The sequence below is a fragment of the Lampris incognitus genome, chromosome 9 (genome assembly GCF_029633865.1).
Source record: "Lampris incognitus isolate fLamInc1 chromosome 9, fLamInc1.hap2, whole genome shotgun sequence".
Classification (NCBI taxonomy): Eukaryota; Metazoa; Chordata; class Actinopteri; order Lampriformes; family Lampridae; genus Lampris; species Lampris incognitus.
In genome coordinates, this window is record NC_079219.1 from 8412155 (window position 1) to 8483222 (window position 71068).

General features: G+C 46.2%; 3 protein-coding genes across 6 annotated transcripts; 1 reads left to right on the forward strand and 2 right to left on the reverse strand.

Annotated features, from left to right (window-relative positions):
• Positions 1–20701: 20701 nt before the first annotated feature.
• Positions 20702–33769, reverse strand: dedd1 (death effector domain-containing 1). Of its 3 annotated transcripts, XM_056285836.1 has the most exons (6): positions 33662–33769; positions 32428–32947; positions 31970–32062; positions 30825–30956; positions 22289–22657; positions 20702–21942 (listed from the first exon to the last, which is right to left on the reverse strand). In XM_056285836.1, the coding sequence occupies exons 2-6, from the start codon at positions 32894–32896 to the stop codon at positions 21929–21931; spliced, it is 1077 nt and encodes a 358-aa protein (XP_056141811.1). In that variant the 5' UTR covers positions 32897–32947; positions 33662–33769; the 3' UTR covers positions 20702–21928. The 3 variants fall into 3 exon arrangements, with proteins under 3 accessions (XP_056141811.1, XP_056141809.1, XP_056141810.1); XM_056285834.1 differs by lacking the exon at positions 20702–21942 and having other exon boundaries at positions 21973–22657; XM_056285835.1 differs by lacking the exons at positions 20702–21942; positions 33662–33769 and adding an exon at positions 33178–33635 and having other exon boundaries at positions 21973–22657.
• A 176-nt stretch (positions 33770–33945) lies between these two features.
• rabac1 (Rab acceptor 1 (prenylated)) lies at positions 33946–40319 on the forward strand. The gene is made up of 6 exons (XM_056285838.1): positions 33946–34096; positions 34958–35093; positions 36248–36460; positions 37059–37156; positions 38846–38947; positions 39306–40319. Exons 2-6 carry the CDS (start codon positions 34972–34974, stop codon positions 39392–39394), a joined length of 624 nt encoding a protein of 207 aa, XP_056141813.1. The 5' UTR covers positions 33946–34096; positions 34958–34971; the 3' UTR covers positions 39395–40319.
• A 3849-nt stretch (positions 40320–44168) lies between these two features.
• Positions 44169–57405, reverse strand: atp1a3b (ATPase Na+/K+ transporting subunit alpha 3b). 2 transcript variants are annotated; one of them, XM_056285967.1, is made up of 21 exons: positions 57300–57405; positions 56291–56350; positions 55261–55464; positions 54857–54970; positions 53774–53908; positions 53460–53577; positions 52832–53100; positions 52326–52524; positions 51826–52070; positions 51425–51617; positions 50091–50266; positions 49612–49748; positions 49330–49480; positions 48637–48805; positions 47914–48068; positions 47637–47760; positions 46428–46573; positions 46148–46278; positions 45745–45846; positions 44777–44868; positions 44169–44612 (listed from the first exon to the last, which is right to left on the reverse strand). In XM_056285967.1, the coding sequence occupies exons 1-21, from the start codon at positions 57327–57329 to the stop codon at positions 44584–44586; spliced, it is 2979 nt and encodes a 992-aa protein (XP_056141942.1). In that variant the 5' UTR covers positions 57330–57405; the 3' UTR covers positions 44169–44583. The 2 variants fall into 2 exon arrangements, 1 of the variants encoding a protein (XP_056141942.1); XR_008810715.1 differs by lacking the exons at positions 44169–44612; positions 46148–46278 and having other exon boundaries at positions 57300–57388.
• Between the last annotated feature and the right edge of the window lie 13663 nt (positions 57406–71068).

Genomic DNA, 71068 nt, shown 5'->3' on the forward strand with positions numbered 1-71068 from the left:
GAGGGGAAAAAAAGGAGGAATATGATGCAGCCGTCTGACAGTCATGAAGGACAACAATGGGGGGGGTGGGGGTGAGAGGAAAAAGTCAAACGACTCAGAAATGTGTCACTGTTTGTTTGGCGCGAAACACGTCCCGGACATTTGTCCTCCGCCTGCACACCATGAGGGGAGGGCGCCGAAATGTCAACGTTTTGAATCAGATATGTCTTCCGCCACTGTACTTCATACAAACAAACAAACAAACAAACAAACAAACAACCCCCACGTGAGCCACAGGACACGGCACCAATTCAGACGGGGATAGAAATAAGATCGCAATGGGGGCGTCCGGGTGGCGTAGCGGTCTGTTCCGTTGCCTACCAACACGGGGATGTCGGATGTGGGTATGTGTCCTGGTTGCTGCACTAGCGCCTCCTCTGGTCGGTCGAGGCGCCTGTTCGGGGGGGGGGGGGACAGCGTGATCCTCCCACGCGGCACGCACTACGTCCCCCTGGTGAAACTCCTCACTGTCAGGTGAAAAGAGGCGGCTGGCGACTCCACATGTCTCCTCCGAGACATGTGGAGCCACCACCCCCCCTCCGGATCGGCAGAGGGGGTGGAGCAGCGACCGGGATGGCTCGGAGGGAGATAATTGGTCAAGTACAATTGGGGAGAAAAAAAGAGGAGGGGGGGGGGGAATAAGATCACATTTTGTGATCAGAATCGGGCGAGTAAAACTCTCACCACGAGAACGAGCCCTGTTTGATTTCTTTCCAAACCCAGACAGCATCCGGATGTGGGCCACTTCAGGCAGTGATGCGGCACTGATGGCCTTCTTCTGGCCCTGGCAAAATGGATGTGAGCCTGAAGTGGCCCACATGTATAGTAGCAAATATGGCCCAAATACGCCAAATCAAATGTGGGCCTTCTTTGGCAAAGACGCGGTGCTCTGGGCAACATGTGATCTGGACGTGACCCTGAAGTGGCCCCGTGTGGTAAACGGTGAACATGGCCACCACAAAACAAATATGCGCCACCTTTGGCGAATATGTGGCACACGCGGCATTGCTATGGCTCGGTTCTGACCCAGATAGGGCGAACGGGAGTGGGACCGCCCAAAGTGCCCTCATTTCCACGCGGTATCTGGGGCGGATGAACGTGTCGGTGTGGGACGGGGTCCGGGCCTCAGCACAACTTTGCTGTCTGGGAAGCGTCTTAACAAGCCGGTCCATGTGGCGAGACACAGCACAGAGAGCTGCACAGCCACCACGCCGCCATCCGACGCACACGCTGCCGACACTTCCGACATCGACCGCGCCACAAAACCGGGAGACACGTCGCCGCGTGCCGAGGTGTCCAATCAGGCCGAGTGTTTGGCCGCCAAGACGCCCAATAAAGAGGCCGCAATGGAGTGCCGGAGCGGGCGAGCAGGTTGGCGGGTGGGTGGGTGGGTGGTGAGGGGGCTAATTTGGGGTCAATCAATAGATCTCTCCTCTCTCTATCTTCTGCCGGCTCGCCGCACTAAAATCAATGGGAAAGCCAATAGTTCCCCGCCCCGCGTGTGGATTAGTGAACACACAACTAATCAGCCAGTCACTGAAACTGACATCTTAGCTATTAACCTATTGATACGAGAGACACGTGTTGAACACACGCGCACCACCGACACACGCCGGCACATTCCAGCGCGGTCGCCTGAGCCACGGATCAATGCCGCGGGACGGAGACGCGCGCACTCGCAGGCGCCGTGCCGAGGTTACGTGCGTTTAAATAGCATAAAAAGGAAAAAAAAAAATCCTCATCCTGCGAATAAGTCGCCTTGAATCAGAAACGCCGTGTGAAATCCTGCTTTAATCGAGGCCTGTTTATGCAAGGGGTGTATGAATTGTGCAATATCACTTCGGTATTATCCTGAAAAGCGGGGATCCCCGAGCCATAAGCGCACTACATGCTGCAAAGTCTTGATTCCTGACTTTTTGTGCGATATGTTAGAAGGTAGAAATGAATGTGTGTGTTTTATGTTTTTTTTATTCTTTTTCTATCGGTCTTGGCACTGATAAGAACTGCACTTTCAAATTTCGTTGTATGTGTAGTTCTATTCTATTCTATTCTATGAGGTGCATATATCTATTTTTTTTTCCCTCAGATGAAGGCTCTCTGTCCGGACCGCCATCACATCAGCGTGCTTCCTCTCCCCTGCTGGATCCCTGGCTTTAGGGGTCAGAGGCGGGACTCAAAATGGCTCTGTGTGGATGCCAGTTTCACTCTAATTCCGGTTTCAGTCGCCAGCAAGCCAGCACTGTCCTCCATTAAGGAGAGAGAGAGAGAGAGAAGGAGTGTGTGTGTGTGTGTGGGGGGGGGGTGCATTTGCGAGTAACATGGTGACACTATGCTGGTTAACACTGAAAAAGGGCACGTGTCCGCCGCCATGACGGAAAAAAAACCCCCCAAAACAAACAAAAGCCGCCTAAATTTGTGCAAAACATTTACGCAAAATCGGGAGGCAGGCACACTGCTGCTGCTACAGATCCATTCGTACTATCCTGATAGACGATGATAAAGAGGAGTTATTCACACCTCTGAAACGCCGGGGGTCTTGTATTGCTGCAGTGATAAAGAGCCAATCCCCCCCCCCCCCCGCGATGTCGTGGCACGTTGCCATTCAAATGTTAAGACACGCAGCAAGTCAGCGTAACACTTCACAGCGAGACCGGAGAGTGACTAAAATAAATAAATAAATAAATAAAAAAGCACTCGTCGTGTTTTAGTCTTTGCACTGGCGGACTTAGCGGGACCCGTTGCCGGGCCTGCGTGCCGAATCCCTGCAAGAAGATCCAATAATATGTACCTGGAGGCCCGTGCATGCAAAATTGGACCTTGGCGTATGCGTTGCATGCAAAGTGCAATGCGGTGCCATTTGCACGCAGACCGGCGAGACCCGGCGAGACCCGGCGAGACCCGGCTCTTGCGAGGGGCCCCGCACCAGCGTCGTTTTTAAAAAAAAAATAACAGCCTGACGAGCTTTCAGCCTTTACGTTTGAAAGCCCTCTTGTTTTCTGAGATTGCCTCTCCTTCCTCTGTTCCCGATCCTCTCCGACACACATCCCCCCCCCCAGCCCCCACACACATTCCCAGTCCCCCCCCCCCTGTCATGTTTTAGTTTTCAAATGTTGGTTTTGTTCTTCCTCATTTTGCCCTCATGCGAAGAAAAAAAAAAGGCTGAAAATAGGATGAGTGAAGAAGGGGGTGGGTGGGTGGGGGGGGAGGCGAAAAGCAGCGACTGTACTTCAGTGAGACGGCTGCCTGCGGTCCCCGAGACCGTTCTCGTCTCTGCACTGACAGTTACCGACTCCCAACACAGGCCCCCCGAACCCACATCAATATACAACACACTCTGCAAACCAAAGCTTATCCATAGACAATGCAGGATGGTCTGTGCTTCTCAAGGCTGAATTACCGACGTGGAAGTCTCCCAGCAAGGCGAGAGGCATATCATCGATCAGCCACAGGCGGCTGCATAAAAAAACAGGCTTTAAATCGCATTCAAAGCTACAAGCTACTCTGAAAGGCTAAATCCAGGCCATGCATGTTTTTTGGAATCAGTTATCAGCCGTGCACATTGTAGTGTGACAGGCCAGGCAGAGAGGCCAGCATTACTCTCCGTTCCTCTCCCCCCCCCCCCTTCCATACATGGCTCTCTTCCCGGCACCCTTTCATCAATCCCCTATTCACACATTAAACACATATAGGACGGACGGAAGGGAGAGGTGCATGAATTGGACTGCGTTTTGTCGTCGTCGTCGTCGTCGTTGTTTCCTTTCACTGACTGCATTTCCATTCCATCCCAGATATCATCTGGTTGTGGGCCACTTCAGGCAATGACGCGGCACTGATGGCCTTCATCTGGCCCTGGCAAAACGGATGTGAGCCTGAAGTGGCCCACGTGTATAATAGCAAATATGGCCCCAAATATGCCAAATCAAACGTGGGCCTTTTTGGGGAATGATGCGGCGCTCTCGGCAGCATGTAATCTGGATGTGACCCCTGAAGTGGCCCGTGTGGTAAATGCTGAATATGGCCCCAAATATCGCAAAACAAATATGGGCCGCCTTTGGCAAATATGTGGCACATGCGGCATTGCTTTCTGGCCCAGATCTGACAAACAGGAGCGGACCGCCCAAGTGTCATCATTCCCCGCGGTATCTGGGCCGGATGAAAGTGTCAGGTGTGGGACGGGTCCAGGACACAGCAAATTTGCTATCTGGGATGGTGGAGCTAGTATGAGCAAGAGGCAGACTTGACCATCGTGACTCCACATTTAGGCCTAATCCAAACCGCTTCATCCATGCTACTGTGATGGAGATGGAGAGAACAAGAGAGAGCGAGAGCGAGAGAGACAGAGAGCGAGTGAGGGTGAGAGTGAGAGTGCACTGAAGGGGAGGGGAGAAAGAAACCGTGGTATTGCAGAGAAGGCCTGGCCGGTCAGGATGCATTGGTTCCGTTTAATAGTCCTATTCCACTCTGACAGATGAATACCGCCATTCTTAGAGGACCGAATCCCGATTTCTCGCTCGAGACCCAATATCTGCACCATACAAATGGGAGGATATGGAGGGGGAAGCAATACAGACTCGGAATATGGCTCTTTCTTCTTATCCTTCTCAGCCATATTGATGTTTTTGAGCCTTTCATTGCTCAGCCAAAATGGAGTCTTTCAGCTCCGAAGCCAATGACAGATTAAGAAAACATATCCTATTTTGTAGGACATGACAGGGGCCCTCTCGCTATCTGAATGCTGAGCTGGCATGGCATCACTATTTGGAAAACACTGAGCAGTTTACACTATGGGGGGAAATGATCTTCAAACCAATTGTAAAAAAAATAAATAAAAAAAGAGTCTTTTTCTTCATTGACGTAACAATTTCAGAGCAGCTACCCTCTAAATTATCATATCAGCAAGACACACTTCTATTTCTAATCAATGTGTTGTGCAACATTAGACTGGGCTGTTTATCCCTGATGTGCATTGATAATCCCTTAAATTGATCGCCCCCGCTTGTCCACGTGTGAAATATAACAACGCCGAGCGGCAGGGCGCAGGGGTGCAGGATGCTTCACGGGGCAACGCGGCTGAAATCGCACACGACGGAGGGAACCGGCGGACCCGAAACCTGCGAGGCTAAATCACACAAAATTGATCACGTCCAACAAAATGGCCGCGGCGACTGAAATTGGTGTGAGCCTAAAATCGCTGGAGACAGAAGAAGAAGAAGTAGAGGGGGGGGGGAGAAAACCACGGCTGAGGGCATGGTTACAACTGCAGAGGAAGAGAAAAGCAATCCTTATTGTTGGGGATGGGGGGTGGGGGGGGTCTGTATCAACGACCGGGCTGATGGAGAGAAAGATGGACGGTAGCAAAATCAGGACGACGACAAAGAAAACACAGACGACAACGACGACGACAACAAGAAAACGGTGCCAGGCAAATGAAAGAGTCGACATTAAGGCGCGCCGCAGCGCTAGCGCGACAAACTGAACGGCTAAAGTTGCTCGTGCACCCCGACGCAGAAAACGGGGTACAGCCTGAAGACGCGTGACTGGCTGCTAAACAGCGTACGCCGGACGCTAATCACCGTCCCCATCAGCAGCTCATCCGGAGTGTGTAACAGGGTTATGCTGAGAGGTGGCATGTTCAGATGTGATAGACGCGGAGGAGTAATAGGAGGAGGAGGGCAGGAAAGAGGTGTAGAGAGTGGGAACAATTGGGGGGGGAGGTGGGGGGGGGGGGAGAGAAAGGGGTTGGCAGAGAGGGAAGGAGAGATTTGGGATTAAGGAATGAGTGTGTGGGTAAAAAGGAGGAGGATTAGGGGTTTTTTGGCCGAGGGGAGGACAAAGTGAGATGGAGGGTGGGATGGAGCGGGAGAGAATGAGATACAGTGAGAGAGAGAGAGAGGCCGAGAGAAAGAGAGAAACGGGTACAGGGCTTTTTGACGGAGAGCGCAGGGATAAAAAGATGTATTTTTCTGCTTCCTCTGTTGTCCTCCCTCTCCTCTGGGCAACTTCCCGCTGCCTCCCTCCCTCCCTCCTCCCTCTGCTGCTTTCCTCCTTAGTCTGACACTGTGGGAAGATAGGTAGGAAAGCTAATCAAGGCAGACAACGCTGCCTGCTCTCTGCTGACACCAACAGGCGGAGGGCCGAAACTACAACCTCGGCTGACCAGCCCGGCCTGGAGCCCAGCTCCACTTTACCTTCCAGGGTAGCCATCAATCCGGCACAATAGCCCGGAGAAAGCTGCACACGCGTGTGTGTGTTGGGGAGGGGGGGGGTGGGTGTGACAGTCAATGGGGGGGGGGGGGGAACGGGACGAGGTCCTGCGTCGCTCAAAGGCTACAACCATGCCGCAAACACCGGCAGGGTTACGGGTTCGATTCCCGTCAGAGCAACGCGGCGTATAGGGGCGCGCTATGGATAAAAGTGTCGCCCGCGACGGACATACATCAGGCCCGGTGTCCCGTCACAGCCGCGCCTCTCGCCGGCGGGTTAAATATGGGATCTCCGCCGTGATCCGGAGCCGCGGCGTACCGGTTTGGACGGTCGCTGGACAAGGTGAAATAGATGAGGGTCAGCGTGTCAGGGAGGAGAGCCTGCCTTCAGTAGTCATTGTGTGTGCGGTGGTGGTGGGTGGGGGCGGTGGTGGGTGGTGGGGTAGTCATTAAAGCCCGACTGTTATGGTTACAAGCGGTGACACGCGGAGGCCTGGCTCTGGGGAATTGGATGGTCAGACCACAGGATGGACCTTTTTATGGCGTCTTTTTTTATTCATTATGGCTTACGTACGTGCGTTTGGTTGTTTGTGTGCGTTCCGTCTGCAACTGCGCACGCGTGTGTGTTGGTGTGTGTTGTGTGTTGTGTGTCCATGCTAGATAGCAGATATTTGCTAATCTAGAGGGGGGGGGGTAGCAGAGGCTGCAGGAAGGAGGGGTATAGGGTCAGACGCCGGGGTCAGGTGTTAATTCTCTGCTTCATGCTGCAGCCAAGTAGGGAAAAAAAACAAAAACAACAAGGGGGAGCAACCGCAAAGGAAACGCTCGGAACCAGAGAGAGAGGGAGAGAGAGAGGGAGAGAGAGAGGGGGAGAGAGAGAGAGAGAGGGAGAGGGGGAGAGAGGGAGAGAGAGAGAGGGAGAGGGGGAGAGAGGGAGAGAGAGGGAGAGAGAGAGGGGGAGAGAGAGAGAGAGAGAGAGAGAGAGAGAGAGAGAGAGAGAGTCGGTGGCAGCGAGCATCGTTCTTCTCTCTCTCTCCGTCTGCATCTCTCAATCTGTCGATTTCACCGTCCGCTCTCAGACTCCCTTTTCACGCCGTCTTCAATTTCTCCTCCTCTGATCCCACTCGTCCCCTGCCTTTCTTTCTCTCCTTCCTCTCCTCCTCCTCTCTCTCTCTCCTCTCCCCGTCCTGTCCGGCGTTCAGCCCCCTCCCCCAGCCGTTGGCCTGCCCCCCCCCCAAAGGTCAGCCAGTCTGCAGGGTCATCAGTCTGGGATGAGGCTGAACTTTGACCCGTCCGGGGGGGGGGGCCATGATGTATTCCAACCACACACCCCACAGACACACTCAACATAATGGACATGTGTGCGCCCTCACGAGGGGACCGTTTCATTGTGGTCATTTCTGACCAGCTCGCCACTTCTTTTCTGGGCGCCTATTGAGGGCCAGCCTGCAGGTGAAGGCCGCGTGCGGTCAAGGCGACGCCTTCGCCGGTAGGATCTTTTCCCACGATTAAACCCTCGACCGTTCGTCAGCTAATCGATGGGAGGGATGATCATTGATTAGGTTCAATAACCGCGGTCGATGCATGGACAGTTGTGACACGGGGGGGGGGGGGCGAGCACAAAGATATGGAAAGACGAGGCAATCCGGTTACAGAAACTAAAAACGGATCATAAATAAACGTCCAAAGCCATCGAGGGTCTCGAAACCGAACCCCGCTGCGGTTACTGTACTTCCCGCCAGCCAAGCAGCGTGTTGTGTTGCGTTGTGTTGTGGTGTGTTGTGTTGTGTTGCTGCTCTACGTGAAGTGCACCGAGAGAGCCAGATTCCACGCGTGCGCAAACCCCACACGGCCAATTAACACCAATCTGATGACGGAGGCACCAGATCTGACGCACGCGGAGTTTCTCTCCGCAACCTGAAAACCCACCTCTAATTAATGAGCTCGCGTCGCAGAGCAGTTTTGTGCATCTGGCGCGCGATGCGGAGCCTCGCCTACCTACCTACAAATAACACGAGTTTACACGCCGCGTGCATCGCGCGCACGCCAACACGCGGTCGCGCGTGCAGATGACAGGCCGGTCCTTTCATTAACTTCTGCAGATGACCGGTTCAGGTTCACCTAAAACTCTTCTAGAACGTTCTGCGCGCGCTGCGGTCTTAATTGAGGAAGTGGCCGGGCGGCCTTTGACACGCGCGTCATTACCGCCGCATTGTGCGCCGCTGCGCCGTTGGGGAGTGGTGGGGGGGGGGGGGGGTGTCGCGCGCAGCAAACGGATTAATCCTGTGCGGCGCGCGGGGGGCTCGAAACTGATGGGAAGTGGCCCTTAACGAGACGCGTGTGAGGGAGAGCGCCGTGGTCTCGACCGCACGACACATGGGAGTGTGCCGGTCCTCCTGTTTATGTAATGAGGGGCGAGCGCGGTCCGCTCCAAGTGGACCGGATGGACGGTTTGTTTGTTTTGGGTTTTTTTTTTTTTAATTGTTTCGGTGACATTTCGGGACGAGAGAGAGAACAAGCTCGGCCCCCGGCTGTCCTGATCGATACGGTCCGCATCGCGAGCTCATCAACCACATGATCAGCGGTCCTTCTTCTTCTTCTCGGGGCGTTTTGATAACCCGTGAGGCGAAATTAGATGGGGTTTTTTGGTTAAACTACGTGTAGCCCAACACGAACCCATGCGGCGGGCGGGGGGGTGGGGGTTGTTTGGGTGTAGGTACTCATCGCGTGTGTTTCGGTCCGGGCCTCGCCGATTCGAAATAAACTTGGCAGCCTTCGGCGTCCCGCGGCTAACACCACGCGCCGTGTCGCGGACATCCCCGGTTGGATCGCAGCCCGCCTCGCGGATATACTCCACACACACACACACGTGACGATAAACACGCGCGCGCAATTTAATTTCCTTGTCCGCTCGCGATCGTCTCAGTTCTCCACGTCGCGTGCTATAAACATTCAAATAGGCCCGCGCGCACATTTCACCACTCAACCCATACACCCGGATTGATGTAAAATAAATAAGTAAATAAGGGAACATTTTAGCCGGACAAATTAATAATAACCAACAGCAATCCCCCCTCCCCCCCAACAGGGATGCACACAGTTTAAATATCGTGGAAAGTTTAACACTCTTTCTTTTCTTATCTTACCCAGCCCAATTAAATACAGGCTAATTACTCCATGCATCTGCACGCAGACGAGAATCTGAGCAATGGAGGAAACTCTCGTGAAGAACGCGGCTGGTCAGCAGAATCCAGCAGGGACCAACACAGGGGCGTCTGTGTTTACTCCGAGTAAAAACTGATCTAATTTAATAACGCAACTACAAAGAAACGCCTTGTAAATGGAGGCCGTCGACTGCAACCCTCTGCGGGCGGCTCTTAAAACACCGCCCGCCATTTCTGCAAGGGCAACTTTATTTTATGTTAATTATACGGAGACTACGAACAGGTGAAAGCAACGGGGCTCGGTTGACGGTCTGCAAAAACAAAAACAAAGTTTTGAATTGCGCTCGAACGACCCGGGAAATATGCTCGAAATAACGACGCGCAAAAAAAACAAACCAAAATTAATATTTGCATATTTGCATATTGATTTGTAGATTGTCGGATCTGCGGCGAATAGAAAAAAAGGACGAGACGTTTTCGTTGTGATTTACACGCTGGAGTCGGCTCTTAATAATAAAGGAGGCGATTTATAATTTGGGGGGGGTAAACAGGAACTGGAACTCACGTGTTGCGGTATCTTTAGCACGAGTCACACGTTTGCTGTCGGTTTAAATGTCAGAATTTAATTTGGATTTTGGCCATCTTATTTATATATATATATGAATTTATTATGCATATATTTAAATGCAAGACAAAACATACTTGATCTCTCCCTGTATTTATCTGTCTAACTGCCTCTCTCACGCACGCACACGCACGCACGAGAGAGAGAGACTATTGTGACGTTTAAGAAAGAAGACACTGGCCAAATAAGACACGAATGACCGACTTTGAAATGATGAAATTGTGCAAATGATTTAGGTGGAGTGGGCGCAGGGTCCACCTTCCATCCACCACACCCTCGTTATGTCCGCTGCAGTTTAACGGGGAGGGGAAGCACGCGGGGGGCAGGAAGAGCTGCACGCTGCTTTATGACCACATCCCAAACAGGTCTCGAGCAGGACGTTCGCGTCCCCGTTGGGAGTGTATAGGCCCGGATGAGCAAATGTAGAACAGCTGATTCGGTTCGCTTGCGCCGAGGCAAACTGAACGCGCTGTAAACGGTTCCGGGAGACGCACCGAGTCACCTGACACCGATTTGTGGCACCGGATGAGAATTCGGGCGAGGGTAAAACAAAAACCCCAAACGGGAGAAAACCAAGTTATGATGATGATGATGATGATGATGATGATGATGATGATGATGCAACCCGGCCTCACCGATCTGCGTACAAATAACACATTACACTTTGCGTGCAATGCACACGCCAAAATCCACAATGACCACAATGATCAAGTGCAACGTGTGTGTGTGTGTGTGTGTGTGTGTGTGTGTGTGTTGGTCCTGTGGGATTCGGAGGTGTACTGTGGGGAAACACACTTTATTCCAGCCTATTATTGAACCTTAAAAACGCAAATAAACCACGCGCTAAAACAACCTTGAGGATAATCACACGCACTCACGTGCGTTTAAGTACGCACGCACGCGCATTCTCTCTCGCTCTCTCTCACACACACACGCACGCGCAGTGTTAATGAACAATTTCTAATGAGTGCAAAAAAAATTATTTGGGCCTGTCCGTGCAGCGTTGGCGTGCGTAATGGTGGCAAATGCAAAACCCCAAAACCAGAGAGCGCAGCCACGTCGACCATCACGGACATGTCCCTCCCGGAGGACAGACTCGGACTCACGAATCTGCGTACAAACGCCAGCATAGTACACGTCCCCGCCGCGCGCGATGCGTACGCCAAAACCCCCCCCCCCTCTGCGTGCAAACGATAAACGCCAACTTCTGTGGAGAGCTGACGTCACCGGCCGGGCCGTCAGCAACTTCCCGCGCAAAGACAAAAGATTAAGGCGCTTGCGTTTTAATTAGCCGCTCACACACAGGCACGCCAAGCCGCGTCTGTGTAGCGGACACACGTGAGGGAAGCCACGCGGAGAGGAGAGAGCCACCTCCGCCCGCTCTCGCTCTCCGCTGCCGCGCCGGCGCGAGCTCGCCGCGCGCGGCCTTATAAAGCCCAAAAAATCCCCCTCCTCTTAATTGATTTTCTCATAATTAACTCAGTCTGTCCATCGATTTCCCTTCGGCGGCGTATCAGCCCCCCCCCCCCCCCCCCCGCGCCGTGCCAGGCCCTTATAGCGGACGCGTTATAGAGCCATTATCCGCGGGCATCGGGGATGCCGACAAACACGTATCGACCCCGGCGATTAAAAGCCTCCGCCAGACCAGCGCGTCGGCCCGGGCCCGCCGCGAGACGGGCCCGGGCCGTCGCGCGACGGGCCCGGGGAAAACGAGGGGCCACTTTGTTCGCCAAACGAAGGCGCGGCGGCGTCGAGCGCGCGGGGCCCTCGCGGACTTGCGCGCGTAACGAGGACGCGCTCTCGCGCCAATTCACATGACCCCCCCCCCCAAAAATCACAAACAAACCCGCATGCAGCAACGACAACAACCACGCGCTCTTGGTTTTTTTGGGGGGGGGGGTTGTTTTGCGGAACAACGGCTCGGCATCATGCCGGCAAAACAGCCACGGCGCCTACAGCTGCGCATGCATAATGCAGAGGGGGAGGGGGGGGAGAGAAGCCGCCCCCCCCCCGAAAATCAAATATTCCCGCGATTCACCTGCCGTAATACAGCATGCAGAGCAGGCGAGAAGACACGACGCTATTCGCCCACGGAGCAAAGGAGCAAGGGAGGGCAGGAGAGAGAGAGAGAGCGCGAGAGAGCGCGAGAGGGAGAGCACGAGGGTTGCCCCCATGAATTAATTTCTCTCTAATCAATAAAAAGAAAAGCCCCTGCCCCGCACAAGAAATCATTAGAACCAATATTTCTCTGCCCATTTCTCTCTCTCTCTCCCCCCCCCACCACCACCCCCCCCCCTTCTCGTGACGCTGTCACGGGAAAGTGCAGGCTCCCTTGAAATTGGACCAAAGATCTTCCGGCTTTCGTATTGATAAAGAACAGAAAGAGTGCTCGGAGAGGGAGAGAGAGAGGGGAGGAAAGGGAAACGGAGGGATGATGTGCTGTACAGCTGAAGAGAGTAGATATAAGGGTAGAAAAAGACACAGGCGGAAAGAGGGAGGAAGGAAAGGATTTCTAGTATAGTTATCATTAGCCCCATATTTGAGATCCTACAAAAAAAAATAATATATATATATATCCCCTTTTGGATGTGAAAATTTTTTTTTTACCAGTGCTTCCATCGGTGAACGTCTCTATCCCCGCCATGCGAGCAGCCTGTCTGGACACGAGAGGGATGGAGGAAAAAAAGATGGGGGAGAGGGAGAGGTATGGGGAGGCAGAGGTGCGTGTAGGGGGCCAGTGAAAAGAGAGGACGGACAGAGGGGGGAAAGCGATCCAGGGTGGGGGCTCAGAATTAAACTGGGGAAGGTTAGAGGTGAGGGGGGCTCGGCAAGGTTTTTTTTTTCCTTCCTTTTTTTTTGGGGGGGGGAGGAGGCGGGGTGCACGAGGCACACGCTCGTATGGTAACACCCTAACCTTTCATCTCTCTCTCTCTCTCTGTCCCTCATTGTCCTCTCTCCCTCTCTCTTCCACTCCATCTCTCACCCTCGACGTGTGTCTCTCAGTGGTTTCCATGGCGACGTGGTGGCTGTGGTGCTGCTGCTGCTGCTGCTGCTGCTGCTGAGCAGAAAGGGGCGCGTGCACGAGGGAGGGGAGGGAGGGGGGGGTGGGGGGGGAGAGAGAGGAGGTGGTCATTTTGAAAGAGTGCAAAGAAGGAGCACCAATTCATCGATCGGAGATTATGAGGAGGCCAAAACCCAAAGGTTCCCTTCGACACAGGCGTCCCAGCAAAGGGTTCGGACGCCGACCAGCAAGTCCTCGTAAAAATACCACAAAAAAAAATGCAACGACAGCGAAAGCCGGAGTGATGCTGCAAACCGGTGGAGATTTAAGTCGGGTTTAAAGTGTCACGGGGGAGGAGGGGGAGGGGGAGGAGGGGTTGAAAATCCTGCATATCGATCCAAATCCAAATCATCTGAACAAATCCGAGTCCGCATCTACGTAAGCCTAATGTGCGGGAACGAGTCCACGACTCTTGCCGAACATGACAAGCCTCCGCTGCCGTGACAGTCAGAAGTGGCCCGGCACGACCAACTTGATTTCCAGCGGGTCCCCCGGTCGTCCTGTTTTGAATACGGGGCCTCCTCGAATTGACTATTCATTTTTGTGCTGCCATCTGCAGGCCGCGGGGAGCATTGCGCCACCCGTTATGACCGCCGAGAATGAAATATCGACAAGAAAAAGCGGCGATTTCTTTTGTTGTATTGCACACACTCGTGCACTAGGTAATTTATATAATGTTTAGTAGATTTTTTTTTTAATTTACCATACCAGGTAGTTTATCTAACGTAATTACACTTTGTGCTTTTAAAATCGAGCGATAACTTCATGAAATCCTTTGCATTTGTAAAGAGAGACCAGGAAAGATAAACCGCATTAATTATTGTGGGGGGGAGTCGAATTGCGGCACTTAAAAAGTGCACGAAACAAAAGCAATTTAACAAGACAACTCTGCAAGATATACATGATATATATATATATATATATATATATATATATATATATATATATATATATATATATATAGTGGGTGTGTGTGTGTGTGTGTGTGTGAAGAGTAAATAATTGAAATCCAAGGTAGGAGTCCAAGCAAGCAGAAAAAAAATAAGATAAGCAGAAAAAAAGACAGAAACAGGAGGAATGAAATAAGCAGAATGTCCATGATTTAAAAAAAAAACCCCAACTACAATGGAATAATTGTGCAGAATCAGTGACCACCGTGTCTCGATTCGCCGGATGATGAATACATGGCTGGCAACAAATCAGCAGAATAAAACGCTTAAACTCCCAATACCCACCATCCATCCGTCACCATCCTGTGAACGCATCCGCCTAATGAGCCATTTTGAATTAAAACACTATCTTAATAATAAGATAAAAATCCAGTCCCTCTAGTGCAAGAGCAGGGTGCACCAACACAACTCTTAAAAGCACGCCGGGTAAACCTGCCATTCATTTTGCAAAATACAAAAGTTGATGCGTTGTCATGAAAACTATCTTCTTTTTTTTTTTTAATGACCACGACAAGGTGCTAGCTGCACAACCACGCGCTGTTGAGCGGATCATCTAATTTTCTCCTCTCGATAAAAAAAAAACAACCCTCAGAATCTCCCCCCATCAGAGTAATGTACCATATGCTGCAGGGTGTGTGCAATAGCAGCGGCCACAGAAGGCCTGTAGTGCCCATCAGCTTTACATGACACGTTTCGATAGGGGACTGATTTGGGCCGGGGACCCCACAAGATGACTCGAGTCGCCATCCAATCAAGGAGGTGCAAAGAACACCTGCGGACAGCGGAAGTGGCCTGCGCGGAAGTGGCTACAGTAAGGGGATGGCCACGCGGCGCCACATCGCTCCAGCCCTCTGACGCTGCCGGGGAAATGTTTTAGGCAATCAGCCCAACGTTCAGCTCACATGGCCGCCGCCGTGTACCTTGGCTGCTAGTCGTTCGCAACGGTGGTCAATACTAGAAACAGAAAAAAATAAATCTTCTAAAACAGATTAAGTGGATCCAGTGGCGGCTGGCCAGTACAGGGCGCTGGGGCGGCGCCCCCCTCCCTCCCCCCTTCAAATATCAAGAGATGGAAAATCTACTTAAACATGTTAATCAATCAATCAAGGTGTACAATGCAAATAATGATGAAATAAAAGGGTTTTTCAGTCTGTCAGCAGCCATTAAATATGGGTTCCAAATGGCGTTTGGTTGATTTGTGTCTGAGTGCATATACTTCCTGCGCGAGGTCGTTGTCTGTGTTCATTTCCTGCGCGAATCAATTAATTGTAAAGCTCTCTGAGCTGCATAAAATGCAACCTGATTGATTGATTGGTTGATTGGAGGGACGCCGGCCAAACGGTACCTTGCGTAAGCCCTCGAACTTGTGGCGAGCGGGTGACCTGAGGCTGCCGTCCGATTGGTTCCTTCAGCTGTTCCACGGGGCGCACCGTTGGAAAGCGAATCGGTATCGTTTGAACGTCTTTCGAGCTAACGCGATCGGACAATTCTCGTGGCTGTCAATCATGTTCACAGCCACCACCACGCCTCTACTCGACTGTCGATCATCCGCCGTCTACGAACCCTGATAAAAACCTATAGGCTACACGGTCCTGCTTAATAACTCTGTGACTGTGTGGACGCTAAAGCAGCGGTCAGGTGCGCCGCGTCAAGCTAAATTGCGCCCCCCCCGATCATTTTTTAGCACCAGCCGCCACTGGTATTGTCATAGATGGCAACGCACAATCCTTTACAAAATTGCGTGTTCTGATATTAAAGAGCTGTAGATTTTGAATGCACACACACACACACACACACACACGATGTAACAATAGGAACTATTGTTAGGAACCATTGTTTAGTTCCTTGTTTCCACAGGGGTCGTTTATGTTGTTGCACCTGGAATAACAGACCGCGCATGATGCATAACCTTACGTGCCGAAGTTATTATTAAAGTTTATAGCCCAGTGGGGTTGAAACGAGTTGTAAAGTCTCATTAGTAGAAGGAAACAACACACTTTAACACACGAAACAATCCTAAAATGTGTTTGTGCGCCCTTGTTGTGAACAATACGGAATCGTTGTCTTACGTTTGCGACGGGAAGTAAGTTCGTACTGACCGCACGTTTTCAGTCGAACAGCTAACGCCGCTGTGACGTAGTCCACCGAGCTCTTGTACCACAGGCTCAACAAAGCTAACGTTAGCTTGTGTGAATCGCGACTTGAGCCAAGCGATCCGAAACCCTGGAAGACTTTCGTGGGGGGGGGGCCCAAAACTTGATTTGTTTGAGCAGGTTAAAGGTGACAAAAGTGGTCTTACGTGTATTTCCGTCGACGGCGTCGCCGTGAAATCCCACCTCGGATGAAACCGTACGGGCCGTACCAAGCGACGGGACGCCGAGGGAGAGACTAAAAGGGGGATAATTGTTGGGGGGGGGTGGGATGCAGAAAAATGTGTTTTGCCAATTTTCCTACCGGTGAAGATTACAGAATTCATGACATAATCGTAAAAAATCTTAACGTTTTACACTCACAAATACCTTTTTTGAGGGGTCGCGAGAGCAACCCCCACCCCTCCCCGAAGCTGCGCAGATGGTACGGCTAACATCGCCGGTTCCTCGGCTAACGAGTCGGTTGGTGGGCGAGAGAGTTGAGAGCCGAGTTCATGACGCGCTTCGCGTCTAAAAATACCTTCTTTTTTTTATTAGGCGCTCTGTCGGCTTCATGAGCAAAGGAAGCGGCCTCCTCCCCCCTCTGCTCCTCCTCCTCCCCCCTCTGCTCCTCCTCCCTGTTGGGGTCGCCGACAGATCGCGCGGCCGCTGGGGCTCCGCTGCCGACACGCTGTCTGTGTCCCTGCTCCGGCCCCGTCGCCATGGCAACGGGGTCCGTGACCTCCGGATGATGTTATTAGAAAAAACGTTTATTTTCCTAACTTTCTTCTTACGTTTCTACCTCGGGAAGCAAACAATAAAACAAATAGATGGGATTCTTGAAATGGAAATTTTCATATTTGTTTCCCCCTCCCCCCCTTACTCTTAATGATAACACTTCAGCTGTCACAGTGTTTATAGAGAAAAGGTAAAGTCTCCATCTTTTGCTGCTTCATGATGACGTATCGTTCGATGCTGCACAGTGGAGAGAGCCTCCGAGCCCCATTCCCCTGGGAAACAGCAGTTTGTGGGCGGGCTGGTCGGACGCGAACTTGGTATTTTGAAGGATTTGGTGACTCGGACTTTACAGAATGACTCGGTCGCGGAGAGTGGACTCGCGAGAATTTTTCAAGACTGGTCAGGGTCTAGAGCAGGGGTGGGCAGTCTTATCCGGAAAGGAGCCAGTGTGAGTGAAGGTTTTTGTTCCAACCAAGCAGTTACACACCTGTGTCTCCTAATTAAGTTCCTCAGCAAAGACTTTACTGGTTGATTAGTGGGATCAGGTGTGTAACTGCTTGGTTGGAACAAAAACCTTTACCCACTCTGGCCCTTTCTGGATAAGATTGCCCACCCCTGGTCTAGAGTCTTGGACCCAGGGTTGCCAACTCCTTGAAATGGAAATAACTAACAGGGGACAGGGACGCGGGTTGGATGGACGGGGCGGCGCGGGCATAACAAATATAATGTGCCTTACACTATACACACCCACACACACATATATATAACTTATATATATTTTTAATGTATATAATAAGGAACGATTCCTTATTTTAAGGAACGGTTGGCAACCCTACTTGGACCTGACTTGGCCCCGGTAAGCTTCCGTCTCTGACTTGACTCGGATATGTTTCCCCCTGAAGATTTGGTCTGGCCTTGGGTGGTCTTGAGGCTTTTCGCTGGAGAGGCAAGCTTCGGGAATGGACTTGGTGGGACTTGTGAGCTGAGCTCTGAGCTTGTCTGTCTTGGTCTGCCGGCACTGAGAAAAGATACCGTTAAGTTGGTCCAATTCAGGGCCCTTTCACGGCGGCAGAGTCCTTCGAGGGATAGTCATCGTTTCGAGGTGAAACACTCGAGCATCTCTTCAGGTCGACCTCTACGGTTCTGCTGAGACGTGAGACAGAGCGCCTGGGTATCCCCGTGGGCGTCGCTGGTCTTACTTCGAGCATCTCAGAGTTCCTCAAGGCATGCCCGGGGCAATCTGGCTCACCATCAAACAAGGTATACCATGAAAAGGGCGATAACAGCCCTGTCAGTGGGTTGGTCACCCATCCTGTTCTCCATGCTGGCATGTCAACAGCAAACTTCATTTACACATTTAGCAGACCCCCGCATCAACCCAGCTCCCCCCCACCCCCACCCCCCATGACAGCAGAGCAAGTGCAGAGAAAGAGTCAGGCCTACAATTAATGAGACCAATGAAAATGTACACGCAAACACACATACACAAGCAAAAAGCACCACAGTAAATAACTTCACAGATAAACAGCAACAATAATAAAGGTAAACAAATAAACAATACATAAATAGATAATAAAAGGGGGTTAAGTGTGTGAGTCATGGTCAAGTCTCGTCATCTGTAGAAATTGTATAATCAATAAAAGGTGGCCAGGTCCTTCCTTTTTTTTAAAAAAAAGAAGAAATTCTTTATTGTGCTGTCTGTATCATCAAACCTAGCAATGTTCCCCAGAAGTAATGGTGCACCAAACGTGGAGGATAAAAGACGAGCACAACCCCGAGACTGTCCTCCGCCCAAAAACGACCCCATGGGTCGTTTGTACAAGCAGCTTATGACGACCTACAGTTACGTTTTAAGCTGCTTCCTCGTTACTTCCCCTGTAACAATAAGCATCTCCTCCCATAAGCTGTCGTGAGGTCGAATATTAATATAAAACCAAATTTTTATGTCACATAGCGGTTATAACGTCCATGCTAGCCGACTTTCGGCTAACGCTAACGTAACCGGTTATTTTCTTGCCCGGTGCGGGATTCGATACGAGGTATACTGCACCACAAGGCGACATCGCTAACCGCTCGGCTAAAGGGTCCGACCCGTTGGCTGGGGGCTAACGTGTGTTATTAGTAGTTTACACTAAGTTAGATAAACATACTGCCAATAGTTACGATACTAGACGGCCAAACAACACAAAAACGCACTGACTACATATTCTGTTGTTCTCACATTGTTTTAAAAACCCACAATGCACAGAGGGCGAAAAGTATCTGCGGCATATTTCCTGCCGCCGATAGGGGGCGCCAATTTAGGAAACGCTAGAGGACAAACGACCTATGTGGTCGCACGGAGGACCCGTTGGTTCCGACTAGCCGCTACAAAGGGCCCGCGCGGCGATAAAACTGCCCACATGAAGTTAGTCCAACCCAAATCTGGCTTTTGGTTTTACACTCAAATCAGGAGAAAGAGGCAGACCGTGAAACGATCTCTTCATGTCCAGCCAGAGCGCCACCAACTGGAGACATCGGGTCAGCTAGCGCCATCATCAGCGTGAGGGCTGGCTGAGAGCCGTTTAAAACCAAAAATGTCCTATGATGTGAACACCCCTGTAGCAGCAGGGCACGGCCATTTTGAATTCTAGAGAGCTCCATCCATCCATTATCCGAACCGCTTACCCTGCTCTCAGGGTCGCGGGGAGGCTGGAGGCTATCCCAGCAGTCATTGGGTGACAGGCGGGGAGACACCCCGGACAGGCCGTCAGGCCATCACAGGGCCGAGACACACACACACACACACACACACACACACACACACACACACACACACACACACACACACACACACACACACACACACACACACCAAGGGACAATTTAGTATGGCCGATTCACCTGACCTACACGTCTTTGGATTGTGGGAAGAACCCGGAGCAAACCCACACAGACACGGGGAGAACATGCAAACCCTACACAGGGGACGACCCCCAGGGTTGGACTACTCCTGGGCTCGAACCCAGGACCTTCTTGCTGCAAGGCAGCCACACTAACCACTGCGCCACTGTGCCATTCTATTCTATTGAGAGATATTGGTGCAAAAAGGGGCCTTGGATCTCGTGCAATTTTACCTCAGACCACACTTACAGATAATAATGGCCACACATAAAATCTGTTGTATGGTGCCACCACTTCTGCACCTGTTCATCCCCACTGGTGCTTCATTTACTGGTCTACACAGTGAACAGTGAGTGACTTTGTTAGTGCATCTACTAACTTGCCATACTAAAATGTGAGGCGGAAGTACATCCACCAGTGCACATTTTGGGGAGCGGAGAGCAGAGCAGACTAGACATGTGACCTTTTAAGGTTTCAACGTGTGGATGCAAAACAGTCTAAACCTTTCACAACTCAACATAAATCGAAGGGCAGAGTTTTAGCCCCGCGTTTGCATATTGCAGACGGGAGACTTTTTATAGCCTTTAGAATACGCCCAAAGCTAATATTTTGTCATCGTATTGCAGTAGTTTGCATTTAAAACTCAAGACAGTGCATTTATTTAAAAATACATAAATGGATGATTTTCTCAAAACAATCCAGTAATCGAGGGGAAAGTCTTTCAGTGGGAGGGACCATTCTGCAAACATTTGGGCCTTAAGGTAAATAATAGTTCTGAAGTTAAGATTCCTGCATTTCTCAAAATAATTACAATGAAGGTTAATGTAACTTTGATAATATGCTGCTCAAGTGGGGGGGGGGTCCATTGTTGATTTGATATTTAAAAGAAAATCGACACTTTTTACTCAACAACTCTTTAATTTCACCAGAAGTGATTGGATCAATATACACACGGAAAAAGACATGACATGTCAAAACAAAACATACATCCTCTTAAATGAGAACTTCCACCAAATATTTTAATTAAAATTTTCTCCTTAGCACAGTACAAAGTAAAAAAAAAACAACAAAAAAAAAAACACAAAAGTAAACATTATCTCGAAGGTCCCGCGTCCCACCGCTGTAGTTGTCTCTGCCTGGTCTTGTACGGGGCTTAAGACAGTAGCAAGCAGTCTGTTCTCCTAAGTCAAGCTTGTATTAGGGGACTTAGAGCAAGAGGCCCTATCGATCGTCCTCTATGAGTGAAGTCCAGGCATTAGTTCCAGCAGGGTGACTAGACAGCTGTCTGTGAGCCACTCTACTGGACCTACATAGCAGGGCTGAGTGGAGTTGGGATGAGCACTTTTGATTTTGATCTCCCCAACATCGCTTCTATTGACCGACCGCACCGTCCCGCGCCTCGCTCGCTGAGAGAAGCACTTGCTGAGGTCTCGCTGGAAGCCCGGATACAAGATGCCATTGTGTTATCCCGCTTGCTGTTGACAAGCTTGTGATGATGAAGCTTCCACGGTCCGACGAGGCCCAGTCCTAATCACGGATGTCATCTCCTGGCACCTGCCATGTCCACTGACCACGGCAATCACAAGTTTGGTTATCGATGGCACACAAGGATGGGCGCACTAGTGTTCGTTATTGGTGTGTGTGTGTGTGTGTGTGTGTGTATTGACTTTTCAGAGCCAATGTCAGACAGAACAAAAAGGCTGCACTCCTCTTAGTGGGTTCTCCCTGGGCACCCGAGTTCAATTTGCTCACAAAACTTGGAAAATATCAAAACAAACAAGCGTTCAATACTTTGACTATTCATCTCAGGCAGACATGTCATTCACTGACAACTGGAATAAATCTATTGAAGGTCAAGATTGCCGCCTTGCCGGGTTAAACCGATCTAACTATACAACTGAGAAATCCACGAGCCTTCGGCTGGCATCCAGGTGCATTTGAGTTCTAAGTGCAGCCATTTCCAAGACAGTCTGTGAGCGCCTAACAATGCCGAGTTGTTCGTGAAGTCCAGTTTGTCTTGCCGTTTCCCCCCCCCCCCGTACCCGCTAGAGTAGATTCACTTGCTTTCTGTTCCAAGTGAGGCAAGAAAGAAGAAGAAAACTGAATTTGTCCCTTAACTAGTCTCAACCGGGAGTTCTATGGAGTAGCACCTGTGTAGAATAAACAAAGGAAATCCATTATAAGCATTTGGGGGGGGGGGGGGGGGGGCACAACTTATTTTTATGATAATGCAACCAAACTCCCAGATTCTGAGTATTTTGTGAAACAAAAAGACATGGCAAGGTCTGTCATCTAGTGGTTGTTAAATGTATGACACTGCAACCACAAGAGGGACTAAGTGGGGGGATTTTTGAACTACATTATTTTCTGTCAAAAACTACATTCATTATAACACTAAGCTATAACCGTCCATCCACCAACGCTGATAGCACGCCCCCCTTAAAAAAAAAAAAATCATATCCTATCCAACATTGCATGTTTGCGGGGTGATTTCACCGTTGGCGGGACGCAGCCTCCTCGACAGTATCCTGCGAGCCTCCTCGTAGTCATCCTGGTCCACGGCTATCAGTAGGCGGATATCGTCGGTGCCTGCCATCAGCCTCAGGGTGTCGGAGATGAAGACGGCCTTCAGGGCCTCCAGCAGGGCGCCGCTCAGATAGTCGCCCCAGAAGGCCTCCAGGTTGTTCAGCTCCGTGAACTTGATGTCACAGATGACGGAGCCCAAGTCCCTGGACCCCAGCAGCGAGCTGGCCCGGCTGAACAGCTCGAACTGACGCTCCAGCGGCTGCGGCTTGTTGGAGGAGACCCCGCCGCGCAGCACCGACTCGTTCTCCAGGTACTCGGCCCGCACGCGCAGCCGAATGTCTGAAAGGGGAAGAGGAGGGGCGGAATAATGGTAGAGCGAGTAGAGAGGGAGGACAAACAACAGGGAGACAAGAAGAGGTGTAGTAAGGGCATGGGAAGAAGTGAGACAGGAAGTGAAAAGATGAGTGAACGAGGAAAATGTGGGAAGAGCAGGAAAGGTGGTTGTGATGGCAGGTAAGGGGGCGGGTGGTCAGGTTTGAGCCAGAGAAAAAGTGAAAGACAGGATTTGTGGCGGAGGTCAGGTCATTTCATGACAGAGGGGAGGAGGAGGGGGTAAGTTGTGGATTCAAAACAGGAAAGAAAAAGAGAGATAAGACAAAAAAAATCATTAAGAGTCAGCTGGTATTACTTCTTCACATTAGTGCGTCACATGAAGCGGGGGGGGTTTTGGAGGAGGGTCAAAGTGCACAGACAACTCCTAAGAGGAGATTTTGACAAGCAGGCTGACTTGACTGGAATACCACACTGAAATAGCTCAGGAAACTTCTTTTGGTAAACGCCTGACGAAATGGCAAACACGGTGCAGCAGGGCAGAGCAGAACAGTAAAGTATGCAACGGCGGGGCCACGGAGCTACATACCAAAACAGGCAGTACTGCAGGCTAGGCCTCGCTGATGCAACCGTTGGGAGATTGCAGGGAATTTTGAAAATACATTTTTTTTGTGCAAAATTTATTTCCTGGCTTTAAAGCTACAGTCCTGAAGATTTACAAACGTGCAAACTTTTTGATCGATGGCGTTTGATATTTGGGCAGACTGAAAACAACAGCTGGCCCTGTGATGGCCCGGCGGCCCGTCTCCCCGCCTGCCGCCCAACGACTCCTGGGACAGGGTCCAGCATCCCGCGACCTGGATTCGGATAAGCGGCTTGGCTAATGGATGGATGAAAACAGCTAATCCCCAAAACAAAAACCGCTTTTGCAGTCGCACATTTTAATGGCGACTATTGCACAGAAGTTTAATGGGAAACGCGTCATGAAGCATTTTACGTCCACCATAGAAGCCAACTGCAGAGGGAAAAGACCGATAGTGATTTTGAAGAGGCAATGAAGTTTTGGCTGACAACAAATTTGGCAGACTGAACTCCTAACAAGACTTTGTCCCTGACAGAGGGTGTACCAACGTCAACAGCGAAAGCTGAGGTTCAACCACGTTTCTTTGTTCAGCGGCGCAGAAGGGTGCCGACCAAACAAAAATGACAAATGCAGTTTAATTTTGAATGGGTCTCTGGGACTCGAGTGGTCAAACAGCAAAGCGATTACAGGCGTCACCGCAGATGTCGGCAAGTTTAAAAAATAAATCTTCAGGATTGTAGCTTTAGTAGAGAAACCGTGTGGTGAAACCGTAACGGCGGCTTCCTATCTCTTAACCCACTGTCCTTAGCTTCATACCTAGAGTCAAGACTCAAAGCTTGGATGGCGGCCATTTGTTAACTTCCTGGGTAACATCAGATGGAACGGACTTGGAAAATTCAGTATGAAATCCTGGGTTGCAAGCTGTGCAGTCTTTCATAGTCTATTGCCAGATTTCTTGAGGAAAATACAAAACTTCTCGACAAGAAGGAAATATATATATGTGTGAGTAGTTATCAAGGCAACTCGGGAGTAATGTTGCAAACTCAAAGCCCTGCGGTGTTTGTTCCGGCCCAGATTTAATAAAGCAGAATTCTACCTATTGAGCATGTTTAACGGAGACCCACACTAACAGGATTGGCGGTCATGCAACAGCACAGCGAGAAGGGTCAGAGGATACATACTGTATGTATGTCATCATATTGCAGCGTCCTCGCATGTCATTAATCCAGAGGTTGGAGTGGAAACCAGCGGCTGAAGACGTTCGCTGAAACAAAGCTCCCTCCCTCCCTCCCGCTTCCGACCCCTTTTCACCAGAGGGATACACAATTCGCTGTCACATCAGCTCCAATGTGATATTTCCTTTTTTTTTACGTCTCCATTACATGGTCAGAATTGTAAAGTTCTGTACATCTCTATATCTACAAAACCCAGCCCAAACAGTACCCCCCCACACACACACCTTCTCCGTGAGGATTTCAAGTACAGACCAAGTGAAAATCTCAAGGTGGAAAAGTGAGACACAGGAACTCAGCAGAACTAGTTAACAGTACAAATATGGTGAACATTGCAAAAAGGACTCGAACGATGAAACACTTTGTAGCAATGAACAGTTGGTTATCATTTACTTCAGTTTGAGCAAAACATGTATACAGGTTACATACACCAATGTTTCTGACTGAAGGACAATGAACCAGGTTTTGGTTAATGCACAGAGGAACCACATCTTCCAAACGAGGCACAAAGGACCTGCAGTGATGAGCAACTTGTTGCATATTAACTGGAAAGCAAAAAGTCCTAGTTTGCAGTCCTACGGCCCGTAAACTGAAGCAATGATTGCAGTGCCTTACGTGCCATAGTTGTGCCTACAACTCTCTCTTTATAATCTGTGTGGTCTACAGAAATGGAGCAAGACTCGAGAGGAACAGTTTGTGGAAAACACCAACATTAGAAGTACAAATGTTGAATTAAGGCACTGGGTCTTTGCAATTCTTAAAACCAAACACGGTTTCTGGTTTTGTACCAGTGCGCTATGTAAACCGGCACGGATCTAAAACCAGAGCTTAGATAAAGTCAAAACGTGCTCTGAAAACCATGGCTTAGTTATAAAGGGTCCAAGTCGACTAGGTCTCATGAAACCCTCACCTGATAAAGCAAAGCATTGAATACTAAGCTTGGTTTTCAGACAAAATAAATAACCAAACAAACCCAGGAAGTGCGTGACAGCATTTTTTCTCCATAAAAGGCAATTTTATAATGTGGGAACATGAAATACCCCCCCCCCCATATTTGTACAGGTGCTATATTTCAAGCAAAATAATGACACAAGTTCCCAAAAATTTTAGCTTGACAGTTTCCCATTACAGAGCTTGATAATAATAAAGTTAATGACTAGCCATTTTCCATATGGTAAATTCAGACACAAAAATACATATTAAAAAACAAACAAACAAAAAAATATATGGTCGAGTTTGACAGCTGGAGGGCCACCTCATCATAACACACATCAAGACTGTCCTTAGAGGACCGAGTTATCTCCTCCTGCCAGTGTGGTGTCAAATCAGCTACGGCTAGATGTGCTTACTAAGCACTTCGGTACTCAGAGGGCCGATGCTCTCACAGAATGCCAACTAGAGCATCCGCGTTGTTATGGGTTAAACCAATACTCGTGAGGGCTCCTCTTTGAATGACATCCTAATACAATATTCAGAAAGCACCGAGTGGAAAATTCAGAGTGACAGGACAGTAACAGTTTGACTTTCCCTACTGATAAAGTGGGTGGGAGGGGTGGGGGCCTTTGGCACCTGCCCTTCATGCAATTACTGTATTTACAGATGGCCTTCCCATTTCCTGGTGCACAGGATGGAGGCACAGATAGCGGGCAAGGAGGAGAGGGCCCGTTTAAAACCACGGGGACGCAGCGATAGTCATTTTGTTAGGGTTAGAACGCTTCACGCTTGATCAGGCACACAGAGATCCACTTGGACAGGTAGTTAGGAGGCGCAGCTTTCATTTTCTCCCTTTTAACACCGAGCCCGTACAGCTTCCTCCATCTCACCCACCCCCCCCCAAAAAAAAAAGAAAGAAAGAAAAAAGAAAAAAAAAGTTTAAGTACCCATTTACGAGGAGTCACTTGGTGCTGAGAGCTTCAACTCTTATTGATCCGTTTTTCTGCCGAACGACTGACCAAGAGAGTGGAGAGTTAGGGGAATATTGAGAGACAGGCACACCAACCTCTCTCTTCCCCCTTAGGAAGAAGAAAAAAGAAATCGCTCTGTGCACCTTTTTGCGTAGTTTGAGCATTACGTGTTCGTTCTCTCCCTCTCATTGTTTGTGAGGATAGTGTTTTCCTGACACACACAGGTTGGTCTGTTTAGAACTGTGGATATAGAGAAAGGAGAGAAAGAGAGAGAGAAAGAGACAAGCACAAGTGGGTTGGATACATGTCCAGTGGGTTGTTTTCTCAACAACAAGCAGGCAGGCACTCACTTCTATTAGTCGTAAATGAGGTTCGAGTCAGGACAACAGTTGCTAATGAAAAGTCAATCAGCTCAGAATTGCTTTCGCCATAGACCCATGACATACTGTAAAGCGAAAATGTCTAAGTGGGCTGCTTAAGATTACCCTTACCCTGATGGACCCCCCTTATTGTAGCTGACCCCCCCTTTTTTTTAAACCCTTGCTATAATGTGCATCACTGCTGATGTCCATTAAAACAGGAAAGCGTTTTTTTTTTCCAGAAGCCTCCCACTTAAGATGGAACTGAACTACTGCTGAGCTGAAGTTACAACACCTAGTCGGTGTTTGCAACGGCAGTTGTCCCTGTCAGAATCTAAATGGAGACACTTCACAAGAAATTGATCTGAGAGATGAATCATGACAGGAAAGGAGTATCAGGAGGTCAGTCTGGATGTTGGAAACCAGCAATGGACTAACTGCCCTATCTATCTCTGCCCCCCTGTACACGCACGCACGCACGCACGCACACACACACACACACACACACACACACACACACCCCGGGGCACAGAGATAAGATACAGCAGGGGCTTCCCTCAGCACAGCACTGTTCGGTCATTTTCTTCAGAAATGCTTGGGTAAAACTTTTGACAGCAATCTGGTGGCGACCAGTTACGGTTCTATTGAGATCAGAGTAAAAAAAAAAGGTTAGCCACTATGCATTTAAATCTCTTGAGTGCAAAATGGGTTATGTAACTTAAGTCTGCTTGAACGGCTTTGCAGTATAGTAAGAGAAGAGCCAAGGTGCTCAATGAATCAGCCACATGGAAACTGCTGATCGATGTGGAAGACTGGAGAAAAATTAGTTGATAAAAAAACAAGAAAAAAAAAAAAAAGCTAAATTAGAACATGCTCTGGGGTGCAGATGCAAAAAAAAAAAAAAAAAAAAAAACATAAAAAGTTTGCTGTGGCGAATAATCCCCAATAGAGCTCTCTTTCCCAGGTCAAATTTAGGCGGCGGAGCTTTAAAAAAAAAAAGGGGGGGGGAAGTAAGGCGCATTACCCTACCCGTTAGACTCATTAACAGTAGAACGTTTGGAAATATTTTGACAAAGACTGTCGGTTCCGTGCGACGCTGAGACCAACACTCCTTTTCAGAGAGTGAGATATTGAGAAATGAGAATAATAATAATATATAAAAAAACTCATTCACAATGCACAACACTTTATAGAAATTGCATTTCTTTTGAAAGCACTTTTTTCCTGAAGGAAATAAGGGGTAAGGGGGGGGGGATTTGCTAGATTGACATGGAGGCATCGAAATAAAGACGATAGCATCGGCACCGCCCCCTGGTTGTGAGATGGGGGAGGGCCTCTTTACCTTGAGCATCGGACCAAGTTGCGAGAGAGCGAGTGACTGAGCAGATCGCACACACTGCGGAACGTATGGACAGAGAAAGGCGGGATTTTTTTTTTGTTTTTTGTTTTTTGTTGTTCCCAAGCCCCTCTCTCTTGCTTTCTCTCTCTCCATGGTCCATTGTTTCTTAGGTTACCCCATCTGAGTCACAATCCTGAGTCAACCTGGTGGAATCAAATGTGGAGTCAAGAAAGTAACATGTTTACAGTCACATTACTCTTATTGGGAAGCTCTTCCTTGCTAGCAAAGTGCATATTTAGCCATAATCATAAGGCCTTAGCTCACACAAGAATGATGTGCCCAACACGAAATGGCAGGGATTCAACAGGAATTTATGACAAGCAACTTTTTTTCTCCTTCACAAGACAATTCACGTATTGTGAGAGTTAGCTCAATCTCATTGTGGCGAGTGGAGCCATCATTGATCCATAGCAAAACGACGGCAATAGCAGAAAAGGGGCACACTGACATTGGGTTATACAGCTTTTCCAGTGTCAAGTGGAGAATCAGAGTAGACGGGATTGTTTAAAGTGATTTCTCAGGAAGGCAAGTGAGTTTTAGCAGCCAACACTTTGCTTCATACTTGGAAATTGAACAGAACATGGTCTGGATTCTAGCATTGACTGGGTCGGGCAAGTTTATCGCAACATGGACAAAAGGAAAGCAGACTACCTACCAGACCGGGCTCTTAACAGCAGCCGAAAGTAATCCACTGCATGAGAGAAAAGGTGGAATGAGGGGAGAGAAAGGTAATGAATGAATGGACAGATCAAGAAATGGATGTAGGAACAGGATCTTCCCAATGTTGCGTTTGTTTTATCGTGATATTTAGGGGAGAGTAAGAATGAGTGGAAAGAAAGGTGAAAATGAGATCGCAAGTGGTCAGATTGTGCAGACGAGACCAGAAGTCAGTCAGCCATTTGCTCTAGTACTGTCATGCAGCGACAACTAGATTAACAATTCTCAAAAAGGCAAGTCGACAGTGAGGGTTAGGAATTTGAAAGGGTTCACCAATTTATGCGTACTGATGAGTGCAACATGGGAAGGATTAAAACACACCTGAGCAAAAAAAGTTGCTGTGGTCCAGTACTTAATATCGTTTCCACAACAGTAGTACATCTAGTAACAGAGTCATCCATTTCAATCGTGCGGTGCTGAACAGGCCTCTTTGGCAGCACGAGCATGGTAATGTTTCACAGACAAAAAACCCTCCACTGTGAGGCAGCCTGTTGATGTGATAAAGGGCTTACTGGTGAAATAGGTGTACGATTTGAAATCTTGATCAGTTTCTGTGATCACGAGAATAAATCCACAGCTCCAGGATGTTTTTTCCCCTTCGAAAAGGTGTGAAAGTATAAGCTCACTGCAGTCATTGTATAAAACAACATGCATTTTGGTTCAAACTGGTTCTGTGTGGCACTGAGAAAATATCTGGCTTGTGCCCAATATACATATACAGCAACAAAACACAACTCAGGTTTCCTCAAAAAAAAAAAAAAAAGGAAAAAAAAGTCAAGCTTGTGATGAATTCTATTTCAACGGCTACAATTTGTTTAGCTCGAATATGATGAAAGATCTAGTAAAGGTATGCAACCTGGCTCGTAGGGCAACAGATCTTGTTTGGGTGGACATTTAAAACATGTCCCTCAAAGAAACAACACTAGAAAATGTAGTTTAAATTTTGTTAATTTGTAAGTTTGAAATTTAATGTCATGTATGCAGCCCTGATTCAAATTCGGCTTAAGCCCACAATTACCCCCGAGGAGAAGGCAGTATGTCCAAGCGGCAGTTAAAGGGGTAGTTTAGGTTTCCAGGGTTTTTAATCATGTGCCCTAATTACACAGAGTCAGATAAACCCGTGGATACCTTTTTTGTTTTTTAGTGTTTGTACGTGCAGTTCGAAGGTGTGCCGAGTTCAGCCTAATATTTGTGCGTGTGGTTTGAAGGTGTGCCGAGTTTCGCCTAGCTTGACTCAGTTCTGGACATCTACCAGGATCGCTAACCACGCTCCTCAAAAGACGGGAAATACAAGTTCTCTGACACTGACAGTTAATACTTTATATTTGTTACTCTAGCATTGACATATTTCATAACCAATGATGCTAGTGAGCCAGTGGACATCCAGCAACTGAGCTAGGATAAGCTAAGATCACCGTTCCCCGTGCCTTAAAATTGTGCGCGGAGACACGTTTGCCTGACTGTGTTAGAAGGATGCACCGAAAAAACCCTGGAGTTTAAAGGGCTCTTTGAATTATTGAGGTTCTCGGGTGACATGGAGTTGTGACTGAAATTAAAGATATTCTTTTGCAAAGAGAGGACAAACTGAAATGATGACTCTTTGACCATTGATACCACATACAATTTTAAAGTCAGCTTAGGTGCAGTCAAAGTTTGAACAAAGCAGAATGAGTAAAATTAATAAAGGATAACTGAAAACCTCGCTAAACCCAATGCCACATCTTATCAGTATAAGTGATCAGTTGATGCTGTACTAAATTTCTGTGTTTAAGTTAGCTTGTTAGTGGCGGACTGGTGACCAGAATAACAGAGTGGACGAACTACATCAAATCAAAATAAATAAATAAAAGGATGATTATGGTGGAGAAAATGTGTTTTGATGACTGAAAAGATAGTGAAATGATTCACAATTGAGTAAGAATGAAATCGGGAAAGGCAGAAAGTGGAGAAAGACTAAGAACCAATACTGAGGCTGCTCTTACCGCAGGATTCTTTTCTCTCGTAGCTGGGGGGACAACTGACTCTTTCTGTTCTTTTGGACCTGCGACTCCAGCCATGGCCTCTCCTCTTACTCCTCCTCCTGGAGGCTGGCCCAGATACAGGGGGGTAATTACCTGGGAGAAGCATGGAATAAGGCCAGTTTACTATGGGCGGTAACAGGATATTGGTTTGTTTTTTTAAGTGTTTTTCGAGGTCTCCATGCTTTGGGCATATGCTTTCAAATTCACTTCTAATGGAGAACTGCCGCCTCATTCTATTTTGTTCCTAGTTTGCTCGTACCGTTTATTTTCCCCAAAATACGAGATGGGTCTACATTTTTAAAACTGTGTTGCCACTCAGAGTAGACAAGGGTCTACAAGGAGCATGTAGTCTGAAAATCACACCCTCACAATTATCTCACAACTATCTCTGTCTAAGCAGCAGTTAAAAGTGCTTATATTCATATTATCGAGGTTCTGAACTCAGATGGTGTTGACTGAAATGAAAGATGCAACATTATTTTTGCAAAGGGAGAAACTGGAATGATGACTATATTATGACCAGTGACATCACATGCTATATTAAAGTTGGTTTACAAGGCACTGGATTAACATATACTTACAAGCTTATTTTCAGTTTAAAGGTATAGGTTGTTCGTTTGTAACTACTACGATCCACTTTCGAGGATGGGCAACATGATCCAGAAAGGGCTGGTGTGGGTGCAGGTCTTTGTTCCAACCAAGCAGTTACACACCTGAGTGTAAAAATCAAGGTCCTTAGCAAAGACTATTGGTTGACTAATAGAATCAGGTTTGTAACTGCTTGGTTGGAACAAGACTATCCATCCATCCATCCATTATCCAAGCCGCTTATCCAAATTCGGGTTGCGGATACACTCGGATAGGAACAAGACTATTGGTTGACTAATAGAATCAGATGTGTAACTGCTCAGTCGGAAGAAAGATCTGCACCCACAACGGCCATTTCTGGATCATGTTGTCCATCCCCGATTCTAGTCAAATCCTTGATTTTTGTTTTTTTATAACCAAACTATATCTAGCTATGCAACATATGAAATGTAAACCCATGACGTTGTAACTCTTTTCATAGCCACCAAGGCAAATTGTGAAGGACTGGGGTTACTCACCAGCTCTCCAGAAGTTGGTGGAGTTTGGCATGGGAGGACACAACAGCTCTTGGCTCCCCATTGCATAACTCTGTCCAATCCTTGTTGGAGATACTAATAGGTAGAAAAACCTAGGTTTACTTTATGGTCTTTAGCAATTTTGACATCTAAATAAAACAGGCGTTCAGATGTAGCCTTACCGAAAACAATCTAGCCCAGACATAGTTAAACATGTGCCATACAGTGCCAAGCTTAGGGTGGTTTTCTTTCAAACCAATCACCATAGCAAGAGATATCATGCAATAGCATGTCCTCCGAGGTTTAAGATGGACCAATAAGTGAAATTACCTGCTGTTATGATCGGTTGGAAAGATAGTATGCATACTCTTCACACTCCATAGCACATGGATAACCATGTCTGATCCAACTAACCAATATGGTCTACATTATAACGACCACTTAAATGACCATTTCATTACCTGTCCGCCTTTTCTTGCCCGTCACAAAAGGCAGGAGGTCGTGACGGGTGAGGACTCGTAGTAGCTGCAACAGCGGCTCCAGCTTGCCCTCACTTACATACCCTCGCCTCTCAAGGTCCAAGAGCAACTCCAGTCCACTCTTGGGCTTGTGTCGTGATGCCACGGGACAAGGGGGGTCCTGGGGTCGCAACCTCCTCCAGGCATTTAGCAGTGCAGGACTGGGGGACATGCCCGTGTTGTCTGGGCCCGCCCCGTTTGGCTCCACCGTCCAGCCTACTGGGTCAAGGGGGTGCTGTCCAATAAAGGTTTCATCCAGAAGGAAAGAAAGCACTTCGATGTCCGTCTCTGTCAGCTGAGCGCCAACAATATGGAAGACTTCGTGGAGGGACAGCATCCAGTAGTAATCGAGGCATTCAGTTTCATCCCAGTAGAGGGAGTCCCTGACGGAGTAGTCCGAGCGACGTGCCATGGCTGCAAGCGGTCCTCTCCAATTCAGCCGAGGGTAGAGACGGTTTGTGAACTAAAGAGCATTTAACACACAAGTGTTTTGGAGATAATAAATAACAACACACATGAACGGAAGAGAAGAGGGCACAGCTGCGGGACCCAAACAACTAAGCTAGCTTAACGCTAGTAGCCAGCGATGGATAAACAACAAACAAACAGAGCTCTGGCTAACGGTGCTAACGTTAAGTGAAAATCACCGACGCGTTTTAAAAACCAACGTGAGGCTTTAGCGCGGCAACGTACCTAATTTGGCAGCGTCCGGAAACGGCTAAATGAAGACGGGAGACGCGAAACTGGCCCGTTTTATCCCAGGCCGGGGGACGATGATTAGCTCGTCACGTGCGCGGAAGGTGGGCGGGACAAGTCACGTGCGACTCTTACGTAAGCGGTCACGTTTCGCGACGAGAAACAAAACAAAACCGTTACAACGATCAAAAATAACGTTTCGACTCATTTGCGCGGCGCTTTTCGTAGACGAATCGCGCCTCGGCGTGCTATAAACGGCAACGAATCGGACAGATTTAACCAACGCGGGATCTCGACGAGCAGGCGTCCTTCGCGCTTTCGTGCTCGGTGAACGAACCCGGCACGCAGCCGACCCAGACGCGAATCGGCGCCGTACTTGGGACGTTTAAACGGCGACCGAAATAAACACGCACCGCGCCGACACCCCCCGCAAAGCCTCCACCTGTCCATCAAACCCCGAACGTGTAATTTCAAAAGTTACCGTCGTTTCAGGTCATTCCTCGCGTCGTCTTGTCAACAGCGGCCGGCGCGCTGACGACAACAAAGGCCCGTGGCGGGAACGCCCTCCGATGAGTGACGTAGGTCTTCCTGGTTGAGCCCAAACGGGAAAACTGCTCCTCGGTCTGAACCTTTATTCGCGTCAATATTCGAGACTTCGGGACTCAGATGGCCCCGCCGCCTCGCTGCAGATGTCTACGCTCACGAATCGGACGTCGTGTTGTGCAAAATCGGACACCCGCGTCGCCGGGCGCCGCGGTTTCAACATGCGCGGACGAACGTTAGATATTCCGACGCTTGCCAGCAGGTGGCGGTGTTTGCTTAAAGGCCATTAAAATGCACGCCCATTAACAACAGGAAGGCGCCGCGTCACTTCCGTCGAGTGGCACCGCGACGGAGCGCAAGTTTGACTCGTTTTGTGAGTATAGTTGCGGAACACTTGATATTGTTTTATTTTTAAACAACAACCCTGAAATGTCGCCCGTCAGTGCGTATCGACTCCTCCGCCGAGTTAGAACGTGACAACGATTTTCTCGGTTTTACCTGTCTCGCATGGAGGACAGGTATTAGCTTGTAGTTAAGCTAATAAAGCTAGCTAATTCTTTCGACTACTGGCGAAGTTAGTGCTAGTATGTGATTCGTTTGTAGTAGATGTACTACTGCTACTACGCCTAATAATAATAATAATTAATACTTAATATTCGTCGTAGTTTAAGACCACGATGTGATTACTATGTATCGTCGATGGTGCCAGCTGGTAACACTCGGAATTTTTGTGCCAAGGCACTATTGCACTATTGACGTTGACTTAACTTGGCAGCAGATGTGGAAAGACTTTTGTGGTTCTTATGACGTGGCAGTGACCAAGCCCTGTTGACTAACAATTTCCATCACACCGTTCCGCATCTATAACAAGTGGAGCTGGGCAGGGCGTAAGCCTCAGCGGATCGTCGGGTTACACGCGCGCGCGCACACACACACACGCGCGCACACGTGCACATTTATTGGGGCTGGGCCTACACACACACAGCACCTTACATACGTCACACTATTATTGTTGCTGTTTTTTTGTTCTGTTTTGTTGTTGTCCAGTTGCTATTGTTGCTGCAGTGTTGAGGAGCCGAAACTCAAGAATTTTGCTCTCTTCTACTTTTATAATGAGACGAATAAAGAATCTTGAACAAATAAAGAATCTTGAATCTTAAAGTGAATGGCCACAGAAGTGATTGCCCTTTTTAAATTTTGCATTGGGGTTTGTAATCTTCATTTTGCTCAGCAGCAATCAATCCCTAGATGCCTTCCGGAGCCCCAAAGGGAGAGAATTGCCTCGTGGACATGGATAGCAAAGCAGGAGATTTGTTCACTGCTGATGAAGCTCATAATACGGGTACTGGTGGCACAGGAATCATGGCAAAGTAAGGCCTTTTTTTTTTAACTCTGTTGTTTACCAGGTGTCCTAAATAAAGTACATGGATAAAAGTTGGACTATAATTGGTTTTTGGATAATATCAAATCAGATCAATTTTATTTGCATAGCCCAATATCACAAATGACAAATTTGCCTCAGTGGGCTTAACAGCAACACAACATCCTGTCCTTAGACCCTCTCGTTGGATAAGGAACAACTCCCTAAAAAAACCCTTTAACAGGGAGAAAAAATAGGAAGAAACCTCAGGGAGAGCAACAGAGGAGGGATCTCTCTCCCAAGACGGACAGCGTACAATGGATGTTGTGTTCACGCAATTTACATAATACAACACTGAAAGAGGATAACAGAATTATAATGGATATAAAGTTTATGAAGAACATGAATATGTCATAACACGTTCCCTGCAACTGAATTGGAAACATTTCTCAAATATTGAATGCATTCAAATGTTTTGATATCAAATCAGTCTGAAATTTGAATATAGATTTTGTGTATACATAGTGTTTTGGGGGGAAATATGTGGCTATGTAGACATTTCATTAGCTTGATTTGTTATATTGGGCTATACAAATAAAATTGACTTAACTTGAATTACCCTTTTCTCCCTAAGGCTTTAGTTTGGTAAGATCAAGCTGTAGGTTCATCCACCTTGTCTGACTGATACCTGTACATCTTATGTCCAATTGAAAATGTTTCCCTGTTAATTCCCTTTTAGACTGTCCCCAAAGTGTCTACCCTTTGCAACTATTGCCAATAGCATTTTTCTACTTTTCTGCTGCAGTCTACTAGAATTTAATATACCATCTGTCAGGGCCCTTCTGGATACTTGCAAAATGCAGTGAATTTACAAGCAATGCTGTTGTTCTTAGGTCTGCTTGCAATAGAACTGTTTTGATTGCAACCATTTAACAGTATATAGACAATATATGCAGAAGCTGAGAAGGCAAATACATCAAGAAAAGTTTACAAAAGTCCAAGTGGTTATTAAGAAAATTAAAGACATTTGGGTTGGAACTTGTGTGTCCAACTAGCTTGATTTTCTGATTTTTTTTTATTTTAATTTTATTGTTTGGTTGATTTGCCCCATCTTTAATGTGTCCACACATTTAGCTCACCATGGCTTTTGTCCTTATTTCACAGGCTCTGGCTTCCCAAAGGCTTCTCAGCCAACATGATGAAAGAGTGGTTTGATCGGCGTCGAAAGTCCATCCGACCATGGGCTAACTTTGTGGACCAGCGCAAGTTCTCCAAACCCCGTAACTTTGGGGAGCTGTGCCAGAGGGTGGTGAGGAACGTGGAAACCTTCAACAGCAACTATACATTTATCTTCCTGGGTCTTATCCTCTACTGCATGTAAGGATGACGTTGGGTTAAAGGGCATCTTAAATGTAGGCAAATCCCAATGTTTACCTGCATAGAAACTAAATATACCAGGTGAAAGTACATTTGAATTGTAGTGATCCTATTGTTGACAAATATTCTTTATAATGTATGCCAAAAAAAATCTTAGGCAATAATCTTAACACAGCTAAGACTGGATACGTTTTTGTCAAATGTTAAAGAACGAGCATTTGCTACAAGACTTAAGATTTTTGCCAATTTGAGAGCATAGTCTTGCCTCCCTTACCTACCATCACACCAACCCACCTCTCACTCACGAGGCAAATGTAGCTCCTCAGTGCACAGAAAGATTCTAAATACTGGAAGCTTTTAATTGGTCTTTTGCTGCCATTGCAGATGTCCAAGTAGAGAAATTGAATCAAATGTCAAGATTCCTACTCATTAAAGTAAAAGAGAACTTAAAAATGGATTAGATGTTTATAAGGCTTCTAATAGAAATTAGTATTTTAACCAGCAACCAAGACTACAACAAAATCTAAAATTACTGCTACAATGAAAGAAAAAAAAAATCAACCACCCATTATACCCTTCTCCCTTTGTCTGCCCTTAGTATCAGCTCGCCCATGCTGCTGATTGCCTTGGCTGTGTTTGTTGGGGCCTTCTACATTATCCACCTCAAGTCCCTTGAGTCCAAGCTGGTTGTCCTCGGTAGGTTAAGCACTTATCTAGGCCTTATATGGACTTGCAAACACTGGCAGAGCATCTGTGTCTGGCAAGCCAAATAAAGCACGCCCAGAGCAGTTTAGATATGTGAGACTATTTGCCTATACCACAGGCAGTTATCACTGCTGTTGGACACACTTGGAACTCGCTCCGTAAACATCACTTAGTGGAAAAAAACTTTTCATTGGTTCTCCTGTGTAATTGCAACAGAACTTGTTTCTCCATTAGTTTTCTCAGATGAATTAATGTGGAAAAACTAAATTCAGACTAGAGGAGTGCACTCAGTAGAGTGCAGATCCCTTACGGATATATCGCCCTTCAGACTTGGGCAAAAAACCAGCTGAGGAGTTGGCGCCCAGTTGCGGTGTAAAACAGGTTTTTCAAAGGTTTTGAATCATCACAACCATGAGAAGTTCTTGATCATACAGTCGTATCTGTGCACGAAGAGTGTTAGGCTGACAGGCCCAGTAGTATGCAAGATTAGCAGCAGACAGATGCACGCACACATGGACAGAAAAGACAGAATTTTTCCTGCCATTATAAGACTTTTGCGCAGTGCCCAAGTTGATTGAATGGGAAATATGGGGGGGGGGGGTTTAATATGCAGCGGTCAAGCTAAAAATCTACCTAATAAAAACGTTTTGCCCGTCAGTTTTTGGATGTGCAGCTTCTAGGTGGGCCCTTGCACGAATGCAACAAAGTCTAGCATGAACTTGCACTTTCCAGAAAGAAAAGGTTTGCTATGTGACCATTTTAGTCCAACCCTAACCCTGTGAAAATAAAGACAGAGGTAATTATTTCTGGTTCATCCAGTATTCCTCCAGTTGTCTTGCTCTGACATCAGCAGCGAATGATTTGCTTTCGTGCGAAATACGATCAACTTCTTGTTTACTTTCGAGACTCATACCAGAATGCATGTTTTGACACAGTCCCTGCCCGTTCAATCATAGATGAGTTGCGCATGCACACGGTTGACTCGGAACAGGCGGTGACGGAGAGCAGCGTTGGTCGAGCATGCTAGTAGAGGGCAAATGGAGACAAGGCGCTGAGATGGCGAGAACGAATGTTTTTCGAAGGTTTTGGATCACGGCAAGCACGAGAGGTTCTTCATTACAGCTGTAACTGTGCACAAAATTTTTTAGGCTCATAGGTCCAGTAAGTAGTTTGCGAGATTAGCCGTGGACAGACACACGTCTGTGAATGTTCTCATTCATCCAGGTCATGGTTATCCAAAGGAGTTGAATCAAGTGCAACTGGACTGGACACACACGCGCGACCAAATGCATAATTCACTCCAGGCTACTGCCTGGGGGGGATAACGATGTTGAATCACTATATATTGATATGATATAAATCAAGTGATGACAGGTTTGAATCTCCAAAATATGATTAAAAACACATGAGTGATGCATCGATTTCTTTCTCGATCTGTTTGATTCTCTCCTCTAGGCTTTGCCTTGACTTTTCATCACAGCCTTTAGTTGACAGCAGAAAATGTGCCTTCTTGAAACTGTTATTTTCTCTTCAGTGATATTTGTTTAGTTTATTAGCTCAACCAGGAATACAAGAGACGGCATGTTTCATATTCTGGCTTCCAAAGATATGACAAGTCAGGGACATGATTTTTTTTCCCCCTTCCTTTTTTAAAATCTGTATAATTTTCCTGTAACCCAGGTAAGGAGCTGACTCTCCCTCATCAGATGAGCTTGGCTGGAGCTGTTTCTCTGCCTGTGTTCTGGTTGGCTGGTGCTGGAGCTGCAGTCTTTTGGGTTCTGGGTAAGTCGGACTCCATTAGCTGTCGTTACAGCACCTCTCTGTCGGGCACATACTCATTCAAGGGACATCGTTGGTTACAGCTGTTTTTGTCGTTCTATGCAAAAGCTCTGACCCTTGCATCAGACATCAGCAGTATCTTGTAGTGGGGTGCGAATAAATTAAAGGTAAATTAGCCCTGCAAGTAAATTGGGATATGTTGGTGAATTTAAGATAATTCTGCTGTTGGATTCATTGCGATTTTCTCTGAATGATAACACCAACTCATTGCCTGTGATGTAAATATATGCTGACACATTATAGAAAGGACCCTCTTCCTCCTCTCTCCAGCTCAGTCTTCACATCTCTCCTTTCTTTTCAGGGGCGACGCTGTTTGTAATTGGCTCTCATGCCGCGTTCCACGAGCTCGAGGGATCGGACATTGACGAGCTCCTTATGGAGCCCGTGTAAAAGCTGGAAGTCTCACCTCGGTGGAACACGACCATGTTGCGGTAGGAGCTGGCCTACAAACGGTCTTAAGCTTGACCCTATTATGGTATTGCTACAGATGGGTGGTGGAAAAAACTGGTTGTAGATCTGTTCCTAAGCGAAATGTGCACGGTGTTCCTACCTTTTTGAATTTTTCCGGATGTACCCAGAATGCACATTGTCTTGCCTCTGAAGAAGCCGATGTTACAAACAATACAGTTCACAAAGGCTCGATATTCGATATTTAATGTCCTTCTGTATTTAAGCACATTATGCTACAGACACCCTGTTCCCTTGATGCCTTGTCATTTGTATCAAATAGCCTCCGTGTTCAATGTAATTCTTTCCATTCCTTTACTGATCAGCTGCGGCGTTCAATATTGCCTGTTATATATATATATATCTTGGAAAATGACTTCATGAACATCTGACAGTAGTAATGCAGATTTCTCATGTAAAGATAATGCCGCAATCTTATATTAACCGCAACTGAAAACTGTTTAAATACTCCTGTGACTTTTCCAAAGCAAAAGTGCCATTTAAAGCTTTAAAAAAATTATATTTCTTGTTTTGGTCATATATGAGTAAAGCAGTTTTACTCAAGACAATGCAAATGAATTTGCAAAGAAGCTTATTTTGTATTTCAGGTACTTTAGATAGATACGCTGGTTAGAGAATAAGTAGTTAAATTGTCAGTATTTAGGAATGGTATTTTTATTCTATATTGGGCAAAATACGGCATATTGGTAACAAAGTCCATTCATATTTATTAGTTCTGCTTATACATTTTACATCTCAAGGTCTTTTTATATGCTTCCTGACATCTTTTACAAAAATGTTCCTTTTTACATTACAGTGTAATGTTTTTTTTGTTTTTTTTTGTATTTTTCAATAAACTGCAATGAATTCCTGACACACTGAGTAATTGTCATATTGTTTTTGATGGAGACCGAGCACCGTGTCTTTTCGGTTAGATTTATGAAGTTTTCTCCTTTGCTATTATCCAAAACTACGCTGTGTTTTTGCTTGTGCATGCAGACTAAGAGGAGAGAGCGAACTCGGTGGCCTTTAGCACTCGGTCCGGACTTGTTCGATATTCTAGCCCAGTCTGAACACTCGGTGGAATAGGACACTTCCAACCCGTGTGTGTCTGTAGCACACGGCAAATACCGCAGTGTTCACCAACCCCCTATTGTCCCCCCCTCTTCACATGACCCCTGTGACCTGTGCTCTGGGACAGCACAGAAAGAGGACCCCATGCTCAGGTTGTCATGGCGATGACCTTGGCAGGGGCCCCCCTCACTCACATGCACACACACACTCGCGCGCGCGCACACACACACACATTCACACACACACACACACTTACACACTGCGGCAAAGGCAAGCGATCGATATTCTATTATACGGAGGATGGTGAAGGGGGTGAGAGAGAGGGAGAGCGAGGGAGAGACGGGGGGAGAGAGAGGAGTCGCACTGCAGTGAGCTCACTGCAGAGACAAGGGAAATTAGAGAGGGTGTGAGTGCAAGACACGTATGTGTCTAAGCACGGCAGACAAAGGTGCATGTGTGTGAGAGGAAGAGAATGTGGTTCTTATTTTCAAAGTTTCAGAAAAACTGGATGAGTTTTTTTTTTTTTTGTCCTCTATGTCCGGACTTTTCCAGGTCATGAGGAGGTGGGCCCACAGAACACGTGACCTGTGCATAGCAGGAAAACAAACTGTATAGAACGTAGGATTTTTTTCCTGCAGGAAGTCTGTTTAAAGTAGATGCCCTCTGTGGCAGGGGAGAGGGAGTGTAGTTACGGCACAGTCCCTGATGATGGCAGATGTGAAGAGTTGCAGTGCATTTACAAAGGTGTGATTATTTAGGGCTTTTTTTTTCCCCCCTCATGATTTTGCAGCGTTTTCCCATTTGGTTCAAAAATGAGATTGCTGTGGCTTTTTTTCTTCTGTTTTTTTTTTCATGTGATCCAATTTCTCATTTAGCACTTCTTAATTATAAAAGTGAGATGTGAAAAAATGGCAATCCAGTCCTGAAGTCCCATCTCGATTTCATGGGTCTGTGCTCCCAGCATGCATCAGCGTGCCTCGCTGATGCTCGTCCATGTAGATGTCACACAGGCCTGTACACGTGCTCATGTACTGTACACATGTGCTCGGTGTTTTGGTGCATTATCCTGGCCTGCTGCCAACCCCCGCCCCCTTGGCAGTCAGATGTTATGCAGTCCTGCATTGGGAGGGTGTGTGTGTGTGTGTGTGTGTGTCATATAGACTCATAATCACTAGGTGGCATCCAACCCCTGTATTTCGACTGTCCACTTTCCCCCTGTAACATAGACCACAATGCAATGGAGGAATCTGGCGTTTTATACTGAACTAGTCATATTCTCCATACGTGTATCAGTGTTTTATGAATGTGTATGACAAATATTTACTGCACACACAACCTTCCTGCAGATATGCACATGTGTAACATGCTATCCCCATGTTGATTTTTCCCTTTTGCTGATCAGCGGTCATGTTAAACCTGCATGTGCATGATGACACGTTTGTCCTGTTTTTTTTTAATTTTTCAACAGAAATAAAAAAGGAAGGCCATCCACAGGCCATTTAAGGCTTTACAACTGTGGACATTTGTAAAGCCTTAAATGTATTTGTTCAGTGCCTTGTTGATTGTCGTATGATACCCCATATTCTTATTTTGTTATGCTCTGTTTCTCTTTGTGAGATTGATCTGTTCATGAATGAAAAATGCAATTAAAAAACCCCAAATTAAATCTATACAAAAAGATATTTACTCAAAATTGATGACTAATATACCATTTTATATCTCGTTTCTGGAAGACCTGTATAGGTCTAGGCTGAGATTGATGCATGTTTTACCATACGTGAGGAATTTTGGAAATGGTTTTAAGAGAGGGGAAGAAAATGGGTGGCACGGTGGCGCAGTGGTTAGCGCGGTCGCCTCAGAGCAAGAAGGTCCTGGGTTCGAGCCCCGGGGTAGTCCAACCTTGCGGGTCGTCCTCTGTGTGGAGTTTGCATGTTCTCCCCGTGTCTGTGTGGGTTTCCTCCGGGGGCTCTGGTTTCCTCCCACAGTCCAAAGACATGTGGGTCAGGTGAATCGGCCGTACTAAATTGTCCCTAGGTATGAATGCTTGTTTGTGTGTGTGTGTGTGTTGGCCCTGTGTGATGGCCTGGCGGCCTGTCCAGGTTGTCTCCCCACCTACCGCCCAATGACTGCTGGGATAGGCTCCAGCATCCCCGTGACCCTGAGAGCAGGATAAGCAGTTCAGATAACGGATGGATGGATGGATAGAAAATGGAGAGAAACGGTGAGAAAAGTATGTTGCAGGTGAACCGGAAGTGACCACTGCGCGAGCGCTAACAACCCAAGTTCCCCTCCGAGAGTCAAACCCAGAGGCATTGAGACACAGACACAGGTGGGTAGTATTAAATGTTCTAGATGTTTTATTGGTGTTGGTTTCGTATCTTTCACACACATGTTCTACTAATTGTGTAATTTCTCTCCTCATTTTCAACCTCTTACAGCCATCCCAGTTAGATCCAGTCTGAGAGCGCTGGCCCTTCACTGGTCTCCAATACATACATTCACACAGAACGCAAGACCTGGGCGGGGACTTCGCCATATCGGGACCCCGGATCTAAAACCAGAGCCCCTTGTCTGGATGCGGCGCCGCACCCCAGGAACGTGGATTCGTCGTCATCACTCACCACATCACAGCACAGCCGCACCACATCACACCAGCACACCTGCAGTGGTAGGAACCTAGAAGCTGTCTCGCGTCTCTTGGTTAAAAACACGTCCTACAAACCCTGCTCTGCGTTTATTAGTTTTTACACCGGCCCTCTGAAAAATCACCGAAAAGAAGAGTTGAAACCAAATGAAAAACACAAAGAGAGAGATACCTCTTTTTCTTTTCTCCCACCTCGCCGATATCTCTGATGTTCTTTTTTCATGAATGCCTCTCTTGAGCTGTTTATTTCCGACATGTTTTTATTATCATTATTATTGTCATTATTTCATTTAAATTCGGTATAGAATTATATAGTTTTCCTAGAACACACAGAAAGATTGAATTGTATTTTTGAACTTGAGGGGTGGAGGGGAGTAGTTATCAACAAGGACAATGGTTCACACAGTGCACACAAACAGAGACAAACGGGGCAGGAGGGCAGGGGAGGAGGGGGAGGGAGGGCGTGAGAGACAGGGGTCGAGAGAGGAGGAGGAGGAGGTTGGGGGGCAGACCGGACGCCATGGGGTGTGCTTTGTTATGACTAAATGCGGGAAAGCCGCTCTCACGAAAACCCCTCCCCTCCTCCGCATCAGAGAGAAAATTAAAAAAAAAACAAAACAAACAAAAGTAAAATCATTGAAACCCCCCAGTACCCCATGTATATTTAATATATATATATATTAAAAAAAAAACAACACTGTGGCTGCTGAGAAAGGGAAGAGAAGGAAGATGGATGCACTGAGAACGACGACGGAGAGATGACCACTCCGCAGGGTCCCCCCCCCACCCCCCTTCCTCCTCCTCGAGGCAGGAGACGGAGGCGAGTGGTAGCAGTTGGGAGTGGTTGGTGTTGTCATCAGCAGTGGGGGTCTCCCTTTGTGGTCTGTATTACCTGTGTGTTGACTGCTGGAGGACGAGCAAAAGGTCGCGGGAGAGAGAAGACGGGGAGGGAGCAGGGTGGGGTGGGGGGGGGGGGGTGTTGGGGATGGGGCTAGGAGAAGGATGGCCCTTTTTCGCCGAGCGTAGACACTCCCATTGCATCTCAGCTCATTCAAATCTACATACACAATATGCAGCTGCCGTTTGGTAGATATATTGGTTTATGTACACAGCAGTGAGAGAACACATGCAAAGAGTATCATAGGAGGTGGGGCGGGTTAGGGAAGGGAGCATTTGCAGGGTTGCGGGGGGGCAGAAGGGGGGCGGAGGTTGGTCAATGTCAGAAGTCATAAAGGTGCCTTTGCTGTTTTTTTATCTTTGGGGCAATTGTGATGAAAATTGCTTTGAAGCGGTTGTTGTCTTTTAAGGGGCGGGGCATCTGGGGTGCGTCTTGCCGGGGATGGAGTGACGTGGAGGTGGAGGGGGGGGGGTTGGACGATGTAGGGGGGTTTCGAATAAAGAAGCTCTCCGTCGATCAATAGTATGTCTCCTTTTCCACCCAACCTGCGGAAGAGGAAGAGAGAGAGAGAACGGGGAGAAATGTGTTGGTTAGACGTGGTTCTGAAGGCCTGAGTTAACGTCAAACTTCCTGCTTTGTTTGAAACGGCTTAAAGAAGTTTTCGCTGGTGTGTTGTTGGGGAGACTGTCAGTCAGGAAAAGATACGCACCTCCAGGGTTTCGGCGAATGAGCAGTTTTCGAACTTCATCATAAACAAAGATGAGGAAACTGTATGGGAATGCACAGAACCACCAGGTAGGCCTGTGGACAAGACGAGACGGACCAGGAATTAAATGAAACCCAGTTAAACATGTTACAGAGTGGTTCGGTTTGAGTAAGAAAAAAAAAAAAACTCAGAAGCAAGTTCACATTTTGGCGGCCACTTGGCCAATTAACCCACTCTTCCGAGCTGTCCCAGTCGTTGCTCCACCCCCTCTGCCGATCCGGGGAGGGCTGCAGACTACCACATGTCTCCTCCGATATATGTGGAGTCGCCAGCCGCTTCTTTTCACCTGACAGTGAGGAGTTTCACCAGGGGGACGTGGCGCGTAGAAGGATCACGCTATTACCCCCCCAGTTCCCCCTCCCCCCTGAACAGGCGCCCCGACTGACCAGAGGAGGCACTAGTGCAGTGACCAGGACACACCCACATCCGGTTTCCCACCCGCAGACACGGTCAATTGTGTCTGTAGGGACGCCCGACCAAGCTGGAGGTAACACGGGGATTCGAACCGACGATCCCCGTGTTGGTAGGCAATGGAATAGACCACTATGCTACCCGGACGCCCCAAACATGCATTTTTTGACACATTCATGTAGTGTAGAATCTTGTGTCAATAGTATTTACTCCTATCAGTTGTATTTACACTTCAAGACTCGGTAATGCAGTGTTCGTTTGTGAAGATTATCTCACAGAGCAAAACATACAAATCTCTTAAACCTGTGTTGACCACAGACGGTGTTTCAGGTGTTTAACCGAAGCCCCATTTATTTATCCTATAGAGAAAAAGAACACTTTGCCAACCCCCCCCCAAAAAAAATCATACCTGAACCACTCGACTAAATGTTGCTTTCAAATGAGCGTAAATGTTTATGTGTTCAGCTGAAATAATGTCGGTGTGCATCGATGGTGCTCACTTCAATGGGTACATCCTGAGTGCCACGTCCATGCCTGGGCAGTAAGACAGGAAGGCTGCCAGTGCTGTCTCCTCAAACAGGCCGAAGATCAAAATCTTGTTCCTGAAAGGAGAAAAACATATTGACCATCAGACCAAGCACAGGAGAGACAGAGATAGAAGACGGTGAGGTCAGAGCCACAGTTTATCTCATGTTAAATTCCTGTCTATTTTGTTTTCATCTTAAATATCAACCAACCTTGACATGTAAAATGTTACACATTAAGTGTTCAGTATGGTTTCAGATCATAAAAGGTAAATTTCACTGTAAAGATTTTTTTTCAGAGCCATTTGAGAGGTCACTGTTCAGCAGGTAATGTCAGTAGCATGTGATATTCAGAGAGGATGGCTGTTTTCGGCCTCACTTCATGCCCTGCTGGAAGACAGAGTTACGCCTGGTCTTGCAGACGATGACATCTGCCCACTGCACGACCACGATGCTGACAAAGAAGGCTGTGTGGCAGGTGAACTCCACAATCTTCCTCTGTTCATATGTCTGAGGGCAGAAGACGGCAGGGCCCAGTGAGTGGACAAACATGTACTCACACAATCACACACACACACACACACACACACACACACACACACACACACACACACACACACACACACACACACACACACATTTAGAAAAGTTGTACATACCCATTGCTGTCCATAGCTGTCTTCCAGGTCATTGACTGAGCGGTCATCCCAATTGAGCCTGATGCCTACTAGTACAGAGGGCAGGAAACCATTCTCAGCCAAAATCACAAAGTAGGAGAAGAAGCCTCCCAGAGCCTGGATCATACCTGCAGGAGGGAGGAGGGGGGAGGGGTAAACACAGAGATTTAAGGTTACATACTGAAGTCTTCCGGCCTGGTTTCCTGGCTTGGTTTTGTGAAGACATTACAAATACAATCCTGTGACCCCAATCGGGATAAGCGGCTTGTAATGGATGGATGGACAGATTACAAATACAGCCAAACATCTGTAAAATGGCCGCAGCAAGTTGCGTTCAGGATGCTCATTCTAACAGGTGACCTAGTGAACCTCTGCCAGGTAGATCATTATATGCACCAATCCTAAGCACCCTTGCAACATGAGTATTGACTATTTAAATGGAGAATGATCCTCGTGTGCTTCTCAGTGATGCCCAAGCTGCTGCTGTGATGCTTGCTTAACCGCTACTCACCCACCTCCACCCCACCTGCCCCGTTTTGAAATTTGTTCTGCCTCTGTGTACTATAGGGGTTATTTATGCTCACTTTTCTAGATAGATTTAGTAAAGGAGACAATTCATTATCTTATTTTTGAAATGTTATGAGTATTTATTGTGTATTTTACTGCAAAAATATTCACCGGGTCTCAGGCCAAACAAGTTTCTCGATAGGCGGGTCACTGCTTTAAAAAGTTTGGGAACCCCTGCTCTACAGGAGGATGGCGGTAAGCTCATTACTATCTCTAATGGGCCCAGTTAGGTCTTCCAAATCTAAAGCATGTTTGCCGTTTTATGGTACCATCAAATAGATTATGCTTGTCTTTACAATGATTTTTACAATTATTGTATTTATGACAACCACAAAGTCAACAAATGTCAACACTCTTTTATGGTGTTTTGATGGCAGATTTCTCCATCACCCACTTCTCCAAATCAACAACAGGTTCCTCATGAGTTCAGGTTCCTCATAAGGAATTCTGTGACTCGATGCGATTTTGGAGGTGCACCATCATTTTAAGTCCCGTCCACCTGAACAACAATTGGTTTCTTTAAAATGGAGCAACCTCTTCTATATATTTCATTATTCAAGCTTGGTAATGGGTTAAACCAGACCCTACTAAGACTATGGTGGGCCCTATCTTTAGTCCCCCTACCGATTTGTCCATAGGCAATGCTGATAAGCCTCTCGTTCACCAGCTTGTCCCTGGCTGGGTTCCTGGGCTGACGCTTCATGATGTCACTCTCAGCTGCCTCATAGGCCAAGGAGATGGCGGGCACCTTTGAGAAAGAAGGCAAGATGTAAATGTCGTGAAAACGTAGTGTATGATGTGTAGCTGACATCAGCAGAACTCAGTGACATTTTGAATAAGCGTACATGTATGTGTGCGCATCCAACCAGGGTATGTGTTTGACCGACTGTGTTTGTCTCACCATGTCAGTTCCCAGGTCGATACAGAGGATGGTGATGGTTCCCAAGGGCAGGGGAATGTTGACGATGATGAAGAACAGGAAGGGCGTGATCTCTGGGATGTTGCTGGTCAGGGTGTAGGCAATGGACTTCTTCAGATTGTCAAAGATCAGACGACCTATAGTGAGACAAGGAGCACAGCTCAGACAATATCTTATCTTCTTGCTGAAGGCCTCATTATCTAATGTTGGTAATTTAAAGGCATCCGAAGTAAATTGAGACTGATAAATAAGCAGTGAAAACCTCCTCGTAGCGGCTTTAAGTTATACAGTTGAAAAAACACCAAGAGAAATTTGATTTGAACTCTGAATGTTTCTGTTATAAAACCGCTTATAAAAATGCTGCAGAAGGTCTGTGATTCATTAGACTAATATGTATTGCAATGTGTTGGAAATGTTATGGGTTCAAGTTTATCTTTATCTCATCGGCTCTGTCACAAGCCACCTCTGCAATACAATTGTCCACTCCGAATATAACTCGCTATACTAGTTTAGCAACAAAGAATTGCTCCTCTGCTCAGCCTTCAACACTTTGCACAAGTTAGGTTACCACATAGTTTCTTCTTCTTCTATATATTTCTCATTTCCCATCCACCTCTCTCCATCTCACAGGCTCATTTCTAGTGTATTGCTCCAATCAATTCCTGTTTTCACCCTGTCTTTCTGCTCTGCTTTTCCTCTGCTTACCCTCTTCCACTCCAGTGACGATAGAAGCAAAGTTGTCATCAAGCAAGATCATGTCAGCGGCCTGTTTGGACACATCTGAGCCCGAGATTCCCATGGCCACACCGATGTCGGCCTTTTTCAGGGCAGGAGAGTCATTCACACCATCGCCTGTCACAGCTACAATGGCTCCCTGGAAATGAGGAATGAGGAGAATCAGTGTTTCGTGTCAGCGGTGAGACATAATATGAATATTTAGAAGCACACTTTGGAGCGATAGACATTGGCTGTCAAAAGAGACTTGGTCATTGTAACTGTCGATGCCAAATTCAGATGAATACAGTCACAATTTACAAGTTCACGAGACTACAACAGAACTGAAAGTGAGGCTGGTCAGAAAATTCAATTAAAAATGAGGCAAAAACAGATAGTGCTCTTGTCTGTCCAAATAGTATAGTACTGTAACTGCTGGGTAGGAATTTAATTTTTTTGGGCTATCGAAGGCAAAAATGAACCCGGTTTTAGTGGTATGTTGTTGTGATACTGTTATGACACCTGTAGCGACTGATGGCCAGGTGGGTTGGTTTTCCAGCAGTTGTTGTACAGATGCACATGCAACAGTTACTGAAGTAAAGAGACAGGCATTCATACTGTAAGAATAATGTGACTTGTCCTTTCATACGAGAGTATACTTTGCTTTGGTAAACTGCTACCAACCTGTCTCTGGCAGCCTTCTACGATGATGAGCTTCTGTTGTGGGGAGGTCCTGGCGAAAACGATCTCTGTGTGGTTCCTCAGGATGTCATCCATCTGGTCCTGAGACAAATCCTTCAGGTCCGTACCGTGGATCACACAGGCCTTGGCATCTCTGGAGAAACCCAGAGGTAAACAAGTGATTGAAAACGTAATACCACACATCCTCCGATGAAGGAATTCTAATATATGACTGTCTTGTGTTTAGCTGTTAGAAGTTTTTGTGTGTGTGTGTGTGTTCCTTACCTGGGATTGACCTGGCTGACGGGAATGTTGAGACGGGCAGCAATGTCCTCCACTGTCTCATTGCCCTCTGAGATAATACCAACGCCCTTGGCAATGGCCTTGGCTGTGATTGGATGATCACCAGTGACCATAATGACCTACAAAGACAATAGCAGCAAAGGTGAATTCTACCCATTTAAGCAATAATGCACAAAATTCAAATTGTACATTTTGATAGCCAACTACAGAGATTTTGTAGCTAGCAAGCAGATATGGAAGAATAAGCTTGCACATCAATTAAAACTTGATTTATATAGCACATTTCGTACATTAAAATGCCAAAGTGTGCAGTGTAAAAGACCTTCACCAACAGATACTATGGCACCAACAGCTAAAATCCCACCTCTGACCATATTTTATTTGCTTGAATGCGAAGAAATAACAGACATAATAGCACTGGCAACTATGCAAATGAAATATACGTGGATCTGTTGGCTTACCTTGATACCAGCAGATCTGCATTTGCCTACAGCGTCGGGTACAGCAGCACGGGGAGGGTCAATCATGGACATAAGGCCTACGAAACAAAGGTTGTCTGTCTGGAAGTTGACATCATCGGTGTCAAATGCAAAGCCCTTGGGGTACTGATCCTCTGGCATCATCAGGTGGCAGAAACCTGGAGGTGTAAGGTGGGGTATGAGCAGGGTTGAGTTGTAATATACAAGGAACAGCGTTATGTATTCAGAATACAGAAATTAAGTATCTATGTACATACACCCCACGTTATGTTTATAAACACCAGTATTCACCTTATAGTTACTTTATAAGCTTTGAGGAGAACACTTTGAGAAGATTTCCCACCTAATCAGTGTCGGTGTTACAGGTGGGACTATATATTCAGTTTGACTGCCAGGTGAGCCCGATCTCACTTGCAAACTGAAAGGTAATTCCCTAATCGTAGTTCATGTAGTGCATTTGTCTGCGCAGTTTCAGTGTGTAAATTTGCATTTCTCTATCACAGCCTATTTTTCATTCATGCAACATAATATTACTACAAATACTACCACTAATGATAGTGAGGAGAGGTTAACTGAAAAGCCCCCCCCCCGTGAAATTTAAATGCCCATCATTCTGATATGCCCTGATGCCTAATTAAAAATAATCATACGATCTTTTAAAAAGCTATCAAGTATTTTCAAACCAGCACGTGCACATTTCCTCTTGTGTGCGCCACACGTTGATAGAGCGCAGCAGTAACTGGCAGATGGCAAACACATACCGAGATAATGGCATGGAGATACCAGTTACACCAATGAATAGGCAACAATGTGACATAAATAGTATTCATGACATGGCACAACTATTTCATATGTAACTTTTGAAGATGTACTCTAAATGTAATCTGAATAAATTACTCATTCTGAGTATTGTAACTGAAAGTTTCTGATTAGCTTTAGGACAGCGTATTCAGGGACTTATTACTTTTTCTGCTAAACTCCGGGTATGAACTACACAACCTCAATCATCGGGCTGTTTTTGTTCATTCAATACCTAAAAGAAGCTCTGGCTGTTTTTTAGCAAACACTCTAAAGGCCATCTTTTATCCCTATATATCTAAAAATCAGTCTATCTTTGTTCCTGCTTACTGTTTCTATATGACCTCACATCGGCATTTGCCATCTGTCTTTTCTGCAATCTGAAACCTGGTCCTTGGCTTCTTCTTACGCCACACCACTTTTTTTCTTTCCCTTCTCCATCTCTTTCCTAATTCTCCCAGTGCTCGCTCTCTCTCTAATCTGCTCATCCGTAACCTTTTTTTCGACCCATCTTTTACCCAGTACTCTCTCTCCCAGTCCTCCCAGCTCCATGTAGGCGTTCTGGAAGGCCTCCTTCAACTCCTCGTCCATGGGCTGCTCCTTGCCCTGCAGAAGGATGGTGGAGCACCGGTCCAGGATCCTCTCAGGGGCTCCCTTCATCACCAGCAGGTAGCGGTTGTCATTGGGGTCCTCTGTCTCGTGCACTGAGAGCTAGCATTGGGCAAGGAGGGGTAATAAAATTAGACAGATGACATTGACAGATATGCAGAATTTGTGCTGGTGTTGCTGGTGTGACTGGTATTACGGGAACGCTTTACCTATGGTGCATGGGGCAATGAGTGACCAATGAGAAGGAGAGCATTTCACATCACATCCTGTGTTCATTTCCTGTATGTGGGCTGACTGGTGTTTTACTTACCTGGTACTTGTTGGTGGAGTTGAAGGGGATCTCAGCCACTTTCTTGTTCCTGTCCCTCATACTCCTGACAGAGCCACATGACAGCTCAATACACTTCAGAAGGGCAGACTCGGAGGCATCACCAGCCACGTCACGCTTCAGGATGGCCACCGAATCCTGGCCTGCCTTGAATTGGGCGCGGTTGCACAGGGCAGCAACGCGAGCCAGGGCCACCCATGTCACTGAGCTCTTGTCAAAGGAGGCACCTAGGGAAGGAAAAGAGGGGATCATCGTCCATACACTATTGGTTTTGGTTGGTTTGGTTTGGTTTGGTCTGGTATTGTTCAGTTTGGTCTACAGCTGCACTGTCTATTTAAATGTGTGTAACAGTGGCCCCCCTATTCATTACACCTGCTTGTGTTTCCACCAAATTCCGGGTACTTTTTATGTTGTGTGAACATTTTTAACAGCAGTAGTGTCCATAAGTATTCCCTGCCCTGTTTGACCCTTCCTCCACTCACCAGACTGATCTTCGGTGGTATCAGCCTCGTGGATCTGGTTGTCGAACCACATGTGGGCCACGGTCATCCTGTTCTGGGTCAGGGTGCCGGTCTTATCGGAGCAGATGGTGGAGGTGGAGCCCAGGGTCTCCACAGCTTCCAAGTTCTTAACCAGGCAGTTCTTCTTGGCCATACGCTTAGCGGTCAGAGTCAGACACACCTGGAGGAAAATAATATAGTCAACATTTAAAAACATGATGAGGATACTTGTGTTTCTTTGTGTGAATTGCAGAAGAGATGAAAAATAGAATCTCTAAAACGTCATATTAAAGAAAACAGGGACTATTGAGTAACCAAAAGAGTAACAAAAACATGAAGAAAAAATATGTTTTAAAATAAGAATGATCAAAAGCAAGGGAAAAGTATCAAAAGCATCACCATAGATAAAATCAAAATGTTGTTAGCTAACTGCTATGAGGGGAACCATAGATAGGGCAAAAGAAACGTGTATCTATTGGTCCACTTACAGTGACGGTAGCCAGCAGCCCCTCGGGCACATTAGCCACGATGATACCAATGAGGAAGATGACGGCCTCCAGCCAGGAGTATCCCAGAATGAGGGCCAGAATAAAGAAGGTCAAACCCAAGAAGACGGCCACGCCTGTGATGATGTGGATGAAATGCTCAATCTCCTTTGCAATGGGGGTCTTGCCAGTGTCCAGGCCAGAGGTCAGTGTAGCGATGCGGCCCATGACGGTGCGATCACCAGTACAGATCACAATGCCACGAGCTGTGCCTGTGTTAGGAGAGGTAGAGGTGCAGTTTTAGGCAGTATTAAGAACCTCTATCTCTGCAAAAAGGGAAAACAATGCAACATAAAAAAATGCCCATTTTTAAGACACTATAGAGTTTTGTTTTTTTTATATATAAATAAACCGAAGGGTAGGTTTTACCAGTTACAGCTCACCTACCATTTCCAGTTCTTTTTACCGGTACAAGATGTCATTAATCATGAATACCATTCATGAATTTGAGTGGTCTACTACAATTCTGGTTTAACTCAAAGGGCAAATTGAGCATGTATCAGCAGATCAAGCTGATACACGCTGATCAAGTGGTTTATAGTAAGCTCTATTATTGACATATCTGCTATACCTTCCACGCAGTTAGTGGAGAAGAAAGCAATGTTACGGGTCTCCAGAGGATTGTCATGAGTACAGTCAGGTGACCTGCTTTGAGGTTCTGATTCGCCTGTGAGTGAGGAGTTATCCACCTACGAGAAGAAAAAGAGTGAAACATGGTCATTATGTAAAAAGTGTGAGCGTATTTAAGAATTTAAGCATTTATGCATTCAGACATAAATGTAAAACACAGGTGTGAGTCTATTGTTATTGAGAGTGCAGGGGTAATTTGTTTGTGTGCTCATACCCCACCTTGTACCAAAATAGTTTGTATGTGTGTGTGCATACCTTGCAGCCGTGAGCAGAGACCACCCTGATGTCGGCAGGGATCCTGTCTCCTCCTTTTACTTCAATAAGATCTCCAGCCACCACCTCCTCGGCATTGATCTGAACCTTCTCACCCTCACGGATAACCAAGGCTTGCTACAGGGGCACAACAGGGACAGTTAGACACACACACACACACTACACTGGATGTAGATGTAGCCCATCTAAACCTAATACCTGGAAAACCTCTCAAATAGCATGCCAGGGAATCATCCTCAGAAGGTATACACAATGTAGAACTACTATTTTACTGGCATATTTGCTAAGAAAGCACACATAGCTGCAAATAAATGTTTCAAAGAGCACAACTCTCACAACCAGTTGTGCCCTCCTCACATGTATGCCCAGTAAGCACTGTGTGTGTGTGTGTGTGTGTGTGTGTGTGTGTGTGTGTGTGTGTGTGTGTGTGTGTGTGTGTGCGTTCTGGAGTTACAAGTAAAATCTTTTACCATTAGTTAAATAAAATATACCTGGCCTTAAAACATTATTTACTCACCAACTAATTCTCTTGCACCTACCACCTATGTTGTCTATCAGCACAGAAAATTATATGCACATTTCTGTGAGAATAACAACAAATATATTTTGCAGGACTTTGATGCGACAGGGACAAGGAGAATGAAATTCTACCAGCTAGGCTTAAGTTCCTCTTGATTGTGACCAATTCAGTAAGGCATTAAAATATTAAATAATTGCATTAAACAGTTAATAGGTAATCACTGAAACATGATCAGTCAACTTGTAACAATATCTGTATGGATAAGTGGAAATGCGCACTTAATACCATGGCGTAATTATGTAATTAACATTAGGGCGGTTCCATGCATCATTTATTTCAGTGGGACCACTGGCAAAAATAGTCGCTGCGCTTGTGTGCATTGTGTTAAAATGTCCCGTGGGACCCACTGTTCTGCGCTGTATGGCACAATTTCCCTAACATGTAAAGATTATTGATGGTAATTAAATAAGTTCAATGGGCTGTAAAAGAACCTTTAGAAGCAAGAAACTGGGCGGGACGTTAAATTCTGGAGCCCACGTATTTACCTGGGGTACCATGTTCTTGAAAGACTCCATGATTTTAGAGCTCTTGGCCTCCTGGAAGTATGAGAAGCAACCGGTGATGATGACAACAGCTGTGAGCACAATACCTAGGTACAACTGGAGAGAGAGAGAGAAAGAAAATGAGAGAGGGCAGTTAAGCAAATGAGAGTGGGTTGTGTGTTGGCAGAATGTTTGTGAAAGAACTGCCTTGTTAAGGTGTTATTGGGGGTATCACTCCAATAGTAAGAAGTGTGACTGGTGCGTTAATGAGGTGTAGATAGGGCCAGCTGTTCACACACACAAACACATACACCACCACCACCACTCTGTGCGTGTGTGTATGTGTGCACGTGTGCATGTACATGCACGTGTGTTTGTGTGTGTGTACGTATACGTTTGTTGCTTACATTGTCTCCTGCAGGGTCGTCCTCAGTGGCAGCCTGAATGGCGTAGGCCAGGAAGCAGAGGATGGCACCGAGCCACAGCAGGACGGAGAACCCACCAAAAAGCTGGCGACAGAACTTGACCCACTCCGGGGTGGTGGGAGGAGGGGTGAGAGCATTGGGACCGTCCCTGATCAGAAACTCTGCAGCCTTGGCATTGGTCAGTCCCTGAAGGAGGCAAGGGGGAGCAGAGAGCAGATGGAATGTTTATCATATCAGAGATAATGAGCACAGGCTATGAAAATATACTGTACGTGTTCAGAAAATATGCAATTATAATTCAAATTAAGTTAATGTTTTGCAAGACAGTTATCATTTGTATTAAAATCCATTACATCTGTCTGTCTTTTTAAGGCTTTGTAACTAATTTTACCTGAAAGTCGTTAACTCATTAACCTTCATGTTTGAATATCTCAATTATTGTACACATGCATGTGCAGGCATGTGTATGTGAAATACTTCCTAATGTGTATGAAATGTATGTATGCATACATTCCCTTGTTTGTTTTTCTTTCAAGGTTTCATTACTGTATCATAATCATTATTTTTTTGTATTACCCGATCATGTTTTACTTGATATTTGTCATTTTCTGTCTGTTGTAATTTTTTTTTGTTTTTTGGCACAGCTGTTGTGGACTGACTAAGTTGTAGGGTAGTTTGTGTGGGAGGTTGTGGGTGATGGACAGCATTTTTATGTGTACGTGTACTTTTTTTTTTTCAATTTTGATGTATTCTACATCTCAAGCACCCCTCGGAAACGAGATGGTTCATCTCAAGGGGTTTAACCTTTTAATTAAGTCTCACTTTTTTGTATTTGTACTTCATTGATATGAAATACATTTGGGTTAAGTACATAGTGAAGTAACATCTGTCACGTTTGTGCCGGTTGAGCTGATGGTACTACCCAGCGATAGCATTCTACTACCACCTAGTGGCAACTAGCTGCTAAAACAGCCTTCTCTGCCACCGATGGATGAGATGGCTCAATTCTCACCTGGACAATGTCGGTCTGGAATTTCCTGCATACTTCCTCTACGGACATTTTGTGTTCCGTCTAAAAGATGGACGAGAAAGACAGAGAATCAGGTGTCTGTGTATTTAGGAACGCTGCTGCTTTTATGCACATGCAAGTAAACATTACTATTAATTTGACAGCATTAAGATAAAATGCCAACCTGCAGGGAATAACTGCAATACTTCAAAAGTTTAAAGAAAGAGAGGCTAGAACATTAATTTCTTGAATTAATCAGAGTGTAATTATAAATCTACTAATGCATGCATATCACCTGGGGTAGGGTGAGGGTAGTAAGAATATCAGGACAGCCAGGAAAGGCGTCCTGTGTCTTGCTCAAGGACAATTCAGCAGGGACGTGGGATCAAACTGTCGACCTCCCGATTACCAGTTGCCCCGCTTACCACCAAAAAAAATATTCTTTTTGTCTGTATGGGGAGGATTTCCCTCTTTCTGCTGAGGACTGGAGTCAATCCACTTTCAACAAATATACTCTGGTTTGCTCCAAACTGTTTTTATGTCCAGAACATCAAGGAGATGTTTGCTCTGTCATTAATGAATCAGTTTGCTGTGTTCATTTATGTTTACAACCTGTATGATGTGATGTAGTGGTAGATTAAAAAGGTGGGCAAACTATGATCCTCAGCAAGTGATCCTCAAACTACCAATATGTGCAATAATTTCTGAAAAGCATTAATTTATGTATTTCCCCACTGAAATACACTATTCTTTATCATTTAAATCAGTTTGATACCATTGAATTTGATGTATATTTTGTATTCATGTAAGGGAGCTTTAAGTCAGCCCTAAAATAGGTGGGCAAACTATAGTCTGTAAGTAAAAAGGTGGGTAGATTCGTTTACCCTCCACCACACCACTGTTTACAACTGATCGTAATGGAAAGCAAACTGGCCTCAGCTTCGTTTGGTGTCACCGCTATGGAGCTTCACAAATCACGAGACATAAAAAGGTAACTGGACTGTTTACTTACAATGGGCACCTCCTTCTTCAGGTCGTCCATATCCTTCTCCCCCTTCTTCTTCTTGGGGGAGCGGTCAACTTTGTCCTGTGTGGTGGCAACGCGGTAACTGTCTGACCGGCCATACTACAGACACACACATGTTTTATACATGCCTCGAGATGAGATGAGATTAGGGGGATAGTACCCTGTCTGTGGACGGCGCTTTGTGTGCATATGTAGAAATGTTCACAGGGCTTGTCTATATGTATGTCAACTGTGTCTTGTTCTTTACTGCAAAAAGCGTCTACTCTTTGAAATGTGTGGAGCACCTTAACTGTCCTGGCTTGGTCTTTAAAAAGTCTTTGCTAATCAAGCGCCATAACATTAAAAAAAAAGCCACTGGGCTTAACTGAATTTTCCTTAATATTTAATTTTCACTTATTTTCACCATCTGAAGTGGCCTTGTGTATCCTGTATTTCTCCAAATTTCTTATATCAGTTATCATTATAGGTATAAAAAAACACAATACATTAAATGAAGAAGCACAAAAGTAGCACAAAACCAATCATTCACTTGAATAAAAAAAAAAGAATGGAAAATGCATCACCCTGGTCTCGTTTTTTTTTTTCTTTGAGAATCAGCATCTCAATTAAGAGTCTGCTGTCGCCACAAAACCCCATGTTATCCAATAACGCTCGTACTCTGCTTCGCCAGTCAAGTACACTGATGGACACATCAAAACATAATCGGCCGTAAATGGTTTAACCTGTCAGGTTAAACATATTTCCTGGTCTCTCTCATTAGTCCAGTCAAGTACAAAGGACCCACGAAAGAGAACAGGAGCAGATACACTTAGTTTATCAAGTCATCAAAGACTTTCTAATTGGTAGGTTCTATTCTGCTAGACTGTTTTCATCAGCGGTACTTTGATCCGAGAAAGATGAAAACACGGGAGTAGGAGCAACGCACACGCTGATGGACACCTACTAAGTAGCTCCAGTGAAACCAGAGGAGGTCTCTATAAGACAACAGGTGAAGCAGTGCTTCACCAAAATACAAACAAAAATCACATCATGTAAAACATAATTTTTAGATGCCAACATTTCATTAGAATGAATATTTCCTCTGAATAAAAAAAAAAGTGTTACCGTTAAAAAAAAAAACGTGTCGTGGGTATTGTGCAACACAGCGTCCTCTTCAGGTGACACAGGGGAGTGTTCGGTTCCACTAACCCGCTGTAAGTGAATTTAAGTTGAGTAGTACTTTACACGTTGTGGATTGGACAGTTATGGTTTATGACGCATTTTAATGCCCACCCAGTGAAGTGCGTCACCTAGTCACTCTCATAGACATATAAAGAGTAGACGCCGCATTGGCTGTTGGGGCGCGAGAAATACGGCCGCCATCTTGGACCGGTCATCCTACGAGTTGCCTAGCAGCAGAATACACGACTGAGAAAGATGCCAGAACACTGTTCAGCATATTCCTGCTCCGATTGACGGACCGTCGAAAACAGGGCTCGGGGGATTACTTTTCACAAGTAAGATTGAACATCACTATTGGTTGTATTTTGTGAATATAATATTGCTGTACTGTATTTATGTCCAACTGCGAAATCGTAGCCAGCTAGCTTGGCTATGCTCAGTGCCGGTGTTCACCCGGCTATGAACTGAGACTTTATAAGTCATATTCCATAACACTGACTTTACAACTGACAACAGAATGCTATTGTACAAATAAAACAATATTAACGTTACTGGTATTATATTGACCAGCGAATTTTACACAGGTGGCCCAGACTGTATTATTCACATGTCATCCATCCTAACAACAGTAAGATAGGGGAGAACCGGGCCGAAAGCAACACGCCGCCAAATTAGCACAGAGCTTTTTTCCAAGGAAACAAAACAGGACGTGATGCAATGAAGTCAGTGTGTGTGTTTATAAGACCTCTCCCTTCTCCCAAAAAATGGCGCGATACGCAGTTATTTAAAAAAGTTATAGTGCGAAAGCTGTCCTGTGATGTGTGCCGTGCGAGCCTTGTCAGAGATGCTGCTGTGCCATCATCATGTGACGAGAGCTGCCTGCCACCTTCTAGCCCTGAAACACAACGGCGGGCGGCCTAGTGATCCCATCACAAGGCACAGTGAAGGTTTGATTTCATTATCTTGTTTTAAAACATATTTTAATCTTTGTATATTAAAGTTGCTTTGTTCTTTGTTCTTATTTTCTCTGTTCTGTAAAGTGTCTTTGAGCACTGTGTAAAGCGCTATATAAATATAATGTATTATTATTATTATAAGGTGCTGAGAGCTGCAGAGAGGGTGGTTCGCCAAGCTGCAACAAAGCAAACCCCAAAGCTGTCTACAGTCACCCACATCGTCCGAGAGGAGATTGGCACGGAGGATGTTTTTCTGCTCGGGGAGACACATTGAGGAGACACAGTTTGGCATCGACAACCACCACTACAACTTGTTGTCTTTGGTTGTGTCTGTGTTTCTCAAGATAAGGTTGCACCACATTGCAAAACTCACCTCTCTTGACCTGCAGAAAGGGAGCACGAGAAAGAAACTCTGCAAAACAGTTCTCTTTCAAGGGTTTTAGGGGTTTCATGTCAAACTTTAATTAGCAACTTTTACTTTTCCCCCTACATTGTTATGCTACATTGTTTATATATTTATCTCTCTTTAAAATATATATGTATATCTGTATTTATTTTTTATTATTACATCATACTATTGGATATAATTCCGATATTATTACAGTATTATACCACTTTATTATACACACACACACATACACACACACACACTGTATACTTCCTACCCTCACATGTAAATATTTTGTGTTGTTGTCAGTGTTTACGTTTGTCCATTGTGTGTAATGTACTGGTCACCTATGTAAGCAACTTTGTACATGTGTAAATATGGTTTGGGGCGGGGATTTATATATATTTTCATTTTCTCTTATATATAACATATATTGTTGTTATATATACGGTAGATATATAATGTGTTCATATATTGATATAGCCTAATCATATATTGTTTCTTCAACTTATTAAAATAGCTGACTTTACTGCCACTATCTGCTTCTGCCTCTATCATAATTTAGCGTGTGTGTGTGTGTGTGTGTGTGTGTGTATATATATATTTATAGTGAGTGTTTTGCTAAATACCGTATTGTTCCGAATATAAGACGACCCTGATTATAAGACGACCCCCCCTTTTTCAAGACTCATTTTTGGAAAAATACTTTTTGAAGAGCAAATATTGGTTTTTATAAAGAAAAACATTATATTTGAAAATAATGATAATAAAAACACATTGAATAAAACAAGGTAGCCTGTTTAACAGCTTTTAAATAAAATTATGTTTTCAATATATTTTAGATGAAGTTGTCACATTTAAATAAAAAAATGTAAAGACATTCGTAAATGAATGACTTATGGTATTTAAATAGCATACAAATGAAAATAAACTGTAGTCTATTGAGACTATCCATCTCATAGTGAAAAAATAACCATTTCAACATTTCAATAACTGCATTAACCATCGAAGTGGGCTAATTTTAGAACGGTCTTGAAACAAATCTGACTGAGTGAGAATGTATATTGACATTCAAAAGTCTAGACCTCGAATGTAAGACGACCCCCACTTTTTCATACGTATTTCCAGGGTAAAAACCCCGTCTTATATTCAGAACAATACGGTAGCTACCTATCATACATCACATATATCATATATCAGAATATTCTATTACTGTTAAGCCAACTATGAATATTAAAATACGCCAAACCATGTGTCCTGTATCATAGCTACATGTATGACGTTTTCAGCAACAAAAAAGGCGTGGAAATCAGTTTGGTATTCAGCGAGTTATGATTGGTTAACTGCGCTGACAGTTCACTGCGCCTGCCAGACACGTTATACTGAGTGGAGCGGGTGACCGCTCCAAGATGGCGGCCCCACGGCTCGTCAGCGCCAATAGGCAGTAGCGGTCGATGCGGCGTCTACTCTTTATGTGTCTATGGTCATTCTTCGACGTGAAAATGATTGACACCCGTCTAACCAACCAGAAAACACCAGCTCAGCCTTTCCTGGTCTTGCCCTCCAATCATCATCTTTTGGTATTCCAAGCGCGGTGAAAGATAAGAATAAGAGATAAGAAAAGGATTAGCCTAAGATAAATTAGTGATTACTAGAGCAGTGGTTCTTGTTCATATATCGTAAATATTATAATAGTTAATCTTTTCAGAAGCTGTTCACCGTTCTAAGTCAATGCGCTGGCTAAAACGAGTAACCATAGCAACAGGGACGCAGTCAAAGCCTCCGTTTAAAATGTATTGCAACACGTTGACAAGCTAAACGTCTAATTACCGATATTATTTAAAACAGAATTGTGTGACAAGCCCATGACTACAACACGGAAACGCACGCTACATCACCACATCCCATTCGCTATTCAACTCCCGACAGCACACATGGCTCATGATCGTTTGTTCACGAAAATCTTGATATTGATTTGGGGACAGTGACATGGCCGGATAGCTAGCTAGTCGTGTTGTTGAACATACCGTCAAATTATATTTACTATTTTTCCAACCGTACACAACGTTATTGACTTTAAACCTTGCTAGCATAACGTTAGCTTACTGGCTAATATGAACTGAGCGGATTAGTTGCCAAGATGTAGCTAAGGCCCGTCCTATTTATTTACTGGAATACTGGACAACGTTTCCATTGCATACGACTCTTAAGGGATGGTAATAATTGTTCCAGGTATTAGTCAAACCCTCGAGTCTAGCGTGACCAAGGAAACCCGAGTTACTGTTTGAGAAAAAAAAAACTTCCCAGATTTTGATCGCAAAACGCGTGAAAATATAAATTAAGTGGTCTTATTTTTTGTTCTCTGGCAAGTGACCGTGGTGTAAGTGGGATAATGCCCTTCGAGGTGTTCATAATCAGGAATTAATGGAGTCAGCGGAGGCCTCCCCTTCGTCCATTAATTCCTGAAAATGGACACCTCGTCCGTCGGGCATTATCCCTTACGTACTAGCTCCTAATAATTTAGCTTGCTCTGTAAAACTAAACCTAAGTGGCCCTATAAATACCTCTTACGTTGTCCACCGCTGCACTTTTTAGGACCTCTAGAGTCTACGACCGTAACTCAATCCTTTTGTCAGGGGAAAAAGGATGAACTTGACCGCTGAACCGGAATATCAATACAAAAGATCAGAGATCAGAGTTGACGCGAAGAGTCAAAATGGCTGCCGGGAGGCTGGCGGGAGTTTCAGCGGACGGGCCTCTAACCCAGTGTTTCTCAACCAGGGGTCCGCGGACCCCTAGTGGTCCGTGGTGTAATTGCAAGGGGTCCGTGAAAATAAAATATCTTTAAAAAAAAAAGATCCTATGACATTTATAGAAATAGGATTGTTTTACTCAAATGTGACTGAGACCTTTATCTACCTAAACTATAAAGGGTAACAGGACTTTTTTTCTCTAATTACATCTGTTTCACAAGTGTAATTTATTGTATTTTAATAAGAGATCTCGCCCCCGTTTGCATTGTTAAAAGTTACTGCATAAAAAGTCTGTTGTTACATATATCTGAAAGTTACTGAATACATATTCTGTTTTGTTACATATATCTGAAAGTTACTGAATACATATTCTGTTTTGTTACATATATCTGAAAGTTAGAATTCTGTTTTGTTAACTATATCTAAGTTACAACTGAAAGCTCTTATTTTTGCCCCAGAGAGTGAATAAATGCTATAACGCAATTTAAAATGCAGTTTCTACTGTTTCTATCAAATTGCAACCCCCCTCCCCCAAGATCAGGTGGAGGGGTCCTCAGGGTAGATCAAAAATACGCAGGGGGTCCAGGACCCCAAAAAGGTTGAGAACCACTGCTCTAACCAACGCAACCGAGGCGTCGTTCGGGAAGCGGCCCTTGATTTGTGATTCCTTTCTCTCAAGTTTACTGCGGCGGCTCAGACTGGGGGGGGGGGGTCAGCGGTATGCACAGTGTCAGGCTCACCTGAAGACAGGGAATAAATTACATAAGCCATTTATTCATTTCTGAATCGTATAATGCGTCAATACGTATACCAGGATTATTAATGACAACACTTAGGTGTAAATTTAGGGTGAAAGGGTTATGTATATGATCTCTCAAAGGTTATAGATCGGGGCCGAAGGCTAAAATTATATTGATTTTTTTTAAAAGGGCGGTAACGGCTGTTTGAGCCGAATATCGGAGAAATAGAATAGACTCCCTCTAGCGGTAAAACAAAGTAACGACATTTTCAGGTTTGCTGAATTTGCAGCAATTTGACGCTGGAAATTTGTTTTCATCTTATTCATAATTCAGATAGTGAACAAATACAAAACGTCTTACTTTAGCAACGGAGATCCCACCTTTCACACAAATGATACTTCAGTATGTTTAATTTAAAAAAAAAAATTTTTTTAAAAATAAGCTACTGAGAGGAGGATAAGCGGTTCAGATAATGGATGGATGGAACATTTTTAAATTTGGGCGGCACGGTGGCGCAGTGTTAGCGCGATTGCCTCACAGCAAGAAGGTCCTGGGTTTGAGCCCCGGGGTAGTACAACCTTGGGGGTTGTCCCAGGTTGTCCTCTGTGTGGAGTTTGCATGATGTCTACGTGGGTTTCCTCCAGGGGCCCCGGTTTCGAGTTGACCATACTAAATTGTCCCTAGGTATGAATGTGTGTGTGTGTGTATATGTTGGCCCTGTGTGATGGCCAGGCGAGCTGTCCAGGGTGTCTCCCCCCCTGCCGCCCAATGACTGCTGGGATAGGCTCTGGCATCCCCGCGACCCTGAGAGCAGGATAAGCGGTTTGGATAATGGATGGATGGATAATTTAAAATTACTGAGTATAGTGATTTTTGTTAAGAAAATTAGTTCCTTTGTGTTTCAAATTTACCAATGAAACAAATCGGGAACCGGAGAGCAAATTTGACTCGATCTCCCAAGGTTTTCCTCACACTGGGGAAAAACTAAATCAATAAATAAACCCCAACATGTCAAAACATAGAGGCACAACTGTGACTTAAAATGAGTGGGTAGAGACTTGCCTTAGCGTTTGTCAAAGTCAAAGCCGGTTTTTATTTTATATCGAGGAACTGGTCTGAATTACCCGTGTGAAATCTTGGCTCTATGTCTGGAATTTGACTACAGTTACAGGCCTCCGTCTTTCTGGTTTACACGTGTACGGGAAACTTTACAAGAGGACATGTGGATGGCATTTCTCTCTAAGTTATCGTACTATGACCAATGTTGGAGTTGATCCAAAGCAAACATTGAAAACCTATGATAATTTGTCAGGTAGACAGTTGCATGTTTGTGCGCTGCCAGGAAACTACCATTTGTTTGATTTTTGTTTTGTTTTGTTGTTTTTTGTTTTTTTTGCAAACCTGCACACACACAAATCTGAGCTTCAAGACAGTAACTCTCACTGCAGCAAGACCAGGCAGGCCTGCTGAGTAAAAAGGCTGCGGAGAGCAGCAGTGGAAAATTACCACCATTTATTCCCTAACAGACAGGCCATGGCTGTGTGTATGTGTGTGTGTGTGTGTGTGTGTGTGTGTGTGTGTGTGTGGGAGAGAGATATCCACACGTGTTATTCATGTGCAAATAAATGAGTGAATGATGACTCCATAGCTCTGTCTAAAAATGGCCAGGCCAAAAGGAACATGGACAGCACCGAAAAACCACATAATCACATTCAAGTCGAGTACTAATCAGGCACCATGGTCTGGCTGAGGACAGAAAGGCAGGTAGCCCACTCAAGTACAGACAGCCCATCTGGACAGGTCTTTCCATGGCAAATGAATGAATGTGGTAGACAGACATTTAGAGAGCATTGTTAGCTTGACGGCACACCTGCTACTTTGAACATATGCAAACCCAAATCAGTAAGGCAAATATGTACAAGCACCCCCCTCCCTCCCATTCTCTCTCTCTCTCTCTCTCTCTCTCTCTCTCACACAGACACACACACACGCATGGATGCAGACAAACAAGTGGCGGGTAGGTGGGTGAAGGTAGAATGCCACAGGCATTTTAAAACACAGTGGGATAAGTGGTGAGGGCGGAGAGGGCAGATAGAGGGAGGAAGACAGACAACATGGGGACAGATGGAACGAAAGACAGCAGTGGGAGGTGAGAGGGAGAGACAGATGAGGCAAGAGAGACGGAGAGGAAAGGAGAAAACGAGAGCGTAAAAGAGAGAGAGAGAGCGAGTAAGAGAGAGGCGTTGCGGCGTTATCATTTTCCTGTCGTACTTCTAATTTGATATTGACCAAACCACCTCTGTCCGTCGGCTGCGTGTGAGTGTTCAACCCACGGTGATCTCACTCGGAGAGACTGCGCAGTGTGGTGTGCATTGCGTGGGACTGCACTCTTCAGAGCCTCTGAGTGTCTGTAAAACAACATGTTCCCTTGCTCACAGATGAAGAAGGCAAAGCTTCCATTTTGTGTCCCTGTAGCATGTACAGTACATACTGATCTTGTGTATGCACATGTGTCTGTGTGTAGGTGTAGGTGTAGGAATACATGCTACTGTCTGTACGTGCAGCTCATACCGGGCCTGTTCCACGGAGGACTGGGTAATGTAATGAGCCCCCTCTGTTCTTCGGGAGGAAACAGAGACACGGGACTGGAATTACAGACGCTCGCTCCCCCACAGACGCAGCAATGGACAGACAGACAGGTGACCAGACAGACGGGTGAACACACTGCCTTCCTCTCACTGGCGGGCATAACCGGGGACTGGGACCCATATAGGCCTCACTATGAACGGCGCCGTCACCATTCACACCCAGCGGTGCAGTGGGCCAACAAAGACGTGGCTAAACTGTGAAACGTTCAACAACCATAAAAACATGAACATCTTCAGAATAGTATTGATTTATGTTTTTCCTTCCTTAAAATAAACACACTATCCTTATTGGCTTTAAAATCTGAGACTGATAGCTGTGATTGTATCGAAAACATAAGGATTGAAATGTTTATTGCTATTAAACGGTGAATTTATGGTAAGAGCTGGAGGGGTGCACGGAGACGGGCAGACCCCCTCATGACTCTCAGGTTGCAACAACGTTGCAGATCAAGTCAATCCATTTGCAACACAGTCGTAAGGTAACATATTCTGCTCCTGCTGATCCGCCAGCCCTTGAAGTGTGTCCTCACATAGGCAACTTCGAAAAGTGTGTTTGGAGGGGAGGTAACCATGGTGACTGGCATGGCCATTGTCATGGTGACATAAGCTCCATGGTGCCCAAGGATCCCCAGATCTGATCTATAGTCAGCAATAATTAATGTATCTGTAACTGGACCTGTATTCAATGCTTTATAATGGGCCCTTGAATTAATTAATAGTGTGTGTGTGTGTGTGTGTGTGTGTGTGTACATGACCATTTCATTGTGTGTCGGTGGTGCATGTGCATGAGAGTATACGTGCATACGTGTGCATGAAAATGGATAGTTCCTCGCATAGGGGACTTTTGAGCCCTCCATCAGATGTGCAGAGGTGAGTCATTGTATTGGCTACAGTCCGCCTGCATGGAGGCTACGCGCACTGCGGCAGAGAGAGAGAGAGAGAGAGAGAGAGCGGGAGAGAGAGAGAGGGAGACAAAGAAAGCGTGGTAGAGGTAAAGAGAGTCACATTTAACAAGTGTGAAAGAGTTTTGAGCAGGAAAGGGCCAACTGAGGGTCTCTCCTAACCTAAACTGACAAAAGGCCGTGTGCACACGTAACTGGATGAGCGGCGTGGCCCTTTCCCCAAATGAGAAATGTCTCCTGATGGTTTTCTGAGTGAAACCAGAGAAAATCTATCACAAAACGCATCTCTGTCAAGCCCCATGTATTACAAAAGTTCAAAACATGAATATGCGGGGGCGTCCGGGTGGCGTGGCGATCTATTCCGTTGCCTACCAACACGGGGATCGGTGGTTCAAATCCCCATGTAACCTCCGGCTTGGTCAAGCGTCCCTACAGACACAGTTGGCTGTGTCTGCGGGTGGGAAGCCGGATGTGGGTATGTGTCCTAGTTGCTGCACTAGTGCCTCCTCTGGTCAGTTGGGGTGCCTGTTCGGGGGGGGGGGGGGAATAGCGTGATCCTTCCACGCACTACGTCTCCCTGGCGAAACTCCTAGGTGTCAGGTGAAAAGAAGCGGCTGGCAACTCCATATGTATTGGAGGAGGCATGTGGTAGTCTGCAGCCCTCCCCAAATCGGAAGAGTGGGGTAATTGGCCAAGTACAGTTGGGGAGAAAAAGGGGCAGGGGCCATGAATATGCTTCCCTGAGTACACAATTCAACTTCGAACATCCAGAGAGGTTGAAACCATGCCGTCAGACCTCTTCCCTGCATCTGTGCACCGCAATTTAGTGGACACACGGCGACATTTAAAGCGGTGCTAAAATTATCACAGCACGCTACTCCCATTTTGCACTGAATCACCTTTCCTGCCTCCACCCCTAGAAACTAGGGGATATTGTTCTGTAACGCTGAGATCATCATGTGCCGTGCTCCTCACAGGAGTTGCGCCGGTGAGGAGGAGGTGTTGGCAGCAATGTGAAGGACCACAGGTTAAGGCATGCCCGGTGAAGGTGGGTCCCCACTGCACTGCACCTTTCCCAGCACCCTTTCCCTCTGGTCTCACACACACACACACACACACACACACACACACACACACACACACACACACACACACACACACACACACACACACACACAAGTAGGAAGAGAGAAGTGAGAACGCTGTGGCTGAGCTCAGTTGTGTTCTCTGTGGACCCATGAGGAAGTGATCTGAAATGTGACGGAAACATCAACAACCTCGACACGCAGTCAGCCCAGCTGATCTAACCGCAGCCGCTGTCAACACGACACAAAACTCGCCACTTCCTCCCGGCAGAGAGGCCCACTGTGCTCCCACATAGACCCGATGTTCATGTCAGAGGCCCGCATTACGGCACGGCACCTCGTCCGATTTGTGTTTTCCAGTGTGACTAACGGTCGGTCATACAGGGCGTGTACAGAAGCTTTGTGTAAAAGGGAACAAAAGACCATTTTCAACGGCAGACCTCAAGGGGAAAAAAAAGGTTTTGGAAAATCTGTACATGAATAAAACCTATTTCGTACATATAATTTTCATACTTACGGCCAATGTGCTATTCATACTTTTATATTTACATTCACATTTATGAGCTTCTGATTTTCTGTCCCACACCATCAGGTCACCTGTCAAACACTTACCATTAACTAACAACTCATACTGAAGTGTGTGATGCTTTGGTTATAAATCTGGACTCTATGGACATATGATGTTTTTCTGTTATTAGGCTGATAATAGCGCTCCTCGTAGCTGGCCCGGTGAGCCCAGTGAGCATTTCTGGACCACAAAGCAAGGCCACACATCTCCCCTATGGGCCACGCTCCCTGTCATGGTTGGCCACCACCTTCCCAGTGGGCAAGATGGCTGGTTTTAGCCACACACACATCTTTCTATCTGTACCGTCTGCCTGTCTGTCCGTTTATCTGTCTGCTTGCACATCCATCTGTCTGTTGGATAGTCGGATAATTAAAAGTATGGTAACGGGGGGGGGGGGGGCGTCTGGGTAGCATAGCAGTCTATGCCGTTGCCTACCAACATGGGGATCGCCTGTTCGAATCCCTGTGTTACCTCCGGCTTGGCCGGGCATCCCTACAGACACAATTGGCCGTTTCTGCAGGTGGGATGCCGGATGTGGGCACGTGTCCTGGTCACTGCACTAGCACCTCCTCTGGTCAGTCGGGGGGCCTGTTCGGGGGGGGGGGTAGCGTGAGTCTCCCACGCGCTACGTCCCCCTGGCGAAACTCCTCACTGCCAGGTGAAAAGAAGCGGCTGGCGACTCCACATGTATCGGAGGAGGTATGTGGTGGTCTGCAGCCCTGCCCGGATCGGCAGAGGGGGTGGAGCAGCGACTGGGACGGCTCGGAAGAGCGGGGTAATTGGCCGGGTACAATTGGGATGAAAAAGGGATTGGGCTATACAAATAAATTGACTGGACTCTGGACTGAAAAATCCAACAAAAAAAAAAGAAAAGAAAAAAAAAGTATGGAATCTGTGTGTGAGTGCTTATTTGATTGCACACTAATTTGATTGCACAACACACACACACACAAGTGAGTGGGTGCATGTGTCATATTGGCGAACACCTCCTAAAATGTGTCCATCCGTGCCTGTATGTTTGCATGTGTGTGCGTGACCTTGGTAGGGCGTCGGGCCATCTGCTGTTCCCTGCAGCAGCTCGGCTGAGCCCTAGGCCACAGTAGGGGGGCTCAAACTAGGACTGGGCGGGGGGGGGGGGGGGGGACACGTTTTCTGGGATTAACTGGTCTGATTACTAGTCTGGATTAGCCCACTACGCTCTCTCTCTCGCCCTCTTTTTTCCCTTCCCAGTCGAACACGTGCGCTCACCCGCTCAGTTTACCGCGGTCAATCAAACCGCTGAGCGGGTGGCGACCACAACGGGCCGGCGAAACGAGCGGCGGACAATACGACCATATCGTCAGCCGATAAGGATTTGAGCGCCTCCTAACAGAAGACTTCCGAGGAATTTGTTTACTTTCTCTTACCTTATCAGCCCCGGTAATGAACTGCGTGAAAATTCTTTGGGTTGGTAAAAAAAGGAAAGAAAAAGCACCACATACATACTAATGGACTCGCCCATATCTCACGGGCGGCGAGGAAAGAGTGTGGGCGTGTGAGGTTTAAACGAAGGAAAAGCAAACAGCAACACACCCTGAAGTTGTATACCTGCCGGTGTGTGTTGTGCAATTAATCAGATAACAGGAGAACGCAGCACATCTAATGGACTGGCCAAATGAAAAACTATTAACGCATCAAGAAAGACCGCGGCCTTCATCAGCAGCGCCAGGGAGACGTCTCTACCGCTCCCACACCCGAGTCCGCGAGTTTAATTCCCTTTAGCGCTCAAATCAATTCTGTTGCACCCCTGCCAAAACGCTAAAATAAACACATGGAGGGAACACAATCAAACAAAGCCCAGTTTAGGGTATTACCCATGCTGCCCCCCCATCCCTCCCTCCCTCCCCTCTACTCTCCTCCCTCCAGTCCATCTGTTCTTCCCTCCATCGTCCCAGTCTGTTCATCTCACAGAGCTGAAATGAAGTGAGAAAATTGACGTAGTGCCGGGGGTCTGGGCATACAACACTGTCCATCCTCACAGCTGCGACCGACCGTCTCCAGGTCTGTGTGTGTGTGTGTGTGTGTGTGTGTGTGTTGGGACTGGCATCGTAAATCTAGGTTTAGTGGCTCCTGTAGTGAACATGGCATCTCGCCATAATGCGAGAGCAGTTGCCTGAGGATTCCTCTGCTGGTAACACACATACACACAGCTGCAGAAGACATAAAGCCATCTGCATAATGTTTTCTTTCAAAATAAGATGTGTAATTGTTTAAGTCCAGATCTGCAGCATCTTCTTCTATGTTTCTGAATTAATTAGACATCATCAGCGTCTTCCACTGTGTTTCTGAATTAACTGGACATCATTTATCACCCCTCTGAATTGATCGGTTTCCCTGTGAGGCTGAATATATGAGAGACATGTGGTTAACTCAGGGAACTGCTCATCTTGTTTGCGTGCTAATGCTAACTACATACAGGTTGATAAAACAGGATGTTGTCAAATGAGTAGGCCTTTGTTTCAACAAAGGACCTTTATCTATATTGACTCTTCCCTATCCCTGGGCTTTGGTGTT

What these genes read in the sequence shown, in the direction of transcription:
- rabac1 (XM_056285838.1), top strand. Translation starts at nt 34,972, where the DNA reads ATGCCTTCCGGAGCCCCAAAGGGAGAGAATTGCCTCGTGGACATGGAT. An exon ending in GGCACAGGAATCATGGCAAA is followed by an intron (nt 35,094 to 36,247) that starts GTAAGGCCTTTT and finishes CTTATTTCACAG; the next exon opens with GCTCTGGCTTCCCAAAGGCT. An exon ending in GGTCTTATCCTCTACTGCAT is followed by an intron (nt 36,461 to 37,058) that starts GTAAGGATGACG and finishes GTCTGCCCTTAG; the next exon opens with TATCAGCTCGCCCATGCTGC.
- dedd1 (XM_056285834.1), bottom strand. Translation starts at nt 32,896, where the DNA reads ATGGCACGTCGCTCGGACTACTCCGTCAGGGACTCCCTCTACTGGGAT. An exon ending in CACCAACTTCTGGAGAGCTG is followed by an intron (nt 30,957 to 31,969) that starts GTGAGTAACCCC and finishes TGCTTCTCCCAG; the next exon opens with GTAATTACCCCCCTGTATCT. An exon ending in CGAGAGAAAAGAATCCTGCG is followed by an intron (nt 22,658 to 30,824) that starts GTAAGAGCAGCC and finishes TTCCCCTTTCAG; the next exon opens with ACATTCGGCTGCGCGTGCGG.
- atp1a3b (XM_056285967.1), bottom strand. Translation starts at nt 57,329, where the DNA reads ATGGACGACCTGAAGAAGGAGGTGCCCATT. An exon ending in GGCTGCTGGCTACCGTCACT is followed by an intron (nt 52,525 to 52,831) that starts GTAAGTGGACCA and finishes ATTTTCCTCCAG; the next exon opens with GTGTGTCTGACTCTGACCGC. An exon ending in TCGACCTGGGAACTGACATG is followed by an intron (nt 47,761 to 47,913) that starts GTGAGACAAACA and finishes TCTTTCTCAAAG; the next exon opens with GTGCCCGCCATCTCCTTGGC.